Genomic DNA, 72,089 nt, shown 5'->3' with positions numbered 1-72,089 from the left:
TGTATTTTTCTATTGTATGTTGGACTTTTGCTGGGCTCATAAACATCAAGCAGAGTTCTCTGCTTTGTCTTTAAAGGCTTCATTTGTCTTTAAAACTTTAACAAATTGTGTTTACAATTACAGCTGTTCGAAACAATAATAACACTGAAAAAAAATACACTACAAAAAAAAGAGAAAATAATTTCTTATTTAGCAATTTTGTCTTATTTACCAGTACAAATGATGACAAGACGTAAAATATTAAAGAGAATAACGTAAAATATTAAATCTCGTTGTAACAAGAGTTCGTGGGAGATAGGAAGGAAGAGGCTGGAATCAGGGTAGAGCTGACGACTACGAACTTTATTACTAATAATTTACACAAGCGCTGTACGCGCATAAATCAAAACACTCCCACTTCCGTGGATGAACAGTCTTTCTTGGCCAGAGCCTCTCGCTTCAGTTCTCAGCTCACTCGCCCAGAGTTCCTCGTATCCAGCCGTCAGCTCCGGTCTCTCTCCCCGACTGTCTCTGCCTTGCTGCTTTTAAGCCTCTCCACGCCAGTTACTGGAACAAGGCACAGGTGTTCATTATTTGTGCGAGCGCCACTCACTCACCGCTCGTCTCCTCACTCTCTCTCCCGCTGCAGACTTCGCTGAACCACGCCCCCCTTGCCACACTCGTTTTTGAAACAAGCAAAAATATCTGCAAGTGGGTTAAGAAAAATAAATTTAAATTAAGTTAATTTTATTCAGACATTCAAGAGCACAAGACAAAAATGATCAGTTTTATATCTAATAATACTGTATTTTTGTGTGTGGTAAATTGAATGAATGAGTAAGTGGTTGTTTGAACAGGGGTTGTATTGCGACCCTAGTAAAAAAGGGGTGTGTTTGATGGCATCTGCCCTCCACCAATTCTGTCGCGGGGGGGTGTGGGGTGTTGTATGTACGTGTGCATTGCGTTACATGCATACGTGTCCGACTCGCTAATCAGAATCAGAAGAGAACACAAGGAATTTTCTTTGGTGTTGGAAGCTTCTAGTACAGACATTCAACACAATGACAATACAATATAATAAGTTCCCCTTCTGTCGGTCTCTCGAGAGAACCTATCATCTTCTGAGTGTTTAGAAAAGGCCAATGAAAATTGGCAAATAAAATTTACATGCCGGGCTCCTCCCCGGATGTCCGGGTATAAGAGGGAAGCCGGCGTGCTCATTCATTCACCTTTTGTTCTTCAGAGCCTACGCATCTGATGAGCTTCTCTACGATCTTTGGTGATAATTTTTCTGCTGGAATCTATGACGTGGACAGCGGATGGTCCCTTCCTGCAGTGACTCTCCCCTGGGCGTCTCGGCAGTTCCGGAGGTGTTCGAGCAAATTTCCTTTCTAAAAGAGCAAATTTCTGCCAGGCCAGGGCGTTGAGAGAGCTCCACGAGGGTAAGACCGACCCAGTGCTTATGCAGGAACTCCGCGCCGCCACCGACCTCGCTCTACGGGCGACCAAGGTGACCACGCGGGCCCTGGGTCGGACGATGTCCACACTTGTGGTCCATGAGAAACTCCTCTGGCCGATCCTTGCGCAGATGAGTAACGCGAGAAGGTCCGCTTTCTCGAGCACCGTCTCGCAAGGGGGGGCTGGTTGGTGTTACTGTCGAGCCGAAGCGGCCCCGCTCACCCCCCGCCCGTCGGGGGGCGCGAGACCCGCACGCGGCCTCCCCCGGAGGGTTCTCGACAGTAAGAAGCAGTCCTCCGTGCCGCGGCTTGTCTGCTTCCCGGCAGCCCTGGTCCTCTTCGACGCCCTCCAGCTCTGGCGCCCCCCACTCAGGCGGCCCCCCCTGGAGGGACAGCGAAGAGGAGACCATCGCCCCATCAGCAGCCGCGGCGAAGCGGCCCTCATGGGAAGACCTCAGGGGGATCGAGGCTACCATTGGGCCCGACCCAGCCACATCGCTGGGAAGTCGGATAGGGGGATCCTGCCCCGTCTCTCCATCTGCTGGCCCCCTCCGGGGGGCTAGCGCCCACTTACTCTCAAAAAGGAGAGTTTCCTCTCTCTCTGGGTTATCACAGCCGCTCCCACCCTCTGCACGACGGTGAACGGCAAACTCGACGTTGCGTCATGGCGAAGCGCAATGTCGAGTATAACACCAGCCCTAGCACTCTCAGTCAGACAGTGCGTTGAGCTGCGCAGTCGCCAGGCAGGAAAAACAGCAGAGCCGATCTCCTCCCCGGGGGACCTCCCCCGGCAAGGAATCCGTACTGCTAGCCATCGAACCACCCCCCGGGGGGACGATGAAAAAGATGTACCTTTAGTCCCCTCTCATTCTGGGAGCCTGTCCGGCTTCCCAGACTGTCAGGCTGGCTAGGGAAGAGATCCGTCTCGGCTACGCGATCCAGTCGCCTCACGCCCGCAAGTTTCAGGGCATCCGATATACCTCAGTCAGAGGCTAGGATGTTCCCGTACTTCGGGCCGAGGTCGCCACCCTTCTGGTGAAGGGAGTGATCGAGCCCCGTCTCACCAGCCGAGATGTTCAATGGGTTTTACAGCCTGTACTTCATTGTCCCCAACAAAGGCGGGGGTTGCGCCCTATCTTGGGTCTGTGTGTTCTGAACAGGCACCTACACAATAGCTGCCTTTCAGGTTGATCACGCAGAAGCGCATCCTGAGTCCGTCAGGTGTCAGGACGGTTCATGGCAATCGACCTGAAGGACCGTACTTCATGTCTCGATCCTCCCTCGACATCGGCCGTTCCACGGTTCGCGTTCGAGGGACGGGCATATCAGTACAGGGTCCTCCCCTTCGGTCTGTTCCCTGTCTCCACGAGTCTTTACGAAGGTCGTGGAAGCCGCCCTCCTTCCCCTAGGGAAGGAGGTGTGCGGGTACTAAACTATCTCGACGACTGGCTCCTAGATCGGTGGGGCTACAGGTCAACTGAGAAGAGCAAGCTCTCCCCGGTGCAGAGCATCCTCTTTCTCGGTAGGGAACTCGACTCTGTCCTCATGAGCGGCCCCGCTCACCCCCCGCGGGGGGCGCGAGACCCGCGACGAGGAAGCCCGCACCCACGCGGCCTCCCAGAGGCAGTGCGACTGACTACAGAGCGCGCCCGATCAGTGTTGAACTGCCTGAAGCTTTCAGACAGTCAGCGGTCCCCCTGAAACAATTTCAGAGGCTCCTGGGATACATGGCATCCTCGGCGGGGGTGGTCCCCCTCGGGTCGATGCACATACGACCGCTCCAACACTGGCTACAGAGTCAAGTTCCTTGGAGAGCGTGGCACACCGGCAGCAGGTATGGTCACACGCTTTTCTGCCGACACACCCTAACCCCCTGGTCTCCATGACCTCCTTGGGGTTGGGGTGCCGTGTGCAACGGCAAGCAGTGTCGGGGCGGTCGACGGGCCCCCGCCTGCATTGGCATTTCAACTGCCTAGAGTTGTTGGTTGTGCTACTTGCATTGAGGAGGCTACTACCTCTCGTGCTAGGGCAAGCACGTGCTGGTCCGGTCGGACAGCACAGCTGCTGTGGCGTATATCATTGGTTCGCTCACGGCAGCTAACATGACTCGCCCGCGCCTCCTCCTCTGGAGTCAGCAGGTGATCAGTTCCCTGCGAGCCACACACATCCCAGGCGTCCTGAACCAGACAGCTGATGCGCTCTCTCGTCAGTCGACGCCTCGCGGAGAGTGGCGACTCCATCCCCGCCAGCCGGCTCATTTGGGAGAGGTTCGGCCAGGCACAGGTGGTCCTGTTGCCTCCCCGGACTCCACCCATTGTCCGCTTTGGTACTCCCTGTCCGAGGCAACCCTTGGCACGGATGCCCTTGCGCACAGCTGGCCGCGGGACAAGCGGAAGTACGCTTCCCCCCAGTGAGCCTCATTGCACAGGTCCTGTCATGNCAAAACACTCCCACTTCCGTGGATGAACAGTCTTTCTTGGCCAGAGCCTCTCGCTTCAGTTCTCAGCTCACTCGCCCAGAGTTCCTCGTATCCAGCCGTCAGCTCCGGTCTCTCTCCCCGACTGTCTCTGCCTTGCTGCTTTTAAGCCTCTCCACGCCAGTTACTGGAACAAGGCACAGGTGTTCATTATTTGTGCGAGCGCCACTCACTCACCGCTCGTCTCCTCACTCTCTCTCCCGCTGCAGACTTCGCTGAACCACGCCCCCCTTGCCACACTCGTTTTTGAAACAAGCAAAAATATCTGCAAGTGGGTTAAGAAAAATAAATTTAAATTAAGTTAATTTTATTCAGACATTCAAGAGCACAAGACAAAAATGATCAGTTTTATATCTAATAATACTGTATTTTTGTGTGTGGTAAATTGAATGAATGAGTAAGTGGTTGTTTGAACAGGGGTTGTATTGCGACCCTAGTAAAAAAGGGGTGTGTTTGATGGCATCTGCCCTCCACCAATTCTGTCGCGGGGGGGTGTGGGGTGTTGTATGTACGTGTGCATTGCGTTACATGCATACGTGTCCGACTCGCTAATCAGAATCAGAAGAGAACACAAGGAATTTTCTTTGGTGTTGGAAGCTTCTAGTACAGACATTCAACACAATGACAATACAATATAATAAGTTCCCCTTCTGTCGGTCTCTCGAGAGAACCTATCATCTTCTGAGTTTTAGAAAAGGCCAATGAAAATTGGCAAATAAAATTTCATGCCGGGCTCCTCCCCGGATGTCCGGGTATAAGAGGAAGCCGGCGTGCTCATTCATTCACCTTTTGTTCTTCAGAGCCTACGCATCTGATGAGCTTCTCTACGATCTTTGGTGACATTTTTCTGCTGGAATCTATGACGTGGACAGCGGAGGTCCCTTCCTGCAGTGACTCTCCCCTGGGCGTCTCGGCAGTTCCGGAGGGCAGCGGACCAAGCTGCCTCCTCTCTCCACGCTATGGCATTTCCTTTCTAAAAGAGCAAATTTCTGCCAGGCCAGGGCGTTGAGAGAGCTCCACGAGGGTAAGACCGACCCAGTGCTTATGCAGGAACTCCGCACCGCCACCGACCTAGCTCTACGGGCGACCAAGGTGGCAACGCGGGCCCTGGGTCGGACGATGTCCACACTTGTGGTCCATGAGAAACTCCTCTGGCCGATCCTTGCGCAGATGAGTAACGCCGAGAAGGTCCGCTTTCTCGACGCACCCATCTTGCAAGGGGGGCTGGTTGGATTACTGTCGAGCTGCAGCGGCCCCGCTCACCCCCGCCCGTCGGGGGGCGCGAGACCCACACGCGGCCTCCCCTGGAGGGTTCTCGACAGTAAAGAAGCAGTCCTCCGTGCCGCGGCTGTCTGCTTCCCAGCAGCCCTGGTCCTCTTTGACGCCCTCCAGCTCTGGCGCCCCCCACTCAGGCGGCCCCCCCTGGAGGAGACAGCAAAGAGGAGACCATCACACCATCAGCAGCCGCGGTGAAGCGTCCCTCATGGGAAGACCTCAGGGGGATCGAGGCTACCATTGGGCCCGACCCCAGTCACATCGCTGGGAAGTCGGATAGGGACGGATCCTGCCCCGTCTCTCCATCTGCTGGCCCCCTCCGGGGGGCTAGCGCCCACTTACTCTCAAAAAAAGAGAGTTTCCTCTCTCTCTGGGTTATCACAGCCGCTCCCACCCTCTGCACAACGGTGAATGGCAAACTCGACGTTGCGTCATGGCGAAGCGCAATGTCGAGTATAAACACCAGCCCTCAGCACTCTCAGTCAGACAGTGCGTTGAGCTGCGCAGTCGCCAGGCAGGAAAAACAGCAGAGCCGATCTCCTCCCCGGGGGACCTCCCCCGGCAAGGAATCCGTACTGCTAGCCATCAAACCACCCCCCGGGGGGATGATGAAAAAGATCGTACCTTTAGTCCCCATCTCATTCTGGGAGCCTGTCCGGCTTCCCAGACTGTCAGGCTGGCTAGGGAAGACGATCCTTCTCGGGTACGCGATCCAGTCGCCTCACGCCCGCCAAGTTTCAGGGCATCCGATATACCTCAGTCAGAGGCTAGAATGTTCCCGTACTTCGGGCCAAGGTCGCCACCCTTCTGATGAAGGGAGTGATCGAGCCCGTCTCACCAGCCGAGATGTTCAACGGGTTTTACAGCCTGTACTTCATTGTCCCCAAGAAAGGCAGGGGGTTGCGCCCTATCTTGGGTCTGTACAGGCACCTACACAATAGCTGCCTTTCAGGTTGATCATGCAGATCATGTTGATCATGCAGAAGACACCTGACGTCCGTCAGGTGTCAGGACTGGTTCATGGCAATCGACCTGAAGGACGCGTACTTCATCTCGATCCTCCCTCGACATCGGCCTTTCCGACGGTTCGTGTTCGAGGGACGGGCATATCAGTACAGGGTCCTCCCCTTCGGTCTGTCCCTGTCTCCATGAGTCTTTACGAAGGTCGTGGAAGCCGCCCTCCTTCCCCTTAGGGCTCAGTTTGGCGCACTCTCGAGATCTGTTGTGTACACACAGGGACCTGGTGCTCCGGCACCTAGATCGGTGGGGCTACAGGTCAAGTGAGAAAAGCAAGCTCTCCCCGGTGCAGAGCGTCCTCTTTCTCGGTATGGAAGTCGACTCTGTCCTCATGAGCGGCCCCGCTCACCCCCCGCGGGTGCACCCGCGCCTGCACCCACGCGGCCTCCCTGAGGCAGTGCGACTGACTACAGAGCGCGCCCGATCAGTGTTGAACTGCCTGAAGCTCTCAGACAGTCAGCAGTCCCCCTGAAACAATTTCAGAGGCTCCTGGGATACATGGCATCGTCGGCGGGGGTGGTCCCCCTCGGGTCGATGAACATACGACCGCTCCAACACTGGCTACAGAGTCAAGTTCCTTGGAGAGCGGCACACCGGCAGCAGGCGTATGGTCATCACGCTTTCTGCCAACACACCCTAACCCCTGGTCTCCATGACCTTCTTGCAGACAGGGATCCCCTTTGGGATGCCTCCCTGCAGTGTTGGGGTGCCGTGTGCAACGGGCAAGCAGTGTCGGGGCGGTGGACGGGCCCCCGCTTGCATTGGCATTTCAACTGCCTAGAGTTGTTGTTTGTGCTACTTGCATTGAGGAGGCTAACTACCTCTCGTGCAGGGCAAGCACGTGCTGGTCCGGTCGGACAGCACAGCTGCTGTGGCGTATATCATTGGATTCGCTCACGGCAGCTAACATGACTCGTCCGGCGCCTCCTCCTCTGGAGTCAGCAGGTGATCAGTTCCCTGCGAGCCACACACATCCCAGGCGTCCTGAACCAGACAGCTGATGCGCTCTCTCGTCAGTTGACGCCTCGCGGAGAGTGGCGATTCCATCCCCGTGCAGCCGGCTTATTTGGGAGAGGTTCGGCCAGGCACAGGTGGTCCTGTTGCCTCCCCGGACTCCACCCATTGTCCGCTTTGGTACTCCCTGTCCGAGGCAACCCTTGGCACGGATGCCCTTGCGTTCACAGCTGGCGCGGGACAAGGCGAATACGCTTCCCCCCAGTGAGCCTCATTGCACAGGTCCTGTGCAAGGCCAGGGAAGAGGAGCATCAAGTGGTACTAGTTACGCCCCCTTTGGCCTAACCAGGACTTGGTTCTCGGAGCTAAGGCTCTGACAACAACTCCCCCCTGGCCGCTCCCCCTGGCGAACTGCTTCCCCAGGGGAAGGGGCACGTTACGGCATCCCAGGCAGAACCTGGTCTCCATGTCTGGACGGGACGAGGAGATCCTGAGTGACCCACCCCCGGTCTGGTTGGGACGTCACTCAGGCTAGGGCTTCGGCCACTGGGGGCTATACGCCCATAGGTGGCGCCTCTTCTCGTCCTGGTGCTCTTCTCGGCGAGAAGACCCGCGGAGTTGCTCGGTCGGGTACGAGCTGTCCCGTCCTCAAGAGAGACTGGGGAGTAACCTCTCCCCCTCCACACTGGGAATGTATGTAGCCGCTACGGCCGCTCATCATGACCCAAGTGCTGGGTAGCCTCTGGGACAGCACGACCTGGTCATTAGGTTCCTAAGGGGCGCGAGAGGGTGACCACCTTATCCGCGCTCAGTACCCTCTTGCGACTAGGTGGCGGGCCTCAAGAGGCCCCGCCCCCTTCGAGCCTCTCGGGGTTGCCGCTCTTTCTCAGTCTTGATAAAGACGGCTTTCCGCATGGCGCTCACCTCCAAGAGGGTAGGGGATCTACAAGCACCCTCCGTGTCCACAGATTGCCTAGAACTCGGGGCCGGGATTCTCACGTTATCTTGAGACCCCGCCCCGGCTACGTGCCCAAGGTTCCCACCACTCTCCCGAGAGACCAGGTGGTGAACCTGCAGGCGCTCCCCACCGGGGAGGAAGACCCAACCTATCCGTGTTGTGTCCAGTACGCGCACGGCGCCTCTACTTGGACCGCACGCAGAGCCCAGAAGCTCTGAGCAGCTCTTTGTCTGTTTCGGAGGTCAGCAGAAGGGAGGGCTGTCTCCAAACAGAGGCTGGCGCACTGGATCGTGGATGCCCTCGTTAGGGCATACCGATCTCAATTCGCCCCTGCCCGTTGGGAGTGAGGCACACCCCTCATGGGCACTGGCTCAGGGCGCCTCTCTGGCAGACATCTGCAGAGCTGCGGGTTGGGCTATGCCCAACAACTCCGTGAGGTTCTAATACCTACGCGCGGAACCGGTGTCAGCCCGCATCCTGGCAAGGTGTGGGACCGGCAGCCGGTAGGGCGTACGCCTGCGGAAGCCCTTCCCCCTCCGGGGGGAGCAGTGGCGATCCCGCCTCACTTCTTTCCCCTCGGGTAAAGAACAGGCATTCCATCCATCACTAAGCACCCTTCCAGGGGACAGGCTGGGCAGAGCAGCCCTGCCCCCTTAGGCCGGGGAACAGTTGAGTTATCTCCCACATAGCTCTAACCGGACCTAGTGCTCCAGACGTGGTAACCCCCCCTCCGTGGGCTGTTCCGTCTGATGTATCCTCATGAATGGTTCCCACCTTGGCAACCCATGACCTCCCCAGGTGGACTCCCACCTTGCGGTTAACTCCTGCAGTCCGCACATTCCTCCCATGAGTTCTCCCCTGATGGTGAGACCATGTGGTGTCTCCACTAATTCCTCCCTACGGTAGGTAGTGGCCTCTGCAGCGTTTTTCCCCCAGGGGGGAATAATGCTTACCCAGTGGCCCGTACGGTGCCGGGCGGCTTCTCGCCATTTAGAGAACTAGGCCTCCGCCCGTGACGGCCGGTGACAGGGGCTTCCCAACTTTGTGTAAAGCTCTGGGTCCCCCTTCCTCTCCACTGGAGGGTCATAATTTCGCGTTAGCGTGTTCGTCTGACTCGCCCAGGCCAGTCAACGTCGCTCCGCAGAGATTGTGACGCGGCTCAGTGCTGTGGCGTTTTCCATAGGAACCCCATTCTGTCGGTTCGACACAACGTCGAGAGACCGACAGAAAGGGAACGTCTTGGTTACGGATGTAACCTCGGTTCCCTGATGGAGGGAACGAGACGTTGTGTCCCTCATGCCACAACACTGGCCGCCCACCCCAGCGGTCGGGGGAGGATGCTTTAGGCTCCTCAGACCAAAGGTGAATGAATGAGCACGCCGGCTTCCCTCTTATACCCGGACATCCGGGGAGGAGCCCGGCATGCAAATTTCATTCGCCAATTTTCATTGGCCTTTTCTAAATACTCAGAAGATGATAGGTTCTCAAGACAAACCCCATTCTGTCGGTTCGACACAACGTCTCGTTCCCTCCATCAGGGAACCGAGGTTACATCCGTAACCAAGACGATTTACAGTCTAAAAGATTCTAAATATGCATATATAAAATAAAGACTATTTTACAGAAAATGGGGGATAATAACATATAAGAGACATTGTACAGGGTAGTATATAGTAGAATATACATATTAACAGATTGTATGTACACTTGTGCAAATGGATAATGTAGTAAGTAGAGGTAGTGTTATATACATGTATAAATAAAATGTAGATATAATAAGGCACTATAGTGAACAATATAGGAGTAGTGGAAGTGGAATATTGCTCTTAAGGAGCAGTTATCTGTTTAGGAGGGAGATTGCCTGGGGAAGAAGCTGTTCTGTGTCTGGAAGTCCTGGTGTTGGTGCTCTAAAGCGCCGGCCAGAGGGCAACAGTCAAAAAGTTTGTGTGCTGGGTGTGTGGAGTCAATGATGATTTTTCTTGCCCTGTTTTTCACTCTGGAATCGTACAGGTCCTGAAGTGTGGGCAGAGGAGCCCAATAATTTCTCAGCACTACGAACTGTCCGTTGTAGTCTTCGTAGGTCTGATTTGGTGGCCGAGCCATACCAAACAGTAATTGAAGTGCACAGAACAGATTCGATGACCACTGAGTAGAACTGGGTCAGTAGCTCCTGTGGTAGGTTGAACTTCCTCAATTGACGGAGGAAGTATAACCTCTGCTGGGCCTTCTTTACAATGGAGTCTATGTGGGACTCCCACTTCAGGTCCTGAGAGATGGTGGAGCCCAGGAACCTGAATGACTCCACAGTATCCACAGTGCTGTCCAGGATGGTGAGGGGAGGAAGTGATGGAGGGTTCCTTCTGAAATCCACTATCATCTCCACTGTCTTGAATGCATTCAGCTCTAGGTTGTTTTGACTACACCAGGCAGCCAGCTGAGCAACCTCCTTTCTGTAGGCAGATTCATCACCGTCTTGAATAAGGCCAATGACTGTGGTGTCATCTGCAAACTTCAGGAGTTTGACAGAAGGGTCTGTAGAGGTGCATTCGTTTGTGTAGAGTGAATATAGCAGTGGAGAAAGAACACATCCTTGAGGAGCTCCGGTGCTGATGGTACATGTGCTGGATTTAAATTTTCCCAACCTCACTAGCTGCTGCCTGTTCGACAGGAAGTTAATAATCCACTGACAGGTAGAGGTTGGCACAGAGAGCTGGGTAAGCTTGGGCAGGAGGAGGTCTGGGATTATGGTGTTGAAGGCCGAGCTGAAGTCTACAAACAGGATCCTGACGTAAGTCCCTGGTCTGTCTAGGTGTTGTAGGATGTAATGCAGTCCCATGTTTACTGCATCGTCCACAGACCTGTTTGCTCGGTAAGCAAACTGGAGGGGATCAAGAAGTGGTCTGGTGATGTCCTTCAGGTGGGCCAGTACAAGTCTCTCAAATGACTTCATGACCACAGATGTTAAAGCAACAGGCCTGTAGTCATTAAGTCCAGATATTTTGGGTTTCTTCTGTACAGGGATGATGGTGGAGCGTTTGAAGCATGAAGGGACTTCACACTGCTCCAAAGATCTGTTAAAAATATTAGTGAAGATGGGCGACAGCTGCTCCGCACAGACTTTCAGGCAGGAGGGTGAGACATTGTCTGGGCCTGGTGCTTTTCTGATCTTTTGTTTGCGGAAAAGCTGGCAAACATCCTCTTCGCAGATCTTAAGTGCAGGTTGAGTGTCAAGAGGAGGTGTTAATGGTATAGCAGAGATAGGGTCAGGGTGGGTGTGAAGGGTGAGACTCTGCATTTCAAAACGACAATAGAAGTCGTTCAGGTCGTCAGCCAGTCGTTGATTACCCACAGACTGAGGGGATGATGGCTTGTAGTTGGTAATGTCTTTCAGGCCTTTCCACACTGATGCAGGGTCGTTAGCTGAAAACTGGTTCTTCAGCTTTTCAGAGTAGCTTCTCTTAGCTGCTCTTATCTCCTTAGTCAGTGTGTTTTTGGCCTGATTATACAAGACTTTATCCCCACTTCTGTAAGCATCTTCTTTGGCCTGACGAAGCTGTCTCAGTTTCATTGTAAACCATGGTTTGTCATTGTTGTATGTTAAATGAGTCCTGGTGGGAATACACATGCGTTGCGTTTCCTTCGCAATGCCTTCGCGTTGCGTGCATTCGCGTTTATAATACGTCCGCCAGTCCGCCGTTCTGGACTTTGACAGAATGTCCTACCGGTCAGTCCGCCCCTGCACATAGTCAGAAACAAATTCATAATACAATGGAATGTAAGTCACTTTGAATAAAAGCGTCTGCCAAATGCATAAATGTAAATATAAATTTGGAGTGCTTGTGCACAATGCACATTTCTTAATATTAAAGCCTAAAATGGTACTATTGATATTTTTGAATAATATCAGTCTTTTAAATACACAATATTTAAAGTGTGCCTGAAGTTAGGGATGACATTATTTGACATAATCGCAATTATTTCAGATAACCGCAATTATTGTAAATTCTTGGAAAACAGGGGTGATCTGCAGTATATGCTGCCTTTTACGTCCACCGTCCTTGATCTGCACTCACTGTTACATTCAAATGACACTTCCACATCATTTGAGTTGTATCAACTTTGTATTTTTTGTGTTTTGTTAAAGTGATTCAAGACTTGCTGCATGTACACAGCAAGGTGACACATCCTCAAATCTCACTTTTAGTTTGAGTGCTCAAGACAGTTTTTTCCTGTTAAGGTTGGTAATAGTAAATATTATATATACTGTATATATATATATAGGATATATTTTCTTCATTGAATAAATTAATTGTGATTAATCTTTATATTGTCAAAGCCTTAAAACAGACATTTAATCGCCCTAATCGCAATTATTTAATAGACAATTAATCTTCAGCGAAATTTCATAATTATGACAGCCCTATACATGAAGTATTGCAATTGTTCCACTTTAGCACAGTCAAATATACTTATATGTACAAATATACTTAAATATATTTATAAGTATTTCACAAGTGATGCCGCATGAAGGATCCTGACCTGTTCCATCTGTTTTATTAGGGTCTTCTAGATTCAATTCAATTCAATTCAATTTTATTTATATAGCGCTTTTCACAATGTGCATTGTTCCAAAGCAGCTTTACAGGAGAAAATAAGAAAAACTGAAAAACACAAAAAATGTAAAAAAACAGCACAGCGCATGGTGTTTATAGAACAAGCAAGATTATTCTAGTAAATAATATCAGTCTCCCGGTGGTTTATTTAGCATATTTTGCATTAAGTGAATGCTTGGCTGAAGAGATGTGTCTTTAATCTAGATTTAAATTGGGAGAGTGTGTCTGACCCTCGAATAGTATCGGGGAGGCTATTCCAGAGTTTAGGTGCTACGTATGAGAAAGCTCTACCGCCTTTGGTGGATTTAGTTATTCTAGGTGTTATCAAAAGTCTGGAGTTTTGAGATCTTAGAGAGCGTGATGGGTTGTAGTGTGGTAGAAGCTCTGTTATGTAGGTAGGGGCTAAACCGTTTAAGGCTTTATAAGTGATTAAAAGAACGTTAAAGTCAATACGATACTTAATGGGTAACCAGTGAAGGCTTGATAACATTGGGGTTATGTGATCGTATTTTCTGGACCTGGTTAGAACTCTGGCAGCTGCATTCTGAACTAACTGTAGTTTGTTTATTGATGATGCAGGACAACCACTAAGTAGTGCATTACAGTAGTCAAGTCTTGATGTCACAAATGCATGAATAAGCTTTTCTGCGTCAGCCACACATAAAATATTTCGTAATTTGGCAACATTTCTAAGGTGGAAGGCTGTTTTTGTGACATTTGAGATGTGATTTTTAAATGACAGGTTGCTGTCTAATATAACGCCTAGGTCTTTAACTGTATTTGTTGGAGTAACAGTGCAGCCTTCAACTTGCAGGTTATAATCCGAAATATTCTGCTCACGTATCTTTGGTCCGATAAGTAATATTTCTGTTTTATTAGAATTTAATAGAAGGAAATTACAAGTCATCCAATGTTTTATATCTTTGATGCACTCTGCCAATTTGGATAGCTGGAAGGAATCATCTGGTCTTGATGAGATATATAGCTGAGTATCATCTGCATAACAGTGGAAGCTAATTCCATGTTTTCTAATAATGTTTCCAAGGGGCAGCATGTATATGGAGAATAGCAAGGGTACTAAAACCGATCCCTGAGGCAATCCATAATTTACTTGCGTTAGATTTGAGGATTCCCCATTTAAGTGGACAAATTGATGTCTGTCTGATAAGTAAGATCTGAACCATTGTAGTGCCTGTCCCTGAATACCGGTATAATTGTGTAAGCGATCTAGAAGTATTTTATGGTCTACAGTATCGAACGCAGCACTAAGGTCGAGCAGGACTAGGAGTGAGATGTTACCTTTATCTGATGCTATAAGCAGGTCGTTTGTAATTTTAACGTGCGCAGTTTCAGTACTATGATGCGGTCTAAAGCCTGACTGAAATTTTTCGTGTATGTCATTATTTTGTAAGAAAGAGCACAACTGAGTGGACACTACTTTTTCGAGTATTTTAGACAGGTAAGGGAGATTTGAAATCGGCCTATAGTTTCCTAGTACATTGGGGTCTAAGTTTGGTTTCTTGATAAGAGGTTTAATGACGGCCAGTTTAAAGGGTCCTGGGGCATGGCCTAGATTAATTGATAATTGATAATGTTATAAACGGGCTCAATTGCAACGGGTAATAACTCTTTTAATAATTTAGTTGGTATGGGGTCTAATGGCAAACTCTTTGCGAAACTATCTTTAGTAGTCGAGGTAATTGTTCTACCCTGTCGATAACGAGTTAAACGGCTGATTTCTGCAGTGCGCAGTGTACATGTTATGAGATAGTGATCGGTGACATCGTCGCTTTGAGGTATAATATCTATATTGGTTAGATCGGCTCCGTGAGATATAATCAAGTCTAGTGTATGATTAAATCGATGAGTGGGTCCATTGATGTGTTGTGTTACTCCAAAAGAGTGTAGTAGCTCTGTAAACGCCACTGCTAATGCATCGTTAGCACTATCTACGTGGATATTAAAATCTCCGACAATTAGTACTTTATCAACGTTAACCAATAGGTCCGATAAGAAGTCTGCAAACTCTTTCAGAAAATCAGTGTAGGGACCAGGGGGTCTATACACAGTAGCCAACGTAAAAGAAAGGAATGGTTTTTTACTTTCGTTTGGAACAATTATGTTCAACGCAAGCACTTCAAATGATTTAAATGTATGCTCTGTTCTCTGAGTTATAGTAAGAAAGTCTCTAAAGATTGTTGCGACACCACCACCTTGACCAACCGGACGTGGCTCATGCATATAACAGTAGCTTGGTGGGGTACACTCATTTAGACCGTAATAATCATTTGGTTTAAGCCAGGTTTCGGTAAGGCAAAGTTTATCAAAACTGTTGTCTGTGATCATTTCATTTACAATAACTGCTTTTGAATTTAGTTATCTAATATTAAGTAGGCCGAATTTTATGAGTTGGTTTTGGTCGTTTATTACATTGTCTTCAGGTTTAATCACGATCAGATTTTTTCTCTGGGTTTTGCCTAAATTATTATTTTGTAGTATTATTCGGGGGACAGATACGGTCTCTATGCATTTGGAAGCAGTAACATTTATAACAGATGAGTGGGAGGAACACAGACTATGGTTAAAGTTTTGACTTACCGGTGGGAGACGTAGTCAAACGGTGCGTAGCGTCTTTGAGATGTTGTCAGACAGAAGAACCGCTCCGATGCTGCTGGGGTGCAGGCCGTCAGGGCGGAAGAGCCTAGGTCGCTCCCAGAACAGATCAAAATTATTAACAAAGAGCAGCTTCTGTTCAATACACCATGACATCAACCATTTATTTAGCGCAAATAGTCTACTGAACTTTTCATTCCCTCGTCGGTAGGTAGGAAGCGGCCCTGATACGATAATCCTCGCCGTGGGCAATGCGTTGCGTACCATCTCGATCAGACTCCTAAAGTCCCTCTTCAGGATCTCCGACTGCCGCATCCTGACATCATTCACCCCCGCGTGCAGCACGAAAGCTCCGACGTTAGAATCGTCCTTCAGGATCGCAGGTACCTGTACAGAGACATCAAGAACATGGGCGCCAGGAAAACAATGAGTGTGCACCTTACCTTTAGTGGAGGAAGCGCATACGTTCCGGACGATTGAGTCTCCGATGACCACAGCGTTGCATTCCGTCTCGCAGAGGGCGGCAAAGTGGTTCCTGGTCGGGATCTCGAAGACCGGTGGCAGCGGTTGGGTCATCGTTCCAGTCCTGGCTCGAGCCTTTCAAAGTGGGTGTGCCGGTGCAGGTTCATTTGGGCTGATCGTGTTCTCACCTGGGCTCTGTGCAGAGAAACACGAGGAGTAGAAGTGGTAGGAGTATTACAATCGCGATGAAAACTTACCGCGGATTTGCGAGCGTCAGCTCGGGATGTTTCCAGAGCCGTTTTACGTTCTCGCAACCGTGTCTGCTTCTCAAGTAAATGCTGGATCTGCTTCTCCACAGCCTCCATTTCCGACTGAAGTGCGAACGTTTCCTCATCTGCACTCAGAGGTACAAACACGTCTGAAACATTAGCCATTAGTGATGTAATAATGAGAGCATTGTGTTATGCAGTAAGCAGGCTGGTAATACTAACAGCCTGAGGCTAATAGCGAATGATCCGATAAAAATAATTTATCAGTGCGTTTAAGGACAATTTTGGTATGGGATATACTTAAGGATACTGTTTTACCCTCGATGATTAACAATTTAAAACACAAGTCTTAAGATATAACAAGAATAAACGATGTATTTAGAATAAGTTTAAAAAAGCTCCGGCTCAAACCACGCGGAAGTGATGTAATCCAACAGGTGATCACTGTAATATGATGTGATGTCTACATAATATACAAGAGTACAAGATTGTTTCGCATGATGAGTTAATCAAACTAAGTTTAATTCTTTAGGTTATGTAGATGTTTGATAAGATCACTAACCCGGATAACCAGTAGTAATAATTATGCTTGACCAAACACCACTGACTCTAGAATTATAAGGATATAAGATTTGGAGACTGTGAAGAGACATTAGGTAGCATATTAAGACTTTCCTACAGTATAATCCACATACTGACTATTCTCTGAAAAGCCTGTTTCCCCAAACTGTGAAATCATTTCCAGTCTGTTTAAAACAACTTCACCAGTTGTTTTGCCTCTGTGCTGCCAAGAATAAAATCAACCAAATGGTGCTACCAGCTTGCTTCACTTCAAACTTAGTTCTCGATGTTAACGGCTTTTCTGTTTTGAGCCAACAGAAATGCCAATTAACTTGAATGAATATAACATCTATATTCAAATAAACCTGTCTGTCTACTGATAAAATGTACAGGGTGTTGTATTTTGTGCCTTATAACACTGTATTTCCTTTAGATGGTAGCATTGGGTTAAACTTTTGGTCTGCGTCCAGGGCTGTGATGAACTCATCTTTAAAACCTTTTTTTGACACTTAAATTGGGAACATTTTGTCACAAAATGCTGTCAGTAAAATAAACTGTCAGCTTTATAATCTTTCCTATTATGTTTATGCGGACAATTGCATCGTGTTACAAGTCATGTACAAGCAAGGTCACCTGATAGTTTTAGATGGGATTAGCCCTAGATTCTTTTTTTTTGTTGCTTCTTTAATGGTGTAATTTCGGGCTCTTGTATCCTTTGACTCTTTCAGTAAACACAAGCTGCAGTGGCAGCTACGCAGTGAAACGGAACGAGACGTGGTAATATACAAAACCTAATGATTTGAACAGCACATCAGAATAGCAGTTATTTGCATAGTTGTCATTTTCTGGCCATGCACTCTGCAATTATGCCGTTTGTTTGTTGATTTATTTATTTGTTTTTTGTTTCAGTCATCAAAGCAGCAGGAATATAAATGATGTCAGTTAATTTGTGTGTGCATAAACACGGGCTTGAAATGATGGATGAATATCTCGTCTGTCTTGCAGGGCAAAGATTTTTCGTGGGAAGAAGGTCCAAGGTGATTATGACATTAAAGTCGAACAGGTAAGACATTTTTAGCATTAGCACACACAAACCTGCATGTTATCTGTTGGTGGCAAAAAAATCCCTTAAACCAGCCTAAGATCTCCTAGTGTGGCCAGGACTGTTAAAAAGATGATAATTGATAATTGATAATAATGGAAAATACGCGTTATAACATTATCATGCGATGTAGGCTTTAGCGTGAACGTTAATGTTCATATGCCCAGGCTGTCAGTAACAGTGACAGAATTTTGGAAACGTTGTTTTGATCGGTCAGTTGAAAGTGCTGCTGTTTTCTGCCGGTCGCTGCACAGATAGACCAAGAGAAAGACGAGCTGCGTCGGCAAAGCAAAACCTCAAGCTCGCAGGGCTGTACCGGTGTTCGAATTGTCCTACCCTGTCAGATTTTCCCACCGCAGGGCAAAACTTAATATAATCTAAACTAGGGCTGTCACGATAAACCGACGATAAATATCACGTGATGTATGCTGTCATGGCTCTGCCTCAGTTAGTCATGTTTTTCTTGGTCCTGTGGCAGAGCCATGACAAAGCCTTTGGTTTTGTGTGAGAAAACCATGGGGTGTTTATCTTTTGACACTCCATGTGTTTTCTCGTGTCTTGTCATTGGCCCCGCCCCTCTCGTATCATGTATTGCTTCCCTGCCGTGTCTAATGTTCCTCATCTGCACTGTGTAATTATCCCTCGTTTGTTTTGCCTTTATAATACCCTCATGTTTCATTGTCTTGTTGCTCAGTCATTGTATTCAGTTCGTCTTGTTGCTCGTCCAGTGTTTCCCAGTATTGCCTGTTCCTGTCGTGCTGTTTCCTGTCTTAGTAAGTGTTTAGTTCAGTTTAGTTGTCAAGTGTTGTTTAGTCCAGTTTAGTGGACCTCACGGTCCGCCCTAGCCCGCTTGCTGCTAGGGTTCCGTCAGGGGGACTACGGGAACCGGGAGTTTGCCGGGGCATTCTCGGCGGTGGCAGAGGCGACTGAGTTCAACGAGGCAGAGTTGAAGACGATCTTCAACTGCTGCCTCACTCAGCGCCTCACCTCGTCTGAGAAGAGGCTGCTGGTCCCCCTAGGGTTCACGGAAATGGTCAGGTTCGTGGCCATGTGGGACTTCCACCTCGCGGTCGATCACACCGGAGGGCCTCGACCTGGCTGCCGCTACCCGGGGGGACTCAGTACCCTCCGGCTTGAGCTCCACGGTTCCCGTTCACTCTGATGGCGCCGTTAGCAGGCGGGAGAGGGGGGATCCGGGGATGACGTTGTCGGACTCCTCCACTGCGGAACTCCCTCCGGTCCCCACAGATTTGCCAAGGTCGGCTATGGATCCGGTGGTGCGGAGAAGGAGGGAGCGGCACAGCAGAGGAGCGTCCACGCCAGTGTAGCCGGAGTCCAGTCCGGTGCAGCCGGAATCCAGTCCGGTGCAGCAGCCGGCGTCCAGTCCGGTGCAGCAGCCGGCTTCCATTCCGGTGCAGCTGGAATCCAGTCCGGTGCAGCCGAAATCCAGTCCGGTGCAGCCGAAATCCAGTCCGGCGTCCCAGCCGGCAACCAGGCCGGCATCCAGTCTGGTACCCATTCCGGTGCAGCCGGCGTCCAGTCCGGTGCATCCGGCGTCCAGTCCGGTGTCCAGTCTGGTGTCCAGTCCGGTGTCCAGTCTGGTGTCCAGTCCGGTGTCCAGTCCGATGTCTAGTCCGGTGTCCAGTCCGATGTCTAGTCCGGTGTCCAGTCTGGTGCCGTCGGCGCCCAGTTCTGTGTCCAGTCCTGCCCAGCCGGTGCAGCAGCCTGCGTCCCAGCTGGTGCAGCAGCCGGCGTCCCAGCCAGCGTCAAGCCCTCTCCAGCCGGCCTTCCAGCCAGCCTTTCAGCCGGTGACTCAGCCGGCCTTCCAGTCGGTGACTCACCTGGCCTCACCATCTCCGGTCCTGCCGGCATTCCAGCCAGCAGCCAAGCTTGCCCCTGTGAAAACCCAGGGACTAAGACTATTCCCCCAGGGACTAAGACTGTTACCCCAGGGCTTCCCCCGTCAAGGCCCCCGGGGCTGCGCGCTTTCAAGTGCCGCCCCGGACTAAGACTGCTCCCCCTCTCCCTACCCTCATGGACTTCCACCCTTTGGACTGCCTCCCATGAGCCCTTGTTTGGCCCCTCCCCCTCCCATGTTTGTTATTTTTATTGTCCCATTCCAATCCTGTTATTATTTTGTCATGTCTGCCCTTGATTTTGTTTTCGTTGTTTTGCCTTGTCCTGTCTGTCACCCAGTCGGTCTTGTCTCGTCAGTCTACCCCTTGGTGAGCACCTGGAGGTGCTCATTAAAGGGGGGGCTTCTGTCATGGCTCTGCCTCAATTAGTCATGTTTTTCTTGGTCCTGTGGCAGAGCCATTACAAAGCCTTTGGTTTTGTGTGAGAAAACCATGGGGTGTTTATCTTTTGACACGCCATGTCTTTTCTCGTGTCTTGTCATTGGCCCCGCCCCTCTCGTTTCATGTATTGCTTACCTGCCGTGTCTAATGTTCCTCACCTGCCCTGTGTAATTATCCCTCGTTTGTCTTGCCTTTATAATACCCTCATGTTTCATTGTCTTGTTGCTCGGTCATTGTATTCAGTTCGTCTTGTTGCTTGTCCAGTGTTTCCCAGTATTGCCTGTTCCTGTCGTGCTGTTTCATCGTCTTAGTAAGTGTTTAGTCCAGTTTAGTGTTAGTTAGTCTTCGTCCTGTTATTTATGCTGTTTGTTCTGTTCTGCCCCATCGTGGGTCTTTGTTTTGTGTTTTGTATTTTAATAAATCTTGTTTTGTTAACCCCTTAATCCCCTTAGTGTGTGTGTGTGTGTGTGTGTGTGTGTGTGTGTGTGTGTGTGTGTGTGTGTGTGCACTTGGTGGGTCCGGAACGAATTCCCTCCCGGTCTGTGTCCTCAGATTGATTGTCTGCGCAACGTTGCATGAAGTCAAACACACCCGATATTATTGGATATCGCAATGATTTTAAAGTCAATTATCGATAAAAAAAAATTAAACACATCGCCCAGCCCTATCACCCTCATGACATTTCAAATCTGTCTGACATTTTTTATTCTGCAGAACACAAAAGAAGATATTTTGAAGAATGTTGGTAACCAGGCAACAATGACCCCCATTGACTTCCATTGTATGAACACAAAACAACGAAGACATTTCTCAAAATATCTTGTCTTGTTTTAAAACAAAAAAATGTATGGCTCCTGCTGGAAAATTACATTTTTTAACTGTTATTTCTCTAACGAGCACTAGTATGTAGAAACAAAATATTACTGGATTTCCATTTGTAATGTAACAAGGCCTGCGCAATAGTACATTACTGTTGAATGTTCATTCATTCAAATGCCATCATTTATTATTTATGAGAGAATAAGCTGTATGGATATACTTAATGATGAGGTAACAGACACAGTTTCTGCAAATCTCATATTAATCTTGAGTACCTATACAGTAGTATTGCATACTTCGTATTTTCGAAGAGTATTTGGTTTGATCACATTTATAAAAGAGAGATACAGCTATACGATTATTTCCGGAAAAAGACGAGCGCCTGGAGGAGGGCAGGGGGCATGAGCACACATTACATCATCGCATTATCCGTTCGTGTTGTTTATATTATGCACGTACGCGCCGATTGCCAGCAAAACACAGACATATGACTTAGTTAGACTTACCGTGTGCGATTTATGTCTGGCATCTTTTAGCACTGGGACCACGCCATCTATCAGTTTCAAACGATCTCCAAATCCAGAGTTATATCTACCGTTTATATAACATCCATCACCCAAATGCAGTGAACAAACAAACACAGCTAAACTTCCGGCAACCGAGTGAAGCGGCATTGATGGGCGTGCCCTTCTCACGATGGCTGGTTGACTCGTAGGTGTGCTCTTTCTCTCACACTGGCACGTGGGCATGCTCTTTCGCTCGCTGGATGACGCGTGGGTGTGCTTTTCCGGGAAAATGGCCAATTAAAGGAATAGGACCCCTGTTACGAAACAGGGATCCAGACTTATAAAAAACTTTCCGAAACAAGTTGGAGTGCTGGGGGAGTGTATCAAGCACAGAAATACGTCATACATCCAACTTGTTTTTTTAACAAGTTGACCATGTTAAACTTGAGAAGCCAGCACATTTAACAGTGTAAAGAAGTCAGAATGCATGACATAGCATGTTACCCCATCTTTAAAAAGACAACTACATAAGCTACTTCAATTAAAATAAAGGTAGCTTTGTTGTTGTTTCACTACTTCAAGTATGAGCTTGTGATTGGTGAGAGTCACAATACTGATGCTCTGTTTGAAACCCTGCTTGCTATATGTAGATATTTTATCCCCTTTTGCTTGTGTTTGTTTACACTTCAAACAAGCCTCACATCTCCCACACACAGTGATTCAGCTGTAGAAGAAAACATGATCGACAGGGATTATGCTTTACCCATGTGCGCACACGTGTGATTACTCAAACTCAGATTCTATCTGTATCTAAATGTTTAACACAATCACAGCTTAACACAATGTGACATGCACATTTTCTGTCCACAAAAAAAGCAAATGAATGTTCAGTGTTTCAGCCAATTAGAACATAGTTGATGTTATGGACCTTTCCGGTTCCTTAATATGATTGGATGAGAAGTGTTCCGAGTTTACTGTATATTGGAACACGGCATGATTCTTGATTTCCACAGCGAACATACCACGGCCTTGTGTCTATGAATCAAACTAATATATACTTAAGTGTGATATTATTTGAATGTACTGTATACCTCAGTGTGGAGCGATTGATTTAATTCAGTTAAACCAATTGATTTAATTGCTGGATGTTTCCGGATGGACTGTGCTAAATGAGCTTGCTGCTTGTGCATTGACAGCCATTGAGGACACAAACTCACGTTTTTGTGAGAAAACTCACGTTTTGTGTGAGAAAGCCATGAGTTGTGTATGTTTTACATCTCATTTGTTTTCTCGTGTCTCGTCATTGGCCCCGCCCCTCTCGTTTCATGTATTGCTTCCCTCTCGTGTCTAATGTTCCTCACCTGCCCTGTGTAATTATCCCTCGCTTGTCTTCCCTATTTAATGCCCTCATGTTTCTTTGTCCTGTGCTCGTGTATTGTGCTATGTGCCTTGTACCGCGTTTCATGTTTAGGTTTATATGCTTCATATTTTTGTTCCCTGATTTCCTGCCTTGTCTTGCCCTGTGTGTCCCGTTCTGTAAGTATGTGATTTATTATCTTGGTTCTTGTTTTTGCCCTCTCGTGGGAAGTTTTTGGTTTACAGTTGTTGTATTTTAGTTATCTTATCAGACACCCCCTCTGGGTATTTCCTTTGTTCTCTGTGTTTCGTTTAATTAAAGTCTTGTTTAACCCCTTCACCACCGTCTGCCTGCATTTGGGTTCTTCTTCCTCAACCATCCGTGACACTTAATGATGCTTATTGACATTTTAGAGCACAATTTGCTGGTAGGAAGCGAATGCAATTGTTTTTAGTTGTGTCAATATGTGTAATTATGTCAATTTGACTAATGTCGTCAATGGCCCTAATACAGAGCCCTGAGGTTATGGGTATTGATCAAGAGCACGGAGTTAATAGAGCTGAGCTTTCTATTGGTCACAGTCCACTGCTAACCTTTGCTTGGGAAAAGTGTAACCTAGTTTAGCTAAAAATGCTAAAAATTCTGTTAACATTTATTCACCCTCTTGTCATTTCAATGGCTTTCTTTCTGAAGCAGAACACAAAAGAAGATATTTTGAAAAATGTTGGTGGCCATACAAAGGTGGCACATATTGACTTCCATTAAACAGACACAAAAACATTGAAAAGTCAATGTGTGCAGTGGTTTGGTTACACCAGCAAAATGTCACTAGGGTGGGTAAATGATGACAGAATTTTTTTTTGTGAATTATCCCAGTTTGAACAACTGAACCGTCCTCCTTTATGCTATATATAACACTGTAGTTATTTAATAATAGACTACAAAAACACATACATTTTCTACATTGTTTTTCTTGTAATGAATCCTGTCACTTAAGATCGAAAAAGACTGCAGGTAAGATAAATTTGAAGTGTAATAGTTACAACATGTATGTACATTCATTTGTTATCTAAGTACATAATAGTTAAAGTGGGTCTAAAATGTCGTTATAAATTAGCAAGTCGTCCTTTAGAATGTGTCTTCTGCAAAACCGTTGAAGTAAACCGTTCCAGTTAATAAGCTATCACAAGTAAGTTTGCTACAATTTAATTGGACATTTATAATGCATGAATGACCATTGTGCAGTAATTAAGCATCAAATGTACAACAGATCCAGTCTTCTCAAAGCCACAGGCTCATTCCAGCTTTAGTATGGCCCTGTATAAAGCATGGGTTTTACTTCACACAATGCATAATAGATAAAGGTTAACAAGCCCACAATGATTAGAATGAAGGCAACAATTCACTTCTACTGTCACTTATTACTGCCGTTGTTTTCAGTGATCATTTTTAACACATCATTTTTAAAGCTTTTTTCACTTTCTGCCTGTCACTAAGAATAAAAGGAATATACCTTTTTAATTAACAGTCTTACACAGCTAAAGCTTTGCAGCAAAATGTTTGGTGCTTTTAGCAGCTTAAACTGGCCAAAAACTAAATGTAAAGCATTGACAAGGTTGTTCAGTCATTCTGGGTATGGGGAACAGAGTTTTGGGAAGGAAACAGACAGCAGACCAAAACCACACTTTCTGCATTTCTGCATTGTATTTCTGCATTGCAATGCTAGTTTCATGTGTTGTAATTGATTGTTTTTCATAGCTTTCACTTGTAATTTCAGGCTGAATTCTCAGAGATCAATCTCGTGGCACATGCCAACGGCACATGCAGTGTGGACATGCAGGTGATCCGAAATGGAACCAAAGTTGTTCGGTAAGTTTCGTATACTCTAGAAACCTGCAAATCAGGCCAAAATATAACCATTATTGTGCAAAAACATGGAAACAATATTTTTTTTCTTGCATCCACAGAAAAATCACCTTGCAACAAAATGTTGTTTACAAAAATAGCTTAAAAAGTTACTTCAGGTATCATCAGTTGTAGAAATTTTTGGGCAAGTTATATTCAGTTAAGACAGGTCACGCATTCAATTTAGTCTGGGATTAGCCTTGTCTGTGAAACCGGGCCTATAAGTAATAAACAGCCAATATGCTAATAATAGGCATGCTAATAAGCAACTAGTTAAAGTCCCAGTGAAATTAAAAATCACAATTCTTATTTTTTCAGGAAATACTGCAGTGTTTATAGTAAATAGCTTATCAATGTGGGTCATTTTCTTTTTAAAATGCATGTACCCTTATAATCTTCAGTTAAAATCTGAAAATGCACTTCCGCCCTGAAATGACTATCCATCTCAAATGACGTAAATTAGACGGCTTGGCCGGAGCATCCGTTAACTCCTCCCCTTCAACTGTCAGTCTGCTGCCAGTTTCATTTCAAAATCAATGCAACTGTTTTTACAAATCCAATCAATTCGCAGTGAAAACCGCAAGCCATGCCCACTAATTTTCTCCTTTGAAATTCCTTTTCACTTGGAAATGTGTCAGAATACGGAAGTAAAAACGATCTTCCGGGTCATGGGGACTTTAATATTTAGAATTGGTCCCTATACTAAAGTGTTACCCAAATAACTAACCAATGTGATTTTCTGTAGTGCTATTACATTTTTCTTCATAAAAGGTCTAATATATATTTTCGGTCACACTTTATTTTAAGGGCCAGTTCTCGGTTTTAGTAAACTATTAACTACGACTTTTGCTTAGTTAACTCTTAATTTGTTGCTTATTAATAGTTAGTAAGGTAGTTGTTAGGTTTAGGTATTGTATAGGATTAGGGATGTAGAATATGGTCATGCAGAATATGTGCTTTATAAGTGCTTATAAACAGCCAATATGCTAATAATAGGCATGCTAATAAGCAACTAGTTAATAGTGAGAATTGGTCCTTATACTAAAGTGTTACCATATTTTCTATAAACTTCTAACCTAATTTCTGTCCATGTTTGTAACGTGACGAGACTGAGGCAAGGTTCGATCCAAACGCAGTTTAGTGAGATTAATCCAAGAACAGGCACAGGTCATAAATCCAAGCGAACAGGAAAATCAAAGGTAATCTAAAAACAAGAAACACAGTTCAGGCAATGGTCAGGGCAGGCAGGAAACAATCAACAAAGAATATCCAGGCACAGGTCAAGGCACAATGTAAACGCTTGGTAATGTAGTCATAGCTAACAATGCTTCGCACTGAACGAGACAATGAACAGGGTTTAAATAGACCAGGTGATAGGCAACAGGTGTGGCAGTAATCAGTCTATTGCAGGGGTTTGTGGGAAATTAAGTCCTGAATTTGTGGAAAAGTTGTGGGATGGAGTGCCCTCTAGTGGATCTGCAGGGCACTCCAACTGGTGATCGTAACAATGTTTCAGACACAGTAATAATACTTTTTCAGAAATTGTTGGAATATCAAAGAATAACATTAAACACAACACTGTAAAAATGTGTCAAGTATGAATATTTCCAAAGTTCATTTAAACCAACGATTAGGTTTGTTTACATTTTACCAAACTATGGCTGAACCAAACCAGATTGGTTAATAGGGTAGGCCTACATGTGTTACATTTGAGAATATCACATTGTCAATAACTTATTTATCTGATATCCTGATATAAATAAGATGTTGTTGTGTTGTGTTTGTCTCACAGGTCGTTCAAGCCTGACTTTGTCTTGGTCCGACAGCATGCGTTCAGCATGGCACAGAATGAAGACTTCAGAAATATCATCATTGGACTGCAGTATGCTGGAATCCCCAGCGTCAACTCACTGGAGTCCATCTATAACCTGTGCGATAAGCCATGGGCTGTGAGTACACACTTCATGCATGACATTTTTCATCTCAGCATCAGATTACAGATTTATAATAACATATAAATCTATATGTATAATAACAGATGTATAATATAAAGTTGCATTCAGGTGGCAGGGTTTATTTGTTTTGAGTCAAGTCAAAATGCTATGCATCAAGGCAAATAAATGCAACAACAACCACACTTCTTCCATCAATAGACAATTTAAGTAAAACATTACTTAATGTCACAATTTAAACCCTGTGAGACTGTGATCATTAAAGCTATAAATGCACACCTGACGCTGGCAAATAGTCATTAAAAGTGACAGGCTTTCAGCATGGCTCACCAGCATTTTGATCATCTGTTTTTTCTAGTTTTCTCAACTGATCAGCACCTATATGAGGCTGGGACCAGATAAATTCCCTCTTATTGATCAGACATTCTACTCAAACTACAGGGACATGGTAAGTTCAGCTCAAAGCAGAGAAGTAAATATACAAGACTGGCAACGTGCATATGCATACGCAAAATTCACACAATTTCAAATGTTCATTTAAGCAGCATTTCTTGATGTATTGTGGTCATTCCAGTCCAGTGTCTGTTGAATTTCAACAGAATCAAACCTCAGGAGTGAAGTAAAGTCATCCAACAGCAATATTAGGATATTGATTTTTGTACAAAAAGTTCTGTTAAAATAAAAGATTAATCTCTGATACAATCATTTAAAAAAAATCTTTATTTTAATTGAGAAAAGCATTTTAATTAAGATATACATCATTTAAAGCGGATGTAACTCATGCAGTTTCTGCCAATCTCATATTAGAGTTTTTAACAATTTCTATGACAAATTTTTCTGTTCTCCTATCAATCTTCCTAAACTCTTAACACAGCAACACACCTAAAACACACAGCGCCCTATCGTACACCCGGCACAATGAGGCACAAGGTGCAGTGCAAGTGTTTTTGCTAGTTTCAGCCCGACGCAGTTCTCGTTTTCACGTCCTGCACCGCGTTGTATAAAATAGCAAATGCATTTGCACTCATTTGTGCGTCCGTTGGTGTGCTGGTCTAAAAAAATAGGTGTTTTCAGGCGCATTGTTGGTGCGTTGCTATTGTGAGGAACTGAAAATAGACTGCGCCATAGATCAACTCAAACCTGGTCTAAACCTGGTGTACAGAAAGATAAAAATGCGGCTTGTCCTGTAGATGGTCTGCTCACGCACGAGCAGATGCGTTTCCTCTCTGGAGAAGCATCCAGTCTTTGCTCTTGCAAATTACGCCGTGTAAATAGTGAATCCGCCATGGCGCCAGCGCTACTGACTCTTACAGTTTTTCTCGATTGCTTAAACACATTTCTAGAAATTATAGCTCCTTTTTTCAAAACTCGAAACACAAATCCATAACTTCTCACTCAATTCCCTCAACATCCTATTTTCGGGTCAAAATGAAGCTCTCCACTCTAAACCATTCAAACTTGCTGAAAAAGCAAACCTTTCCCCAAAACATGACACACGAGCCCACACTACAACATAGTTTTAGACACTGGTGAGATCAATTCAAAACAATGTTACTAAAACCTCTTATTGGGATTCAAGAATATAGTATATAGCTAATAGTATATAGTATAGAATATAATTTGACAGCTCAGTGTGTCGTGACTCACAGAATCACGGCAGGATCCCTTGTTTTATGTGGAGAGACACGTTTTGGCCCTGTGGGCCTTCCATATACTCCCTCTCTCTTCTGTTCCCGCCCTTTCGTCTCCTTAGTTACATTGTTAATTAATTCATGCCCCGCACCTGTCCCTTCTTGATTTGCTCCCCTTTATATAGTCCTCATGTTCCCATAGTTTGTCCTGTGTTCGGTCATTGTGTTTAGTTGTGTGCCTTGTATCCTGTGCTTACCTGTTTCTCTCATGCTCGTGTTCCTGTTTTGGATTTTCCCGTCAAGTCTAGTAAGTGTTTAGTTTAGTTTGTCAAGTGTTGTTTAGCTTAGTTTAGTGGGAGTCAGTCTAAGTCCCGTTTGTTCAGTTATACCCCATCGTGGGTTTTTTGTTTCGTTTTTTGTTTTTAAATAAATATCCTTTTTTGTTAACCCCTAAATTGCTGCCTGCAATTGGGTTCTTCCACACTGTTTCCTGACACAGTGTCTATTACAATATATAACATAAGAGTGCGGAAAGAGCCAAACGCAACAATGAGCTTTAAGAAAAAATAAAAAATAAACACTACTATTAGTAAGTATTCTTAGATGAAATAGACAATAAAAGTAAAAAAAAAAACAATATTAACTGGGGATGCAACACAATACAGAATATTATGTATATTCCGCAACACAATATATATTTATGCAATACTGCGTAAATATATAAATAAACATGGCATCCTATGCACCTTTTGCCCAATTTCGTTACAAGATACTTCAGCAATTTCTTGGTCTTCTAGCAAAATAATCTTTTGTAAGTAGTCGTCTCTGAGTTCTGCAAAAATACAGAACATGTAATAAATGCTACAAATAAATTTGACAATTGACAAATATGAGGGTGTACACATGCTACAGTTTACTGGATACAGAATAGTGAAATTTCTCTCACATAAAGGGTGTACTGTAATTATACTGTATGTTTAAGTAGTAAAAAAGCCTGTAGATGATTATAGGTGTCAGGGTAGTGAAACACGTGGATTCAAAAGTGGGTACAATGAGTTTATCGTGAGTACAAACACAGGCAGGTGCACTGTAAGAATCCAATAGAGTCTAGAACTGGGAACAGCAGACAGATGTCCAGCAGTGAGAGCCGGCAGACCACAGAAGAGCTGGCGGCCGGGAAATCCAGAGGCCGTTGAGCCGGCAGCGCTCTGGTGGGGAATAACTACCAAGGGGCACTAACAAAACAAAAACAAAAAACCAAGGAAAACAAAGACTGGAGCCTGGGCAAAAATAAAAGAACACAAGGGTAAAATAGTCCAACTAAACCGTAGAACTTGAACTAAATCCAAGGCAAAAAAATAATCCAATAGAAAAGGGTAATCCACAGAAAAATCATAGACAAGACAAGACAAGACAAGACAAGACATATTGGCAAGAGCCAGGTATGGTCCAAACAAAAGCAACAGTCGCACAAAGATGGTGAGAAGTGGCAGTGACTAAATGGGTAAAAACTAACAAGCACCAGGTGAAAACACTAAAACTAACGAGGGAATAATAGGTGGCAGCTGGCGGGGCACACTAACACTCAGCCAGTGAGCTGGTGGAGCTGTCAAACCGTTCACACTCCCACAACAGAAGGAACAAAACAGACATGTGTCAACCCCAGGACCCAACAATAGGATGCAAAATAACCTGTGCTCCTATTGATGTGATCCTCAGATGCTGATTGGTGTGTCATCAGTTTTGCTGCTGAATGTTTGCTGATGGATAAATGTGTGCTATTTGAGTTTACATCTTGACACTTCAGTTCATTATATTATGTGTTTGTGTTTTCTGAATGAGAACGTGGTCAAACCCTTGCAAAATGAGGACGTTTTTGTGTGGGGTTTGTACAAGTTGGTGTATTGTTCTGAGAATGTGTTTATAGTTGTGAGAAAATGGTAAATTGTTTCAGGAGTTGTGTGTTAGCAATCGAGAAAAACTGTAAAGGCAATGAGGGATGAGACTGTGGTTTACTGCACATTACGCTCAAAAAACACACATTACTCAGTAAGAGAATCGGGACAACCCATTTAGACTATGCACCCGGGCGCGCCGACAGTTTTCCCGTCGTTAAACTAGCAAAAGTGGATTCGGACAAGCCCCGAGTGCACCTGCGCTGTGCGCTTAAGACCATGCACTTATATTTACATTTAATCATTTAGCAGACGCTTTTATCCAAAGCGACTTACAGAGAGTTCAGGGAGCAATAAGCAAAATGTCATACAGGAGCAATAATACATTAGGTACTAATACAAAGTTACTAGTTTCAGCAAAAGCTAGACCAATGCCTGTTGAGAGATAGAGTTATTTTTTGTCTGTCAAGTATTCACAGAGTTGGGTTTGTGGGTTTTAAGTAGTTTTTTGAATGTTGTGAGAGATGTGGTTGACCGGTTAACCCTATTTTATGTCATTAAAATAGGGCCCACAATTGGCAAAACTGTTAATTTTATGCTCAAAATCCCACGTTGTAAACTAAACTCCAACACTCTGTCTACCAAAACACTATCACATGTTCTCTGCTGACAGGAACATTCAGTCAATCATATCACAATGTCACAAAGAAACACTAACATCAGATGGAATAACAGAAACTGCATTATTTTATATGTGTCATGCCTTCCCTTATACAATATCCTACCTGTTAGTTTCTCGAAAAATCTGGACAATAAATGCCACTGTGTCCCAGCTGAGATTTGTCTGTATTCATTCACCATCCTCGCTGCATGATAGCCTATGGTTTATGACTATGGTTTTCAAACTAGGGTCCGGGGACCCCCAGGGGCCTCCAGAAGGTTAAGTGTTTATCTGATTTTTTTGCTACATGCAACATTTTCAGAATTGTTTGAATTTGTATATTTCTAGTAATTAGTTATTTTTTTTCGCAAAGTGAAAGTTACATATTACAGTACAAAAACATATCGAAATGTCTCTTCAGGGTTATATACCTCCAACAATATTTGTAAGTTTGGAAACAATATGTTGTCTTTATAACTTGATATCACATTCACTATTTATCTAATAAAATGTAAATGTTTCTTTACACATAAAAATGTATAGATGGTTATGTATTTTACATTAGTAAGGGGATCCCTCACAAAAGGTTAAAAATCCCCACATCTTACGGTGATGTTCTGTCCCTCACTTTGCAACTTTTGTAAATATTGACTACGGCTGTGATTTATATATTTGCATAACTTCAATTTGCCTTTTCTCATTAGCAATGGAATAAAATAGGCCTACAGGTGATACATTTGTGTTCAGCTGTTCACTTTGACTTTAGCCTATAAGTTAGGTTTAGAAAATGATGTTATCTGTTCTGACAAACAACGTGAAAGCATTTGTAAATTTGGCAGTTAAAAAAAATAGTTTTGGTCTTGGTTAACTGTTAAAAAAGAAGTTAAAGCATTTTAAATTTGTGTTAAATGAATGCATTTTGTGTCAAAGCAACGAGAAATGTGTTAATTGTATTGCCTAAACAGCCAGATGTTGTGATAACTGTTAAAAGTTTAGGAAAATTGTTAAAAGTATTGGAAAAATTGTCATAGCAATTGTATAAAACTGTAATCTTGAGCACCTATAGAGTAGTACTGCATACTTCATATCTTCTAGTTTGGAACTACAGCACGAGCACACAATACATCGTCGCATTATCCCTGCATAACTGTTGATTCACTATCAGTTTGTGTTGTTTACACCAAGTCAGAATGCACGAAACACTGTTCAATCCCCCCTTTAACGCAAAAAGTCTGGCTGAGCTTAATGGGTACATTTATGGTCCCATTAAACTCACATCATGTTTTTGAAGAAACAAAAATATTGTTTATTTTAAACAACCTTTTTAAGGAATAATTGATTTTAATTTATTTAAAGGTACAGCGTCAATCACAAAAAATAGTCACGAAAATAATTTATATTTTATTATTAATGTTATTTTTTTACAGGACGTTCTTTACATTAGGGTGTTTAGAATAGTAAATAAAAAAAAACATGGCTTTAGTTGGGTTTTCACAGGCAGAGTCACAATTACTGTATGTAGTCTCTTATTAAATAATTGTGGACTTATTTATCTTATGTGATCTTGGACAGACATGACATATATGAGATATGGTTTCTTATGGCTCCCTCTTTGAACAGATAGCATGCCTCTTTCAACTAGTTCCATCTCGATTCTCTCATCTTAATGATGTGAAAACCATTTATTTATCATTTTATAAAGATTAGCTTAAAGTGACAACCATCAGTGAATATTTAAAGTTAGTTGAAAAAGTTTTTACATAGACTTTCAATGGGGAGGAGCTTAAAGGGAGCACACTCTGAGCCTAATGGGAGCAGCAACTATTTTTAAATTAATACATTTTACAATAAACTTAAAGGACAAGATTTAACAAAATAAATAATCTAGGACATGCATTAAGTTTTTAACATAGTTTAATATAAACAAAAATAATGACAATAGCTATGAAATTATACGTTTTCATGTTGATATCACACTGGAGCTCTGAGATTTTCACGATTTTACGCTTTAAACTCACCTTAAAATAATATGAAATCTTAAAAATCACAAGCTTCTAATCAATTGTTTAAGTCATCAAGTAGGATAATAAATAATTTTTTCTTTTTATAATCTGAGATCAAATACGGAAGTTTGCTTAATGGCTACGTGAGTTTAATAGGGGTGTTTACCCTACCTAAAATCTGAAAAACTAAAAATGGTCTCCTAATTTTTTCGGCGGCTGTAGCCTATATACAGTAAAAAAATTGAATGTAGTATAAACCTTCTAAATAAATAATCTGTACGCTGTAGATTTAAATGTAGTTAGATTACCCATCAAACCACTAAATCCAACTCTGCAGTTCATTCTTTTTTTTAATGATAACCACAAAAAGGTTTTTGCTTATTCCGTGGTCTCAGTGGCACTTACTCTTTAGCAACACCATTTCCCAATTTTCATTTTGTGTGGCCGGTGTTTTGGGAAATTGGGTGTATAATGTCGTTACAACGTTATGAAACTACAACAATAGATTAGATGCCTTTTTCTTGAAATCCTTTGTGGTTGAGTACAGGTGACATCGGATTATAGTTTTGGAGATTTCCTGACCACTAGACCCAACTAACTGCAATCTAACAGCTGTGATTCCTGCAGATTTTATGGTGGCTCAAACCATAATGCTGACATTACGCTGGTACAAGATAGACACACATCCTCTCCAAGGCTGATTCATAACAATTCCAGTTGATTGTGGTTTCTTATTATTACTCTGAAGGTAGAAATTGACATTTTCAGTGTTTTTCTATGTTTTATAGTTACTTCTTATTTTGTAAAGCTCAACAACCTTTTGCCGCACATCACAGCTATGTTCTTTGGTCTTATCCATTGTGATAAATGACTAAGGGAGTTTGGCATGTATTCATGTATATTACCTCATATGTATACCTCATATGTATAAAAAAAAGTAATTTTTGAACAATTTCCTGTTCCTGATCACCCAGGTGTACTAGAAAAATACAAAATATCAATGGGATTATACTTCAAATATATTTTATGCAAAATATTTTGCGCATATGAATGTGGCACACATATATTTAACAAAGTATATACAGTATATATATATTTTTTATAAAACTAAGTTGTTTTGCAATTGTTTGTTTTCAATAAGAGCAGACATTTTTTTCTTAAGATATTGCACAAAAGAACTAAAGGTTAAACACTAAAGACATTTTTTCACAGCCTTCTTTGCTCATATTCACCAAAGGTGCCAGTATTAGTGGAGGGCACTGTACATTCTTTAGTTGGTCAATCGTCCAAACAATGCCTAACAACACCCTTATAGCTGTTATAAATCTTTGTAAACCAAGGCTTCTTGGGGCTTAATTCTTTTTTTCACTTGGAAATCTGTTTTGGCAACACATAAAATGGGTCTAATGTTAACTTGTTGCCTTTATTGTAGTCATGATCAGACATGGTAGTATAGCCACACAGCCCCTATGAAATAAGTTAATTATAAATAAAAATAAGACTATTAAAATGTTGTGTATCTTTTAGCCCAACACGTCACGCTTCTCAACTAACAATTTGCGAAAAAGCTGAGAAATTTTCCTCTGCCATCAACAGATACCTGAGCTTAAAGGCTGAAATGATTCTCAAAGTCAACAGTATGATGAAGAATGTGTACCTTAAATGCATGTTAAAAGCAGTAAAAGCATCCATAGAATTCATAAATGTAGATGATAATATAAGGGATTTACATCAGCAGCTTATTAAACATTGTGATGGTTTTTTAACGTTGTCATTTTTCACATCATGCTTTTAGACATGTTGCTCAATATGCATTTTTATTGAATTCAACTGAAAAATATCCTGTTTTTACAAAGCATGCTTACTTTTTATATTACAATCAAATAGAAACATGTTTATTTTGCATACAAAGGTGTTTAATTTGCAGATGGAAACAGTCAGTGGGGGAAGAATGGGATCTTTCCTCTCTCACAGTTAAAACAGCAGTGTTAAATTGATTAAAAAATGGACTCTGAAGCTGAATTAGTATTAGAAAGAACAACAATTCTCAGCATCAACCAAATATCTTCTTTAAGAATGAGAAAATGCTGGTCTTTTAGATGCACATTGCATCTTCATCAACTTTTGAACTTGGCCAGTACCAGCTACAGATGCCGTCACTGTCCCTCAGACAGGCGTACTCCAGAGAGTCAGGAGAGTTGGTTTCCCACATACATTCGTTCTTAGATTGGGGACAACAAGGACTGCCAGAACATGTAGAGATCTGTGGAGATGACAGTTTGAGGTGAGTTTGAGCTGACGTACAGTTTGACATTGACATGAGTTTTGTGTTGTTTAAGAAATAGTTCGCCAAGACCATATATATTCAGTTATGTTTTTTTCATCCACGTGTTGCTCCAAGAGATGCAAAGTACAATTTAGAGACTGAAAGCTTCTAAATGATGACAGAAATGTTATCTTTGGGTGAACTTTCTGTTTTAATAAAGCAAAATGCATTCTCTTTAATGGAGGCTTGCATGGCAGAGGTTGGCTAATTCTCGAAACTATGCCATTTTGGTAGAAAATTGTGAATACCAAAGTAAAATTTTGCAAGGTTTTGTATGCTGTATATCATTACCGTGCAGTCACAGCCCATCTTATATGTTTGTTTGAAGTTTTCTTGTTCCGTTAAGGAGAGAAGATCCCATTGCTTCACAAGGCCACACATCATCGACCTGATCCCATCTTTAAACCGGTATACTTAAAAAAAAAAGTAAGAAAGAAAGAAAGTGGAAATGGGACATTCGTTGTAAGGTTTTTATCTGTTTGACAAATTCAGCATTTGACAACTTTTGATATCATAAATTATGCACAGTGAGTAAATGGGATATCGAAAGAGAAAAATAGAGGGCGTGGCTTGTGTTTTCCAATGCAAATGTGGATCTAAAAAAGCAGTTGTTTCATTTTGAAATAGAACTTGCAGCAGACTGACAGGTAAAGAGGGTGTTTTGCCAATGCTGTTAAAGATTATTAGGGCACATGAATTAAAAAAGAATGACCCACATGGATAAATCATTTATAATGAACACTGCGATTTTCAACTAGTCGGCACTGTGCAGTTGCAAAAGTGCTCAAGATGTTGTGGACTTGGGGTATGGCTTCTTCCCATTGCTGTACGGTTGCTAGGGTGCTGTAAATAGTTGCTAGGGCGTGGTTAAAAGGTTACCATTGTGATATGTACAAACTAGTTTGTCAACCAAATTAAAAGAGCCATATCTTATTAATGTGTTTGTATGGTTGCTAAGGTATTTAGCTACTAATTTGTTGATAGACTATGGTGCGGCTAGGACTTGCCAGTATTATTCTAATGCGGAGATAATTCATATATTTACACTGTTGCTAGGGTGCTTTAAATGGTTGCTAGGGAATGGGTAGACAGTTACCAGGGTGATATGTAAAGACTTCTTGCCTGGTCCAGTGATATTCCCCTCATGCTTTTCAATGGAAATCTATGGAGTGGTTGCTAGGGTTCTATAACTGGTTGCTAGGGTGTGGCTAGCACATTCGAATGTCACTATTTATTTGCCTGCTTGCTTAGCTAATTCAAATGTGACCACCACTAAGCTCTATGACATTCGGAGATGATCTAACAAGTTTCTTCACCCGCCCGATGAACAGTGCTTGAAACAGTATGGCTTAATAGGCCAGTGGATTTGGCACCTCTTTCTTAGGTCTACGACAAACAGTGTGGGGCGAGTTACGCACCAAAGAATTATTTATATACATATTCTTTGCCTCACAAGTGCCACTAATAAAATAAAAACTAATAAAAATAAGAATTGTCAGTTTTTTATGATATATTTAGATTCAATGTGAGACGGCAGAGGTGTACCTGAAAGCACGTATCGCCCCTGATCCAGTGTGATGCCACACATTGTTTGTGGATCTGTGTAGATGTATTGAATTCGCTTTGCATAGTTAGAACCTTTCAATACCTGAAAAAGGAATTTTCATTATATGTTGTATTTGTAGTATTTTATTGTGAATATTCTGAAAACTTGAAATTTGTGATACTCGTTCTTTTTTCTTTTTCAAGATAAATATTCTGTAGATGAAAGACTAACATTATCTTCCATTAAATTGAATTGATTCTGATTCATTTGAGAAATGTGGATGCTTGAAAGTGCAAGTAGATTAGCTCACCTTGATTATTTTGATTTTATACCGAAATAAGTTGTTTTGACCCTTAACAGACAGTCTGTTTCCGGTTGCGTCAGCTAAAATCACTGATGGAAAATAAAGTGGCATAAATGTTAGAAATGCTGTTTTGTATAAACATCCTGAACATGACTATTCAGCACTGTGGAGTTTTAACACACTCACTAATATATTGTTAATATAAAATATTTAATTATTATTGTCCCCTAACAACATTCAACATTAAACATTGTTGTTTGTTTCTGAATCATAAACATTTCCAGCACATAATGTAAATAGTACTTTTACACTTGCTTGATTGGAAATGAAAAAATTGTATTAAAAATTGCTCGTGGTTTTATATGACAAATCAACTGAAATACAGTGTTTCCTTCAGCTAAATGTGTTCTACAGTTTACAAAATTTATACAAAAATTATATTGGAAAAGATATTAGATTTGACGTACCCATTTCAGAAGTGCAGAATTGATGTTGAGGGTGACGTGGGGCACAGCGGCAGCTCTCTGCTGTCTGTATATTCAGCCCTACAGACAAGAAGATCAGCACAACACCCAACAGTGTGACGCCCATCATGTGCAGCAGAAGTCAAATGATACTTTCTAAGGATTAGGTCTGATTTACAGGCTGTGATAGACTGTCTCCTTCTCTCTCGATGGAAGTGGATGCATTTTATAGTTCATATGTCTGAGGGAGGGATCTGCCCCTCCTACCAAACAAACCCCTCCCACATTCTTGTGTGTCGATGAATTAGTCCTGCATATTAAAAGATAAAATACTAGAATACTGTAATAAAAGCTCAATAAAAGGGAAGGAAGGAGGCGGGAACCGGCGAACGTTCACAAACTTTAATAAAAGTAAACAAACAATAATCCGGAAGTAAAAAGGTAACAAACAAAACTTAACATGTCCGGGCCCGGTCCTCTCTCGTCGTACACTCCTGTCGCTCGTCCTTTTATGCTTCCGATCTCCTCCGTGAGAGATGCGAGACCGGTGTAACGCCTCGTTAATGCGAGACCTCGCTTCCTCCTCCCATGGCTCTCGTCACGCCTCCCTCAATTATGAACAAATACAATTATGAACAATGCCATGTGTTGTGAAATATAAAACAGTCTGTAATTTATTACAGGTTGGTGCATTTTTTATTCTTTGTTGAATAACATTAACATTAGTAATTATATGGGAATATACCAGGAAAGTTAGAATCCTGTTTGTCTGGGACACTGGTGTGGGTGTGTGGGACACAGTATTTTAAGTCAGGTGTGTAGAGTGAATTTCTACAACAGTGTCCTTAAAGAGAATAGTCTATACTTTATTTCACATCAAATTGAACTTCATTGTAAAAAACAGTAATTTTACAGAATTTTTCTGTTTTTCACAGATTTTCCACATAAAAGAATTGTATTGTATTGGTATTTTTTTTACAAATTGTTTATTTATTTTTGAAGAACGCTCAAACAAATTAAAATGACAGAAAAGAGTGCAAATTTACAATAAAAACAGGGTAAATCGATATATTACAGTTTATTTCTGGCGCCCCCCCAAAAATTCCATTTTTTAACAAGGTTTTATTTTGAAAGTTTATTTTTGAAATATGGTCCAAAACTGTAAAATTATAGAAAAATACAGCAAATTGACAAGAAAAATGGGTAAAACAATATAATATATATCCTTATATCCAGTATTTTTACACGGAAAACATATTTTACGGTATATTTCTGTCTCTCCAGCTGACAAAACAAATATTTTTTTACAGATTTTTTTACAGTGTTGCTTTTCTGGCATAAATTAATATGTAAGGGCTCGGTCACCCAAAAAATCAAACATTCTGTCATCATTTACTCACCCTCTTAACAGTTTAAACTGTATGTCTTTCTTTCTTCTGCAGTACACAAAAGATATTTTGAAGAATGTTGGTAACCAAAAACCGTTGGTCCCCATCCACTTATATTTTATAGGAACAAAACCAATGCAAGTCAATGGGTACCAACAGTTTTTTTGCCATTAACATTCTTCAAAATATCTTCTTTTGTGTTCTGCAGAAGAAAGAAAGACAAACAAGTTTAACATGACAAGAGGGTAAGTAAATTATGACAGAATGTTTGTTTTTGGGTTAACTATCCATTTAATCCAAAATATTCAACCCGTGAATGTGTCACGCCTGGCGTGAAAGAACCCAAGTGCAGGCAGCAGGATTGAAGGGGTTAACTGAGAACAGCTTTATTGACAAAAACAAGAAACAAAAACCCACGATGGGGAAAAAGACTGGAACGTAATAAAATATAAACATGAAACAAAAGACTTCCCGCGATGGGGCAAAACAAGAAAAGAAAATAACTAGACTATTAAATCAAAAGATAAAGACAAGACTAAACTATGACACGACATCCAAACAAGGCAAAACTTCAACACGGTAAATAACTATAACAAGACCAGGTAGCATGAAAACCGGACACGTACTTGAATGTGGTGATAGCTATAAAACACACACACCAGAGACAACGAACGAGCACAGGACAATGAAACATGAGGGCATTTATAGGGGAAAGAAGGATAACGACACAGGGTAGGTGAGGGTAATCAGACACGGCCAGGAAATAATACAGGAAACGAGAGGGGCGGGGCCAATGACGAGACACTGGAGAGAACGCATTGTCAAAAGGACAACAATATGTTTCTCTCCACACATAACCAAAGACTTTGTCATGGCTCTGCCTCAGGACCAGGAAATCCAAGACTAAAAGAAGCAGAACCATGACAGAATGTTAATGCATTTAGGGAAAATAACATTTGAATGATCATTTTCCAACAGTTTTGCTTGGCTATCTTAAACACATATGCTCAAACCGGGGAATGCATTTTCATTTTGCAACTTAAAGAGCGTTAAAATATGCATTCAAAATATATATTAAAAGTAATGTAGCAATGGACAAATGTCAATTGTGTTATTGAATTTTCATTTTGCACCTAATGTTGCACATATGTTATTTTAAATGTATATTTAAAGACATAAATGCATTGTCATTTGATGTACTGCATTGCCATTTTGCAACTTGCATTTCAATTTGATAATTGCTACCAATATGCCTCCATAGCCATCGGTCCTTTTCTTTATGTCAGACTTTGTTTGTTGTCATTTACGCTAACTCACCGCAGCTGCATCTTCTAAATAATGCAGCAAGTGGGGCTTGAGGAAGTGACGTCGCCTGTGTCTGTGCAGTGCGACCTGATTCCCCTGAAGTGAGACACAGGAAACAGAAATACAGAAAGAAAAAAATATATAATAACGCGACTAAACGAGACAAAATAACGTTATAACATTTCGTCTCGTCTCGCTTTGGTCAACGAAAATGAAGAGACATTTTAGCATAGTTTTTATATTGTAAACCACATTTAGTCTCGTTTTTATTCGTCAACAAAATTGCATTATACATTTAATTATAGTCATCGTCACATGACCAGTATTTACATTGCGTCTCGTTTTCATCACGTGATAAAGGTTCGTTGAAGACGATATTTAGTCATAATTTTCGTTGACGAAAGCAACACTACGTAGCAGGGAAACACTTACATACTGTTTTCCTCAAGCAATGATTGCTGATGTAAAAAATGGAACTGTACAACATCCTGACAAAAGTCTGTAAATCGGGTTGTCATACATGTGGGGAAAAGTGATTTTAATGAACTCTTTGAAACGCTTGGAAAGCTGAAAGTTCAGTCATTCATCAGTACACCTCTCCCAGCTCGAGGAACAAATATGTTTTCTCAGCTACTCAGTCTGAATACATTGCTGCAAAAAACCTGCAACATGAGAGGACTGAACTTCAATCTCTTCTGAAGTCAAAGACAACTTTTTACCTTCACCCAAACAAACTTGGTGCAAGAGTGCTAAAGGATGATATCCTCTTCTCCCTCCATCACCCATTAGCAGAGTGTGCCAGTCCACTCCTGAATGGCACACATACACCTGGCCTCAGTGACCACAGGAGTTCACATCAGCAGTCGGATGGACACTTGGATAACACCCCTCAGCCACAACAACCACTGCTCACGGTCACCACTCAGGCTGCACCCTACCCAGCGACATCACATCAGTTGGACTGTGATGAAGACTCAACACCCAAGGACATTTCTGTGGATAACAACCGAGACAGGCAAGATAACATACTTCAGCCTTCAGAAACAACAGACTCACAGTTCCTCTCTCTACCTACTCTCTCCCTCTCTCCAACATCACCTCTTTTGAGATTCTCAGACAAAATGGAGGAACTACCCCGCAAGCAAGCTTGCGCAGGCACTTTTCGGGTCCCCAGCAGGCTGTCAGCGCAGGGCACCAGAGAATTTGCTCACTGGCAAAACGTTGCCCCTTAGCGCTGGCCCTACACGGGCAGCCCTCACCTCATCCCCCATTGTTGATTTGTTGAAATGTTGATCACTTTTGCACCTGCTATTAATGATGAAAATATTTTGAAATTTCAACAATCCACCATTACTGTGATCAGTGTTTGCTTTAATTGAGCTTTTGACTCTTCACTCTGATCAAGTTATTTTTCTTTCAGTGGTTGTAATGGTGTTTAATGAAAACACTTATACATTGATGAAGTCTAACGAAAGATAGGTTTGACCCCCGTAAATTTCTGGCTGTTTGCTTCTATAATATTGGCTGTGATCAAATAAACAATCTGCTGCAAATAAAGTGGAAGCTAAGCATTTTGCGACTGGTGAAAATTGTGAGGTTTGTAAAAGCACTGCGAAAGAGTAAACAGAAAACCTCACTGACACACTTAGACATCAACACTCAACATACAAACCTCAGCAATGGTGACAATCATAAAACTAATTCAGATAAACTGATCAACTGCAATGCATGCTGGGAGTTTTGTACTATGATGTTACCCAGCATGCATTGCAGAATGAAGCTTTCATTTGTTGATTGTCACCATTGTTGAGATTCATACATTGATTCTTCATTTATAATTTATTTAAAATTTAAGCATTTTGAAATAGATTTAGTTCATTTCTAATAATACAACAGCCATAACACTGCTTTAATCTCACACTGCAGTGCCACACAACATTCCCCACAATAATACCACAACACAATCAAAAGCTTGCCGACCCCCTCCTTCTGAAAGAGCTCTCCAGCCTCTGCCGCAACACCAGGGATCACACCAACCCCCATCAGCTGGAGGTGAACAACACAAGACTGGTAACTGATATGCATTGGGTCCCTGCTTTAATTGCAGCAACAATCACAAATGTTTACAGAACAAGTGGGAACCTAATGTTCCTTTAGCTTTCCCTATATCTGTCCTCATATGTAAGAGACAAAACTATAGCCCTTTCCAGTCGTATGGCAAACCTATCTAATCTACTGCCTATTAGATGTCACTCTGAGAATGATTGGGGGAAAAAACAGTTACTGTTAAAAAACAAATCCCTTTTGGTTAATGACCTCATCCCCAGTAACAACCTGGACTTCATGTTTCTAAATTAAACTTGCTTAGATGACAGCTGTAGTGCTACAATCCTCAGTGAATCAGCCCCCCCCAAACTCAACTTTTATAAATGTCTGCAGAGCTATTAGGAGAGGTGGAGAAGTAGCTGTTCTATTTAAAGATCTCTTTCAATGCAAGCAATTGTTATTGGTGATAACCCATACTTTGAATATTTGAGTATTGTCTTAAAAGGTGCACCACGCATTCTGTTTACAATTATTTACAGACCTCCCAAATACTCCCCAGTCTTTGTTAATGACTTTTCAGAACTGCTGTCAGCCATTTCTTCTGAATTTGATTGCTTTGTTATTACCGGAGATTTTAATATTCATGTAGACAAGACAGAAAGCAACACTACAAGTGAACTCTTAATTGCTTTAAACCCAGCATGTGCACGGCCCCACACACAACCGTGGACACACTCTGGATCTGTTCTGAAAAGCTGAGCATATGTGGTGAAAAACATAACTTGAAGTTCACTATAACATCTATAAAGACAGCCTGCATACGTTCAATGTCGAATTTCGCAGGCGTATGCCCAGCCGGCCGTCAGTCAGTCTTACCTGGTGTGTAAGACGCGGGCAGACACCGGCTCTACACGAAGGTTGTAGAACCTTGCGAAAGTACTGGGCGTAGCCCAACCCGCAACTCTACAGATGTCTGCCAGAGACGCGCCCTGAGCCAGTGCCCACGAGGAGGCCACACCAGGTGAAAACCATCTTCATCGTGAGATGAGGTAGAGCGGATTCTCCTAGGGCTCAAACGGGGCCATTCCGAGGCCCATAAGGACCACATCAAGGTCCCAAGAAGGTACGGAGCACGGTCGGGGAGTATTCATCCTCCTCGCGCCCCTCAAGAATCTGATGACCAGGTCGTGCTGACCGAGAGACTTACCTGCCACAAGGTCGTGATGTGCAGCAAAGGCAGCGACAAAGACCTTGAAGGTGGAGGGAGAGAGGTTGCTCTCTAACCTTTCTTGAAGGAAGGACAGCACGACACTGATCGCACAACTCTGTGGGTCTTCCCTGCGGGAAGAACACCAAGACAAGAAGAGGCGCCACTTGTAGGCGTACAGTCACCTAGTGGCTGGGGCTCTTGCCTGAGTGATCGTACTCAAGACTGCGGGAGGCAGGTCACTCAGGATCTCCTCATCCCATCCAGAAGCCAGACGTGGATGTTCCAGAGGTCTTGTCTCGGGTGCCAGACCATGCCCTTCCCCTGAGAAAGAAGGTCCTTCATCAGGGGAATCGGTCAGGGGGGAGTTGTCGTCAGAAGTGTCAGCTCTGAGAACCAAGTCTGGTTGGGCCAGTGGGGCGCAACCAACAGAACTTGATGATCCTCTTCCCTGACCTTGCACAGGAGCTGTGCAAGGTGATCACCTACTGACTCCACAGGAGGAGGCGTCGAGTGAGTCGTGTTAACTGCCGTGAGCGAATGCCACCCTGGTGATTGATATATGCTACGGCAGTTGTGCTGTCCGACCGGATCAGCACGTGCTTGTCCTGCATGAGAGGTTGTAGCCTCTTCAGTGCAAGCCGCACAGCCAACAACTCTAGGCAGTTGATATGCCAGCGCACGTCCTTCGCCCCGACACTGCGTGCCCATTGCACACGGCACCCCAACCCTGCAGGGAGGCGTCTGTCGTCACCACGACAGCAGAGAGGCGTGATGACATACGCCTGCTGCCTGTGTGCCACGCTCTCCAGGGATAGAGACAGAGTTGAGTTCCATACCGAGAAAGAGGATGCTCTGCACAGGGGAGAGCTTTCTCTTTTCCCGGTTGACCTGTAGTCCCAAACGATCTAGGTGCCGGAGCACTAGGTCCCTGTGTGTACACAACAGATCTCGCAAGTGTGCCAAGATGAGCCAGTCGTCGAGATAGTTTAGCACCCGCACACCTCTCTCTCTGAGGGGAGTGAGGGCGGTTTCCATGATCTTCGTGAAGATTCATCTATACGGATATGCCGGACCCTCGAAAGCGAACCGTAGGAACGGGGGATGACAAGGGAGAATCGAGACATGAAAGTAAGCATCCTTCAGGTCGATTGCCATGAACCAATCTTGACATCTGATAGACGCCAGGATGCGCTTCTGCGTGAGCATCCTGCACTGCAGCTTGAGTAGGTGCCTGTTCAGGGTACGCAGATCTAGCAACCCTCCCTTTTTGGGAATGATGAAGTACGGGCTGTGAAACCCGTTGAACATCTCGGCAAGAGGGACGAGCACGATTGTTTCCTTCGCCAGAGGGGTGGCGACCTCGGCCCGATGCATGGGAGCATCCTTGCCTCTGACTGAGGTTGAGAGGATGCCCCGAAACTTGGGCGGGCATCTGGCGAGTTGGATCACGTAGTCAAGACGGATCGTATCCCATAGCCACCGTGACGGTTTGGGAAGCTCTTGTCAGGCTCCCAGTGACAAAGACAGGAGGGCTAGGGGTACGATCTGCTTCACCGACCTCCCGGGGGGTAGTTCAATGGCTGGCAGTACGGATCCCTCGCCGTGGGGAAGCCACCGGGGAGGAGATCGGCTCTGCTGACTTACCTGCCTGGCGATGATGTAGCACAACGCACCGTGGACTGAGAGTGCTGAGGGCTGCTGATTATCCTCGACATTGGGTCTCGTCGTGACGCAACGTCGAGCTGCCGAACACCATCGTGTAGAGGGTGAGAGCGGCTGTGATAAACACCCAGAGAAAGAGGAAACTCTTTTTGTAAGAAGTGGGCTGTTGGGATGGGGCAGGAACCATCCTGGATCGACCGACCAGCGATGGAATGGCTGGGGTCGTGCCCGATGGTATTCTTGATCTCTCTCGGGTCTTCCCATGAGGGCCACTTCTGCTGTGGCTGCTGACAGGGTGGTGGTCTCCTCTTCGATGTCTTCTTCCGGGGGGCTGCCTGAGTGGGGGGCACCGGAGCCGGAGGGCGTCGAAGAGGACCAGGGCTGCTGGGAAACAGATGGTGCACGGGATCTTGACGGCCAAAGGGCGGCCGAGTCGTGGCGGGGGAGGATATGCTTGATAGCCTCTGTCTGCTGCTTTACTGTCGAGAACTGCTGCTCGACAGTATCACCGAACAGCCCTCCCTTGCGAGATGGGTGCGTCGATAAAGTGTATTTTCTCGGCCTCACTCATCTGTGCAAGATTCAGCCAGAGGTGTCTCTCCTGGACCACATGTGTGGACATCGCCCGACCCAGGGCCCGCGCGGTCACCTTGGTCGCCCGTAGAGTGAGGTTGGTGGCGGCACGGAGTTCCTGCATAAGCGCTTGGTCGGTCTTACCCACGTGGAGCTCTCTCAACGCCCTGGCCTACAGGATGGCCATAGCGTGGAGAGAGGAGGCAGCTTGGCCCGCGGCAGTGTAAGCTCTCGACACCAGAGATGCCGAAAACCTACATGCTTTGGACGGGAGTCTAGGTCGAGCACAAGTGCACCGCAACGGCACACTCCACCTGGGGGACATTGACGTATCCTCTAGCTGCCCCACCACCGAGGGAAGAAAGGGCGATGGAACTAGTTTGACATGCACACGCCGAAAAGGGGGCGTACCAGGTCTTACTGAGTTCCTCATGCACTTCCGGGAAACACGGCACTGGGGGAGGGCGCAGCTCAAACCCGAGGTACCATGTATCCAGCCGCGAGTATTGGTAGAGGCAGTGCGGTGCACTGAAACCCAATGCCCACGGCGGCCCGGGAAAGCATGGCTGACATTTCAACGTCCGCTTCTTCCTGGGCTCGACCCCCCGAAGGAGGGAGCTCCGAGGAATCATCGGAGTCAGATGACAGTAAGTCACCCTCCGGTGCTGCAAGGGACATCTCATCATCACGCACCGTTTCCGAATACGTGGTTGAGGAACAAGACGGTGGACCGTCTCTTGGGGAATGGTCGGACGAGCTTTACGAGGTGCGAACGGTCCGCGAGCCAGTGGTTGACGGATTAACGCTCACACTAATCCTCATATCACCCTTGCTGTTCGTCGTAGCGGACGGCCACTGCTGTCACGGAACGGGAAACAGACGAGGTGGTGGCTGAGTCCCGAGGGAACACAGCCACACAACGTCTGAATCGTCATCCGCCCGCAGTGCGGGAAGGAATTATCCACAAAGGCTGCCCCAGTGTGCTGGAAACCCAACACTTGAGGCAGACATCGTGTCCGTCCCCCTCCTCGATGAGTGTGTTGCACCCACGAGAACAGAGGGACATGCCACACTGGAGAAATTAGCTCTTTTAGAGAAAAAACTTGAACACTTCTGGAACTGCCGAGACGCCCAGGAAGTCGCTGCAGGAAGGGACAGTCCGCTGCACCACGTCGTAAGATTCCAGCAGTAATTCAGCGTAGAGTTTGAAGTCTCGATGTCGATCATGTGAGAAGGCTCCAAAGAACAAAAGGTGAATGAATGCAGCACGCTGTCTTTCTTTTATACCCGGATATCCGGGGCGGAGTCCAGCATGCAAATTTCATTCGCCAATTTCATTGGCCTTTTCTAAACTAGTCAGAAGTTGATAGGTTCTCAAGACAAACCCCATCTGTCGGTTCGACACAACGTCGAGAGACCGACAGAAAGGGAACCAGGTTTTTCTGAGTTGGTCCTTATATGGTTCAGGTCATACCTTAAAGAGAAGGTTACTATGTGAACATACAGTAGGTATCCATAAATCTGAGCGGACATCCATGACATGTGGTGTTCCACAGGGCTCAGTTCTCGCTCCTCTCCTGTTCAATCTGTATATGCTCCCACTAGCTAACAAGGTAAACACATACCTTGACTCAAGAGGTCTAAAGACACAAAGTAAAGTAAAAAATCTTTGTCATTTTAGAGTCTGACCTTAGTTTCAGCAATCATATCAAAGCAATAAGCAAATCAGCGTACTACCATCTCAGAAACATAGCCAGAATCAGATTTTGTCTCAAGCCAAGATTTAGAGAAACTAGTTCATGCTGTCATCACCAGCAGGGAGGATTACTGCAATGGACTCGTTACAGGTCTTCCCAAAAAGACCACCAGACAGCTGCAGCTCATACAGAACGCTGTTGCCAGGATTCTGACCAGAACCCAAAAATCTGAGCAAATCACCCCAATCCTCAGGTCTCTACACTGGCTACCAGTTACATGTAGAATCGATTTTAAAGCATTATTAATTGTCTATAAATCACTCAATGGCTTAGGACCTAAATACATCTCAGATATGCTTATTGAATACAAACCTAACAGACTTCTCAGATCATTAGGATCAAGTCAGTTAGAGATAAGAAGGGTTCACTCAAAAGTTTAGCCAGCGTTTAGCCATTACGCCACCCGTAGCTGGAATCTGCTTCCAGAAGAAATCAGATGTTCACAGACAGTAGCCATTTTTAAATCCAGATTAAAAACACACTTGTTTAAGCGTGCATTTACAACCTGAGCACTGTGTCGGTTTACATCAGCTGCACTTTTATTTCTATTTACTTTTGATTTTATTATTTTTATATATACACACATTTTAAATCAATTTTTTTTTATTTAAAACTGAAACTAAATGGCTTTTCCTCGCGGAAGGTCTGCATTCAATAAAAATGAGCTAATAACATATTTCAAATTCACATTTTATGTCCAGTTTTTTTCTCATGTGGCAAGTAGCCATGTAATAAGCGGGATAATGTACAAACAGCCGGCTGTTATCACGAAATAAGCCCCTTCAGTGTGATACAAGACCCTCCGCTTCACGTGATCACACTGTCGGGGCTTATTTCTGCGATAACAACCAGCTGCCTGTACTTATTGTCTTTTAAATTCTAAAGTTGTATTTGTAATTTTAAATTATCTGCTTTTAAAAGATGTCTTATGCATTATTTCTTCTATTTTTCCTTTGTCAATCATTTCATGTAAAGCACTTTGAATTACCTCGTGTATGAAATAGACCTTTATATGCAATATAAATAAACGTGCCTTGCCTATACTAAAAATCCAATCTACTGTATTACACATTGGGACACTGTTAATTTATTTTTCTGTGACGTTACAACTGTTTCGTATCAACAACAGGCAGAACCGACATCTCTGACTTTAGTTTTTAAATATTGGTTAAAGTACATCATGAAAAACACTTTAATTATTTTGTTGCATATCCGTGCATGAATTTAATACTAAAATTAAATGTAAATGTTAAGCAGATTGTGTTCACTGCAATACATAAAATAAGCATTCTACTCTCTAAGTTTGATTGTACGATTTTGGTTTGACGGCTTCAAAATTTGTTGCTTCAGGGAATCAGATCGAATCAGGGGCGGACTTAACCAATAAGTGAGGTAAGCGGCCGCTTAGGGCCCCAGGAAACCAGAGGGCCCCCAACAAATACCCAGAAGTTTTTATAAAGCATGTATAACATATTAGTTTTCTATCATATTTTGTATGGTCAGGAGGATACAACCATTAAAATGTAACGTTATTACATCCGCATGAATTTGCCTCCCCCGCATCATGGATCAGTGGAACCACCATTAGTTATGCACCTACGTCAGAAGCTCAGTGGCCAGAGTTAGAGAAAGTTACGGCAGACAGAGAGGAGGCAGAGACAGTTAGAACTTAGAAGAGCGAGAGAAAATTTGCCAGCGGCAGAATAAGTATATAATGAAAAGCAAATAGAGAACCCCAACGGAGCCGAAAAAAGAAGAGAGATTTTTTCACACAAACTCCACCGATAGCTTACACAGTGAGTGCTGCTCCCACAACAGCTGCTGCAGCCTCTCTCCCACCAGACACAGAGGTGTGTTTACTCCCATCCCCGGAAAATGACAATATTCCGGTGAGTGCATCATTGATAACGTTGCACGAGCATCCACTACTGGTTGAACTCGTGAATAAGGTTTAAATGGAACGCACTAAGCCCTTGACCACTTGGTATTCACTTTGAAGCTGAATTATTAAATAAACCCATATTCACTTATGAATTTGTTTTATGCACCATTCTATATACATATCAGATATCAAAAGATATCTGTATAATCTATTGGAGAAAAATTACACAATCAAAACATCAATAGAATAAACTTTGACTTTAAACATAGGCTAAGCTAGCTACAAGTAGTATGCAATTAAATCTCAACATAATTAATATAATCTACACTAATATGCATTATTCAAAAATAAAATGAATATACCATACACTATAGTTGAGCGTTCAGCGGTGACGTCACAGTCAAGTTGAATTGTGGGATATAAAGCTACTTGAAGTGTACATATGAAGTAGACTCGCTCCCTCCGTCAAAATCGAGAGATTGAGGGTCTGTCCATATAAACTTCCCTCGTTCACTTCATAACAACGCACTTCAAAATGTTGGTGGGGATTCCCCCGAGGGGAAGTGCTTAGGGAAGTTTGCGAGGGCGTGTCTAAAAGTGAAGTGGAATGCACCCCTGGCTGGACAGTGGGTCCCTAGGAGCAGGGTTGAAGAAGTGTCTCAGCAAGTTATTTTCCATTAGTTGAATTAGTAAGGATTCCTACAAGATGAAATGTATTCTTTGTCTCACAGTCAATGTTCATTCACTTAATATTGGAAGAATAAATGTTTTAACAAGAATCGTTTCATTCTTGCTGTTACTTTGGCTTTTTTAATACAATTTAATGTAGTACTTTTTTACTTTCACATAAGTAAATTTTTGGCTATATACTTTAACTTTTAATTGAGGTAAATTTTCCCTCATTATCTGTACTCCCTGTTGAAAAAAACAGCATATGATGTCTTGATGCTGGTTTGCTGGTTCGTGCTGGTTTTAGCTGGTCATGTGCTGGTTTTAGCTGGTCATGTGCTGGTTTAAGCTGGTCATGTGCTGGTCTTAGCTGGACATGTGCTATTCTTAGCTGGTCATGTGCTGGTTTAAGATAGTCATGTAATAACCAACTTAAACCAGCACATGACAAGTTTAAACCAAGGGCACGTTCAACCTCAAACCAATGCGCAAAGTTTTGCTACTGTTTCCGGGTTGAACGATGCGTTTCCTGGAAACGACGTGCAAGGGTGTGCAACAGGGTTTGAGATACGTTTTCTCTTGTTTGGTGGGTGTGTCAAGAATGTCAATCCAATCAGCAGCAACATGTATACAACCCACGTGGTGTTAAAGAGACAGTTCGCACAAGTGGTCCAAGTAAAGTCGTTTACAAATGTGTATACACAACAACTGAAGATATTAGAAGACATGTATTTTGCAGTATTCAACGCGTATTTATACCGATTTCATCAGGCTCCACAAATTCTTCAAAAAGAACACAAAGAATGGCCTTCTCAGCTGCCATAGTTCAACTCTTGCGACATCACAACAGGGTGTTCAACCGCACCACCGTTTCCGTTTAAAAAAAAAACATTTTGTTCGGGCTGAACGCAGCCCTGCACAAACCAGCATCAAAACATAGCTAACACAGCATATGCTGTCTTTTTCAACAGGGCTTTCACTTACTGTAAGTATAATTTCTAAACACTTTTACACCCCTGGAGTCATACATTACTTTAACAAAACCATAAAAATATAAAAACATTTTGCAATACTTAAATTTTGAGCATGTCATGTTGTTTTGCAACCCAGTCTCACGACCGTTCGTGGCATAGCCACAAAATTTAGAATTTCACAGAATATTAAACATTGTGGTGAAATTTTTTTCGATTTAGAGTTTTGAGAGGAATTTTTCATATGGTGCTTTTAGACGTGTTACACCGTATGCATTTTTATTAAAGTCAAAGATACAGAAAAATATCCTGTTTCATGCATTCTTACGTTTCCTAATAAAAGTAAAAGACAAACACATTTATTTTTTACATACAAAGGTGTTTAATTTGCTTATGGAAACTTCAAAGTCATTGGGGTAAAGAATGGGGTCTTTCCTCTCTAAAAGTTAAAAATGGACTCAAGCTGAATAAGCATTTATAAAGAACAGTGAGTCTCAGCATCAACCAAATATCTTCTTTAAGAATGAGAAAATGCTCCACCCTTTGGGTTTGCACATTGCATCTTCATCAGCTTTTGAACCTGCCCAGTACCAGCTACAGATGCCGTCACTGTCCTCCAGACAGGCGTACTCCAGAGTCTGAGGAGAGTTGGTTTTCCACATACATTCTTTCTTAGATTGGGAACAACATGGACTGCCAGGACACATAGAGATCTGTGGAGATGACAGTTTGACATGAGTTTGAGCTGTCGTACAGTTGGACATTGACATGAGTCAATCCTTTTTTGACGTGTTTGACTACCCTGTCTACAGTATGTTATAGTAATAGTTTTTTTCAATAACATTGCGACTTTTGTGACAAATAACAAAGCCTGTAACACAGTTTTAGAAGAGCTTGAAAAAAAATCATGACAGAATTGTTATTTTGGGAAAACTATCTTGTCTTAACAAATCAATATGCATCCTTTTTAATGAAGACTTGCATGGCAAGGTTGGCTAGTTTTGGTAGAAAATAAAAGTAAATACCAAAGTAAACTTTTTCAAGGTTTTGCATGCTGTACGTCATTACCGTGCAGTTACAGCCCATCTTATATGTTTGTTTGAGATTTTCTTGCTTTGTTAAGGAGAAATCATCCCATCGCTTGATAAGGTTACACAACTTTACCATGATCCCATCATCTTTATACCGGTATCCTTTAAAAACAAAAAGAAAACAGAAATGATACATTCTTCTTGATATTTGTATATGTTTATATGTGAGTGCTGCATGCAATGCAAAATTCGGCAATGGGCAGTTTCTAAAGTGCTCAAGATAGAATACCAAGTCCGTACGATGTTGTGAATTTGGGATATGGCTTTTTCGTATTGCTATATGGTTGTTAGGGTACTCTTATAAGTTGCTAGGATGTGGCAACACAGTTACCATTGTGATACTTACAAACTGGTTTGTCAAAGAAAATAAAAGAGCCCACCCCAATGTCTATATACCCCCATTCTGAATTCCGGCTACTATATAGTATGGAAGTAGTTGGTTCCAAAGGGTGGCTTATACATGTGTTTGTACGGTTGCTAGGGTGGGGGGAAAGTCACGGTGCTCCAGATGGCCAGTCCGTCCCTGCAAATATTTCATGCAATAGTCAAGCCTATGGGATTTTCTCCACGATTTTTCACTCGCCCGATTAACATTGTACAGTACACCCAATCATTAGAAAATTCGGTCACACTTTATTTTAAAGCGGCCGTGCAATGGTGTTTCATGCATTGTGACTTATTTATTGTACAATGTTGAATGTGATGTCTTCTCATGTTTGACATGGTCAACTTGTCAAAAAACGAGTTGGACATATGACGTAGTATTTCTGTGCTCAAAACACTCCCCCAGCATTCGTATAGGTTTCGGAAAGTTTTTTTCCAACATGAAAATCCATTTCGTAACAACTTTTCTTAGTCCCTTATTGGGCAATTGTTGGCCTGCAGCTCGATACTCTAGCGATACTGAGAGAAGTGGAGGTGTATTTGTTTGTTCACGCCATTTCAGTGATGGATGTTATATAAACGGTGGATATAACGCTGGATTTGGAGATCGTTTGAAACTGATAGATGGCGCGGTCCCAGTGCTAAAAGATGCCAGACATGAACTGTACGCGGTAAGTCAAACTGAGTCATATGTCTGTGTTTTGTTGGCAACGGGTGCGCACATGCTTTAGTTATGCCAGTCCATCCCCCCGGCACATGTCGTATGGCTTTGGAAAAATCGTACAGCTGTATCTGTCTTTTATCAAACTAAAGACTCTACGGATATTTGAAGATATTTGCGATACTATTCTCTAAGTACTCGAGATTAACATAAGATATGCAGAAACTGTCTGAGATACGGCCGTTTTAAGGTCCAATTCTCGCTATTAACAAACCATTAACTATGACTTTTGCCTCAATAAACTCCTAAATTGGTTAATAGTTAATATAATAGTTGTTAGGTGTAGGTATTGGGTAGGATTAGGGATGTAGAATATGGTCATGCAGAACATGTGCTTTATAAATGCGAATAAACAGTCAATATTCTAATAATATGCATGCTAATAAGCAACTAGTTAATGGTGAGAATTGGTCCCTATACAAGGGATATAAGTGTTAACGAAAACTCATAGCACACCTCTCCGTAATACACCTCATTCATGGGTCTATGACAAACAGTTTTGTCCTGAAAAAAAGTTTTGATTTCATGGTAAATTTTATTTCAATGTGAAACGCAAAGGTGTAAATGATTTTACCTGTAAGCACGTATCGCTTCTTGTCCAGTTTAACGCCACATATGCCTTCATCTTGATATGTATAAACATACTGAATTCCCTCTGCTTTGTTAAAACCGTTAAATTCCTGAAAAATAGAAATCTACATTATTATGCCTACATTTATATTTGTGGTATTTTATTCTTTAGATTAAAGACTAACATTGTCCTGTTTAACATTATTCCATTAAAATTTTGAATCTGATTGAAACATAAGCAGAGATGTCCCATGAAAAGCTTTTACGTTCTTCTGAAATATACAGATGTTTGAAAGTGCAAGAAAAGCAGCTCACCTCGATTATTTTGATTTCATACCGAATTAACGCCTCTTCATTCTCAATAACTTCCTCCTCTCTGGTTATCTCCGCTAAAATCACTGATGGAAAATAAAGTGTCAGAAATGCTGTTTTGAACCCTCTTGAAAATAAGGCAGCGGTTATTTTCACTAAGTTTAAATAGCAGTAGGTTCTGTTTACATAGCAGCATTTCTTAGCGATATGCTATTTACACTAACCGAAAATAGCTGTATTTTCTTTGGATTAAGTGGAAATAATAGTTAGATGCTATTGGTACTTATAAATAGTGGCAGATGACGTTACTATTTGCAACTCAGTATTGTTGTGCATTAAACATTAAGCATAAATAACAGAGTGTAAATCATTATATTTATAAAAATTATGACAATGATGGCAATTTATTGAGATATAAAAGCACTACACCTACCCTTAACCTCACCCTAAACTGTATAAATAAAAATGAATTTTAAGTCTTAAATCACTTTTACTGAAAACAAATGCCTTAATGATCTGTAATGTGACAGAAAAAGGTAAAAAGAGCAATTTCAGCGAGACGTGGATTAGAACCCCAGTCTTCCATGTCAAATCTATACAGACTTTACACTTTATGCCACTGGAGTCACTGTTTGAAATGGCGTCGTTTTTACACTTTTTTTATTCCAATCACATATTGGTGAGCGGAACTAGTGCCAATAGTCTCTCTGCCAACAAGGTGGGCTATTTGTACTCAGTGTAAATAGACACTCTTATTAATAAACGATGCCATAGAAGAACGTTTTGGTTCCATAAAGAACCTTTAACATCTGAAGAACCTGTTTCACAAAAGGTTCTTTATGGTGAAAAAAGGTTCTTCAGATTATAGAGTAAGAAAGATGGTTGTTTAAAGAACCTTTGGCTGAAGGGTTCTTTGTGGAACCAAAAATGGCTCTTCTGGCATCAATGTAAAGAACTGTTTAAGCACCTTTATTTTTAAGAGTGAACCTTTTTGTATCACATAAGGTTCTTTGTAGCATAAAAAGGATTCAGATAATTAAAAGGTACAAAGAACCATTCAGTCAAAGGTTCTTTAAAGAACCATCTCTTTCTGACCTTTAAAAAAACCTTTTTTCGCCACAAAGAATCTTTTGTAAGACAGAAAGGTTCTTCGGATGTTAATGGTTCCTTATGGAAAAGTTATTCTATGGCATCATGAAGCACCTTGATTTTTCAGAGTGTAATAAGAAATGAAAAATGGTATTGGAAATTGCTCATGGTTTTATAGATACATGACAAATCAAATGAAAAACAGTGTTCCCTTCAGGTAAATGTGTTCTGCAGTTTTAGAAAATCTTATAAAAAGTATTAGAAGACTTGAATAAATAATGTTGATTTTAGATTCGACGTACCCATTTCAGAAGTGCAGAAGTGATGTTGTGGGTGACTTGGGTAACAGCTGCAGCTCTATGCTGTCTGTATATTCAGCCCTACAGACAATAAGATCAGCACAACACCCAACAGTGTGACGCCCATCATGTACAGCACAAGACTGATGGTATACTTCTAAAATATGTTTATTAGGTCTGATTCAGGCAGCGATGAATTTCTCCTTTTCTCTCTGTTGTGGTCTTCAGCCCGCGGGGGAAGTGGACGTATTTTGTAATTTATACGTGTCTGCCTGAGAGAGGGATCCGCCCCTCTAACCACTCCTCCCACATTCGTGTGTGTTTAAAAATTGGCAAAGATTTGAAGGTTCAAATCTTCATATTAAAAGACTCCATTATAATACAATTTTGAATAACATTAATGCATTGTCATAGAAAGCCACATACTACACACTGCACACATTTCTGTCAATAAAATATTCTAGAGATAATTGTTTGCTATAAAAATAACCAAATACTAATAATGCCCATATTTATTAGTTGTTTAAGGTAATGCTTCTTTGTCTTATTTTAAATCATTGTCATCTTGAGGTCTTCTATTGGGTCCTGAACCCGTGGTTGAGAAATGCTGCTCTAGATTATATTTGTAGATTGATCACACTGGAGAAACTAAAACATATCTGTTATGGTATTACACTTTTACTTTGTCTGTAGAGAAACTGTTAAGTGTTATATTATTATAATTGTTACCTAAAATTAACATATACTGATCAAAGACAAGGACAGTATAGACTACATGCACTAGTTATTCCCTTAGGATAAAAGAGTCTGCAAAATGCACACATGCAAATGTGAACTGAGAAAACAAGACTAACTGCATGTTCTGTTTATTCTGCTGTCCAGATTTCAATGCCGACATTTCCTGTTGTGGTGAAGATCGGACACGCTCACTCCGGAATGGGAAAGGTATCTAACATTAATACTCAAAGTGAATATTGTCATTTTATAACAAAAAATTATATTACAGTGTTTTAGTTGATTGTATTTCTTTTTAATTCAATTTTGCAGATTGAATATTGTTTAAGCAGGTGGTAAGGGACCGTGTAAAAAGTTCACACATAACATATAAACAAACACACACTTTTATTAAGATTTCTTTTGGGCGTTATTGCCTTTATTTGTACAGTTCGGTTAGAAAGAGGACAGGAAGCGAAGTGGGAAAGAGAAGGGGGTGGGATCGGGAAAGGACCACGAGACGGGAATCGAACTCAGGTCGCCCGATGCGCAACTGCGCCACATGTCGAAGCACTGCCCGCGAGGCTATCAGCTTCAAACACATACTTTCCAGAATCTCCACGTCTGCCCCCTGGATGGGACAAGGAGACCTTGAGTGGCTTGCCGCCTGCGGAGACCGTCCTGCAGGCTAGAGACCCTGCCACTAGGCGTTTATACCCTTATAAGTGGCGTCTCTTCTCGTCCTGGTGTTCTTCCTGAGGGGAGAACCCACGGAGTTGCCCGATTGGGTCAGCGTTGGCCTTCCTACAGGAGACTCGAGAGCAACCTCTCCCCGTCCACGCTGAAAATGTGTGTATCTGCTATTGCCGTTCATCATGATCTCGTGGATGGTAAGTCCTTCGGCCAACATGACCTGGTCACCTGGTTCGTGCTCCGTTCCCTCTTAGGACCTTAATGTGGTCCTACAGGGCCTTTGTATGGCCCCTTTCGAGCCCCTCAGAGACGCCAGTCTTTCTCATCTGATGATGAAAACAGCACTCTTGCTGGCGCTCGCTTCCATCAAGAGGGTAGGGGACCTCCAGGCATTCTCCGTGTGACCGACTGAAGGGGAACCAGTGACTACACTAGCAGACAGTAAACAGAGATTCACCAGTGAATAAACTATAATTATAATAAATCTTAATAAACTGCCTGTCCAAAAAAAAAGTCACACACTCTAATATTTTGTTGGACTGCCTTTAGCTTTGATTACGGCACGCATTCGCTGTGGCATCGTTTTGATAAGCTTCAACAATGTCCAGAATGTATTTTTTTCCCGTCCAGAGTTGACAAAAAATGACTTGTGTTCTTGTGGAGACCGGTCTTGCGAAGCAGCCTCGGAAGAAAGAACTTGGATGGTTGCGCCGCAGTGACTTCTGGGACTTCAAGCGGATTCCGTATGCGCGCAAGGCTGCATACGATGCATCCTTGAGACCGAGAACACATCCGGAACATGCATTCTCTGTTCTTGTGTGCTTGAGTATTGGAACCGGACTTTGACGGTTTTTGATGACGTAGAGCGAGAACACGAGGACACAAGACCGCTGAAGAACGCATATTGAGAAACGGCCTAAGCTAAGCAACATAACTGTGAACATCGGCAACCAGAATGAATTTAGGTACGGCAGCCTAATAAATCATAAATAACTTACAATTCAATGATCAAATTACTTGATAACAAAGTCTTCCTCCTGCTGTTTTGATTGAACAACGTTTATCAGTTTTTTTTTTTTTTTCGAGACTTGATAATAAAGTTCATCCACATGCTGTTTTGAATAATGTTTCATGCATTTCTTCTTCTTCTTTTGAAGTTTTATGGCAGTTGACATATCTAATCTCTTTCACTGATTTACTTTTGTTCTGTCAAGCTGTAGCTTCATCGAAGCCCCATCCCCCCCCACCACCGAAGCATGCGTTCGTCTTCTTGCAGCACACGCAGGCTGCGCAGACAGCATATTACATCACAGACCTGTGACTTGGAAATCTCACATGGATAGAGTCCGCACCGATCCAGGAAGTCAAAAATACATATCTAATAGGGAAAATTGGCCGACTTTTATTGAAAATAATATTTGTACATTTTTAAATATTATTTCTACAATAGTTTAAGTAATCACAGAGGGCCTAGATGGCCCTGAGGGTTCGCTACTACTACCTTCTTCTGGTTTCCCGTTTTTAGTATTAGATACCGACTACTGCCACCTGCTGGTATGGAGAATCTGTCACGAATGCGGGGAAGGGAGAACCCAGTTGCAGGCAGGCGGGAGTGCAGGGGTTTTATTCTTTTAACAAAACAAAAGGTACAAAACAAAACACCCTCGATGGGGTAAAACGAAAGGTCACAAAATAATAATACAAACAACAGGACGCAGGCTAACTGACACTAAACTAAAAATAAACAACACTTAGACAAAAACTTGACTGAAAAATTACTACTGGACGGGGATTACACAGAAAACAGGAACACAGCGAACATGGCACACGAAAGGCACTCGACGACACCATATACAATACACCAGCACCGGACAAAGAAACATGAGGGCATTTATAGGAGAAGACAAACGAGGGATAATGACACAGGGCAGGTGGGAAACATTAGACACGGCAGGGAGGCAATACATGAAACGAGAGGTGCGGGGATAATGACGAGACACGAGAAAACACATGAGAAGTAAAAAACATGGCTCATGGCAAAAAACAAAACTCATGGCTTTTTCACATAAAACCTAAGGGCTCTGTCCCGATGCTGCCACACAACTAGGAATTCATAAACAAGAAGGTAGGACTGTGACAGAATCATTTCCTCACCCGCAGGGGCAGAACGACATGCTACTTGGCTGTCGGGTTTCGACTGTTGGCTTGATGTTTTTGGGCAACTTTGTACCCAGACGCAGTCAACGTGAGCTGACCCTTACAGCCCACTTTTCGTCTGTGGTAGTTTGTCGGCTTGGTGTGTTCCCTGATTTTGAAGTTGGGGCAGGTCTACCTGTTTTCCGACCAATGGCAGTGACTGGAAACCTCTTAACTCTTAGATGTTTATTTAGAAACTATGCTTGTTCCCCTGACAGGTGAAAGTTGACAATCATAGCGACTTCCAAGACATTGCAAGTGTCGTGGCTATTACTCAGACATACACAACCACAGAGCCATTTATTGATGCTAAATATGACATCAGGGTCCAGAAGATTGGATCTGATTATAAAGCTTACATGTAAGTACGCTTGCACCTACAGATGCATGCTAGTTGAATAGGAGAAAAACACCCAAAAACCCATTCACACGTATACACTGTAAAAAATTATTTGTTGTTTTGTGCTGGTTCAACTTAAAAAATAACTGACCTGGTTGCCTTAAAATTTTTAGTTAATTCAACTTTAAAATATTAGTTAACTTAACTTGCTGCCTATTTTTTTTAATTGAATTACACAACATTTTAATGCAACCAGGTACTTGTTTGAACAAACATTTTTTTTAAAGTGTAGTAATTTTTCTAAATAAAACCAATTGCAGCATTGATATGATACATTTAATTACAGTGTATAGTCTTTATATTAGTTATTCGATGGTTGGATAAATTCAGTTATAACATCACAATCCATTTGTAATAAATATAGACACAAATTCTGTCTTATCGCCTGTGCCTTGGTGATTCAAGTATTCCTTTGTGTTGTATAATATCAAACTACAGATGCATTGTAATGAGGTTTAGCCAAATCATTCCACAGATAGAATGTGATATATTGTGTGTGACATAAGTAATTATTTTAATCCACAGGAGAACATCCATCTCTGGCAACTGGAAGTCAAACACAGGCTCTGCTATGCTGGAGCAAGTGGCTATGACTGACAAGTGAGTTTTATAAAAAAGCCTTTAAAGACTATGAAATCTGAAATAATATTTTGTGGCTTTTAGTTTGCATGTCATGGCAAAAAACATTGCTACATTACTTAATTAGCCTTTTAAAATTTGCAGCATTTCTCTTCCCACTAAACATAAGATTAACAAAATATAGATGGAATTAAAATACATGAAGTCCTGTCTTGTTCACAGGGGCGTATCCAAGTTTAGTCCATTAAATGCTCTGTAGAATGTTTCCATTTAAATTACCTCCTGACTTCACAATCACAATTTACAATATGTTTAATAAAACTTACTGGCAATTAAAAAAATACAAGCTCCTCTTGTTCTCACAGAAAATATGTCAACAAACAACGTTTGTCAAACCCTTTCATGGGCTCCTTAAATATGAATTGCAAATTTTAAAAGCTAAAAAAAATATTTACTCATAATAAAATAAAATAATACAAAATAACACTAAAACATTTAATTTTACTTTACAAAAAATGCCAGAATATTCAAGGTGTTTAATAGCATTTTTACAGTGTACAGTAACCTAAGTATTTTTGTGTTATACACTAACAGAGTTTGTTATTGATAATATATTTAAATGTATTTTTTGGTTATACCAACACAAAGGTTGTGAGTTCAGTTCCCAGGCACTGTGCCTTTTTTAGCAAACATCGACAGGAGCCAAATACCAGGCTGTCTGAACTCTAGAAACATTCATTGGCCCGGTTTCACAGACAAGGTTTAGCTTAAGCCAGGTCTATGCCTTAGTTGACACCCTTGGTAAATACGAGCACAGAAGACTGCTTGGAATATTGTATATTTTTTAAATAAAAGATCAGAAGGAGAAACAATGCAGATTTATTTTTACAGCCTTCTTTGCTCATATTTACTAAGGGTGCCAATAATGGTGAGCAGGACTGTATGTTGCTTTTACAAAAATGCAGTGTTGTCGAGACCAGCTCATTCGAGTCCGAGTCAAGTCCGAGTCCAGAGTAGGTCGAGTTCGAGTCAAGACCGAGTCCAGAGTAGGTCGAGTTCGAGTCAAGACCGAGTCCAGGGAGGGTCGAGTCCGAGTCAAGTCCGAGTCCTAGGACAAGAGATCTGAGACAAGACCTATAGAAATCTTCAAGAATATGTTAAATGTTTGGTGGAAACAATAAAACTGGCACCGAGCTCATAGAGTGCTCAGTGCATTAAATATACCATGGCATGTACACTGTGTTTTATTTACTTAGACTGATATTAGTTTAAAAATATTATTAGCTGAGGGTAAAAAAGGCCACATAGTAAGTGTAGTAAAGGTAATTTTATTACAATTATGACTTCCCCCTGACCAAAGATATGTCAAAAAGATGTCTTTTCTGCATCTTTCGATGTTGAAAAGACGTCCTTTATTGGCCCATTATTACGTTTTCTGAACGTCTGATATTGACGTACAGGGGACCTTGGTACAATGTAAAAACTGGTTCAAATCTGGAGTTTATCAGACTACTTTCAGTTTTCACATGGAAATAAATGAAATGAGACTCTGTGAAATGAGTTTTGTACCCACAATAATAACCATTATTGTGATCAGTGTTTGCTTTAGTTGGGCTCTTGATCCTTGACTTTTGTTAAATTAATTCGTTCAGGTCATGTAATAGTGTTATAAAAACACTTGTGCACTGTGAAAGACAGACATGCTTTTACAAAAGTTGGGGTTGTTCTCATGGAAATTGTCAGGCTGTAATAAAATGTATTAGTTTTAAACATTATTGATCAATTGATGACTGGTCTGAGTGCTCTGGCTAGTCAATGCACAAGTATTGAGAGAAAATAAACAAACATATTTCACTGACATCAACCCTCATCATACAACCCTCAACAATGATGACAATCGTCAAAATAATTCAGATAAACAGATCACCCAGCATGCATTGCAGCATGAAGCTTTCTTTTGTTGATTGTCACCATTGTTGAGTTTCATATGCAGATTCTTGATGTCGTTGTGTGTTAAAGTGGTTTAACAGATTGTGAATATGTTAATTCCTAAAAAAATCACAGTATATCAAACTACAGATCCACAGAGCTGACACATTAATAAACCAAACCCAATTATTAACAGTGATCTAAACAATTTCAAAATGCATGCATTACCATTCAGAAGTAGTCATCTCTTTGCCACAACTAATTTATTTTAACACACAGTTATGGCTGAAGGAAACCTAATTTAACATTAAAATAGAAGAGCCAAGAGCTCAACTAAAGCTAAAAAAGATCACAATAATGGTGATTTTTGCAGGTACAAAAGTGATACTGATTCAATGCAATGAACATTGACAAATCATCCATTTTTAACCTTGATTCAATGGTTGCTTGCTATCTTACTGCACTCAAATCATTCAGCTCAGTTTATTTCAAAGAGTCTCACTTAATTTATTTCCATGTGTAAACTCAAAATTTCAACCAGTTTTTACTTTGTACAGACTGGACATCAATATTAGACAATCAGGAGACGCCATGAAAAGCTATACTCAACTCAACTCAACTTTATTTATATAGCGCTTTTACAATTTTCATTGTTACAAAGCAGCTGTACATGAGACATATTGACTATAAGCAAAATAATTAAAGTTGTACCTGCAAAACAAGAAAAGGTTGAAAACACAGAAGACAGACATACCCACATACAAAACACTCCACACACACAATATGCACACGTACTAACACACATAGACATAGAGACACACACACACACACACATGCGCACGCACACACACACAACACACACACACGTCGACACACACACACACACACACACACACACACACACACACACACACACACACACACACACACACACGCTCAGTGAGAGCACACATTTAGGATAAAGGAGAGAGAAGCACAGGTCAAATATAACAGACTATAAATTCCTATATGCAATATTAATTAAGTAAAACTTTAAAATTCTAAAGCAGCCCCCCCGGTCAGGCAGATAGTGCAAAAACAGTATGCAAACGGTGGCGAGGAACCCAAAACTCTAATCGAGAAAAAAAACCTCAGGAGAACCCAGGCCCAACCAGGGGATTCCAGTTCCCCTCTGGCAAAAGCTGCTGCCTCTGCACAAGCTCCAGAGAACTTGCACAACAAGGCTAAATAAAATAAATAAACTTAATAATAAAATAAATTATAGTTTAAGATTATCATTAATAATCTAATAGCATTTGAATTTTGTGGTGAAGACATGTCAAGAGACCGCGTCCTTCTTTATCCAGCTCTATCATCTCAGCTCTTGTCAGGTCCCCACTTCCCATTCTCCGCTCTACCATCAGGTCAGGCCATGAACTGCATCCTGCTCGCTGTGGTAACCTTGGAACAATGAGACAAGACTGGCTGAGAGTAGAGTACTGTTCTGTACTCTTTGATGCAACAAGTACATCAGTTGTGTTTTTGGTTCCGGTTGATCTAACTAATGCAGCCTAAACCCTCGAAGATTTATATTATGGAAGAGTAGTGTATGCAAGATTAAAAAGATGCGTCTTTAGTCTAGATTTAAACTGACAGAGTGTGTCTGCCTCCCGGACAGTGCAGGGAAGACTATTCCAAAGTTTAGGCGCTAGATAGGAAAAGGATCTACCACCTGCACTTGATTTTGAAATTCTAGGTATTACCAACTGACAGGACGCCTGAGAGCGTAATGCACGTGAAGGACTGTAATACAAAAGGAGTTCATTCAAGTACTGAGGAGCTAAACCATGTAAGGCTTTATAGGTAATAAGCAAGATTTTAAAGTTAACGCGATGCTTTATAGGTAACCAGTGCAAGGTTGACAGAACCGGGCTAATATGTTCATACTTTTTTGTACGTGTAAGAACTCGAGCTGCCGCGTTTTGGACCAATTGGAGTTTTTGTAATAAGCCTGCAGGGCAACCACCTAACAGTGCATTACAGTAGTCTAGTCTTGATGTCATGAATGCATGAATTAACTTCTCTGCATCTGACATTGACAGCATATGACGTAGTTTAGATATATTCTTAAAATGGAAAAACGCAATTTTACAGGTGTTGGCGACGTGGCTCTCAAATGACAGATTACTATCGAATAGAACGCCAAGATTCTTTGCTGACGACGAGGGTTTTATGGAACATCCGTCAATAGTTAAACAGTATTCTTGGTTGTTACTTATAGCAGTTTTCGGTCCAATAAGTAACACTTCCGTTTTGTCCGAGTTCAGTAATAAAAAGTTGTTACTCATCCAGTTTTTTATATCGACTATGCATTCCATTATTCGATGGAACTGCTGTGTTTCATGAGGCTTCGAGGAAATATAAAGTTGAGTATCATCAGCATAACAGTGAAAGCTAACTCCGTGTCGCTTTATTATATCTCCTAGAGGTAGCATGTATAATGCGAAGAGCAGAGGCCCTAAGACTGAGCCCTGTGGTACACCGTACTGGACTTGCGATTTGCGTGACACCTCATTGTTTATTGCTACAAATTGAAAACGGTCGGATAAATAAGATTTAAACCATTTCAAAGCTATTCCCTTAATGCCGACATAATTTTCGAGTCTATGTAGGAGTGTGCTGTGGTCAATGGTATCGAATGCAGCACTAAGGTCTAGCAGCACCAATAACGAGATACAACCTCGGTCAGACGCCAATAGCAGATCATTTGTAACTCTGATCAAAGCAGTCTCTGTACTGTGACATGCTCTAAATCCAGACTGGAATTCTTCATTGATGTCATTCCTTTGGAGGAAGGAGCATAATTGAGTTGAAACTACTTTTTCCAGAACTTTAGATATGAAAGGTAGATTCGATATAGGCCTGTAGTTCCTTAGTTCTCTAGGGTCGAGTTGGGGTTTTTTGACAAGGGGCCTTATAACAGCCACCTTATATGCTTTAGGCACATGTCCTAATGTCAGAGATGAGTTAATAATACCAAGAAGAGGATCTATAATTTCTGGGAGCATCTCTTTCAGTAGATTTGTAGGTATAGGGTCTAGTATGCATGTTGTTGATTTAGATGATCTAATAATTTTAGACAGCTCATCTTGATCTACGGTATAAAATAATTGCATTTTGCTATAGAAACAACTTTCATTTTTGGCCCATAAAGGGACGTCTTTTCAATGTATTTAATATTTTTGCTGGGCAGTGTTAATTTTGACAGAGAATTTTGATTTAGTTTTAGTCATAGTCTTTTGACGAAAATGCAATTTAGTCTTAATCACATTTTAGTCGACCCCATCATTTTAGTTTTAGTCTAGTTTTAGTCGACGAAATATGAAAAACATTTTAGTCGAATAAATATACATTATATTTAGTCTACTAAAATCTAAATGGTTTAAATCATTTACTTGGTGTAATTAAATGTTCCATACAAAGATTCAACTGTTTTGACATAATTTACTTCACCTTAGAATGAAATTAAACCAGGTCATTACCTTTATTTTTCAGAAAAGTTCAGTAACTAGATTTGCATTGTTGGAACACAGAATATTAGACCATGAACGACATGTTCCAGTTCATTCAATCCCATTTGACTCAAATGACTCGTTAAGTAGGGCGTGCTCATTCAGTTCATTCAACCAATGAAACGCTCTGACAGGGCTCACACTCAAAGGCTATTGGCTCATGGCATGTCTCTTTGAAGAAAGAGCTGCACTGTCTTTGCCTGATACAGCAATGAATGAGAAATAGCTTTCAAAAAGACATATTATATAAAGTGCATTACATTTCTTTAGTCATGCAAACATGTTACATACTTGGTTCGAATGTACAGTTTGACTCACTTCATCACTTCTATAATCAGTAGAGGACAGCGCTGGTTTCTTTTGGCTGACTCTAAGTTGCATTTCATGATATGCAGCAGCTCGTGTTAGCGGATAAGTTAACATAGGCATATAAAAACCTTTGTGCTCCTTCGTAATGTGTTTCGGGGTGACTCGCCTGCAGTCGCGCTTCAAGTTTGCAGCGTTTTACTGGCGATCGTGAAGAAAATAAGACGCTTTGTAAACCGCGTGGAGACACAGAATACAGTATATGTGTGTGCTTCCCCTTCTCCCAGAGACTTCTCTCTGCCGTTTATATGAGATCAGCACATGCGCGCAAACTGATGTCCGCCAGGTAGGACAAGAATATTTTACTCTCGTTTTTATTAGTTGACGAAAATGTCAGTATATTTTTATTAGAGTTTTCGTTATAATGCATTCATTTTTATTTAGTTATCGTCTCGTTTTCGTCAGTGAAAACATGTCGTTAACAAATACTTTTCGTCATAGTTTTCGTTAAATTAACACTGTTGCTGGGACTCGAGTGGACTCGGGCATAAGTCCAATTCCGAACATGTTCGAGTACAAGTCGAGACCGAGTCAAAATGCGCACAAGTCCATGACAAGACCAAGACCATTAAAATAGGGTCTCGAGACCGAGTTCAAGACCGAGTCCGAGTCTCGAGACTTCAACACTGCAAAAATGCCTTATAAGAATACATTACTAGTGTGCATCTTGAGACAAAACAATGGCAATTACATATTTTAAGATATTTCTGGGCAAGTTATATTCAGTTATGGCTGGTCAAACATTCATTTTAGTCTGGGACTAGCCTTAAGCCTTGTCTGTGAAACCGGGCTATTAAGTCTCATTACTTGTCAAGGTTTTAAGTCTACTGTATAATCACTCAGAGTTTGAACTTCTACAGACCAGAAGAAATCAAGCAAAGAAGTCCAGTCGAACACAGAGCACAAGCACATATACTGCCCTACACACGGAAATGATGCATATGTATATACATTATATGGCTACATAAGCAATCGCACAAAGAAGAACAGTAATCCAATAGAGTTTTTTAATAAATGAACAGGCAACCACAGGAGTCTTCGAAACCAAACGTAACATAAAATAACAGCAGACAATGAACTAAGGAACAGACAGGCTTAAATACAGAGGGGAACGTATTCAGGGGAAACCGAAACAGGTGAGGACTAATTAACTAATGATGAGCACAGGCAAAGGAATACAGAAGACAAAACCAAAACAGATATAACAGTGACAGTCACTATGTTTTGCTAATATCTAACCATTTAAAAGTATCAAAACGTGCTTGTCAACTTTGACAACACAGTGTTTAATTGAAAAAAAGTGAATCTGGAGACCCAAGGTTTGGGAAGGACAGCGACAGAAAGCAGTTTATGGCATGTGTTCTTGTGTCCTGCAGATATAAGCTGTGGGTGGACACATGTGCAGAGGTCTTTGGAGGTCTGGACATCTGTGCCATTAAAGCCATACATGGAATGGATGAAAAGGATTACATCACTGAGGTGAGAGCAAATGATACTGTCTTGCTTATTAAGAGATGCCCTCAGGCAATCCATCTTATGAACACTTGACATTAAACGCGGAACACACAACTCTATTTTACATTATTTATTCACCAAATTTGCACATATCAGACCTGTACATACATAATTGTCTATATTGTATATTGTGTTTTTGCTGTTTTGTACATTGCCTATTTCTATATTATTGTATATTATTATTATTTTTTATCATCTGTGTTCTGTCCTGTTGCTGTCTTTCTGTTGCACTGTGGAGCTTCTGTCACTATAACAAATTCCTCGTATGTGGAAACATACTTGGCCAATAAAGCTCATTCTATTCTATTCTATTGTAGAGCTGCTAACAAAAATGACTTTCTGTTCAGCCATTAATTTAGTAACTGCATAATTGTATAAGCTGCTGAAATTTCAGTTTTTTTATCTCAACACAATAAGGTGTTGACACTGAAGTCAACCTGTTTGATGATAGAGATGGGAATGGGGCATAGTTCTTTCAAGACTTTCATAATGTAAAGCAAAGAAATTGCCATAACTTGTTTAATTATACAGTATATACATAATAATGTATAAAAATGCCCAAAATGAAATGAAATTATTGTACAAGTAGAGCTAAATTTCTCTAAAACATTTATCTCATTATAGGACTACACATGTAAAGTCACATTAAAGTTTTCTACAGCAGACATGATTCACATTAACACTTATTCATTGCTGAATGTCACTCCTCTGGTTTTCTAGTAGGTGTTTCTGTCTTTGGATGCCCAAACATTATCAGTTACACAACTGCTTTGTCATGGAATCAGTTTTCTTGCTGCGCAGGTTTTCTCTGAGGATTAATGTGGGCTGAGGGGATAAAAAATATCATTAGCTCACTGTCACGATTCTGCCTCATCATGTCATCTCTTTCTTGGTCTTGTGGCAGAATCATGGCAGAGCCTCTTGTTTTGTGTGGAGAGAAACATATTATTATAATGTGCGTTCTCTTTGGCCCCACCCCTCTCGTTTCCTCGTTTAGCTTTCCTTCAGTGTTTCATCCCCGACACCTGTCCCTTGTTAATTATCCTTTGTTAGTCTCCCTATTTAATGCCCTTGTGTTTGCTGTCCTGTGCTCGTTCGTTTTGCTTGTTTGCTTTGTTGGATGGTACCTTGCATGTTTGCTGTGGTGCCTTGTCGGATTACCTTACCTTGCCTTGCCTTGCCTTGTCTACTCCTTACCTTGTTTTATTTCCCTACCTCAAGTCGTGTATGTTACATAGTCTTGTTTCCGTCAGTTTATAGTAAGTTTTAGTTATCCTGTTTTCCTCCTCGTGGGAAGTCTTTTTTTAAAAGTTTTTATATTAAGTTGTGACCTTGTTCAACTCCCCATCGTGGGTTTTGTTTTGTTGTATATTAATAAAGTTACGTTTTTGTGTACCGCTGCCTGCGCTTGGATTCTCTCTCATGGACATTTCCCTGTTCCTGACACTCACTACATGTATTCTTAAAGAAATCTGTATGGTCGAACATTTCTGGTGAAAATTTGAAATGTTCCATACGAACATCCGTGAACATTAAATGGCTGATACGGCTGACAACTCACTGCAAAGGGAGGAGTTTAGTGATGCTTCACCAAAAAACAAATACGACTACATAATAAAAATGACATTATGGTCTCAACCACCGCTGGGGGTAGGCCACTCAGGATCTCCTCGTCCCGTCCAGGAGCCAGACATGGAGGTTCCAGAGGTCTGGTCTGGGAAGCCATAACGTGCCCTTCCCCTGGGAAAGCAGGTCCTTCATCAGGGGAATCGTTCAGGGTGGAGTTGCCGTCAAGAGCATTAGCTCCGAGAACCAAGTGCGGTTGGGCCAGTACGGCGCAACTAGTAGCACTTGATGCTCCTCTTCCCTGAACCTTGAGGCTCACTGGGGGGAAGGCGTACTTCTGCTTGACCTGCGGCCAGCTGTGCGCTAGAACATCCGTGTCGAGGGGGGCCTCGGACAGGGAGCACCATAGCGAGTAATGGGTGGTGTCCAGGGAGGCGAACAGGTCTACCTGAGCCTGCCTGAACTGCACCCAAATGAGCTGGACTGCGCGGAGGTGGAGTCGCCACTCTCCGCGAGGCGTCGACTGATGAGAGAGCGTGTCGGCTGTCTGGTTCAGGTCGCCTGGGATGTGTGTGGCTCGCAGGGAGCTGATCACCTGTTGACTCCACAGGAGGAGGCGTCAGGCGAGTCGTGCTAACTGCCGTGAGCGAATGCCACCCTGGTGGTTGATATACGCCACGGCAGTTGTGCTGTCCGACCGGACCAGCACGTGCTTGTCTTGCACGAGAGGATGTAGCTTCTTCAGTGCAAGTAGCACAGCCAACAACTCTAAGCAATTGATCTGCCATCGCAGGCGGGGGCCCGTCCATCGCCCCGACACTGCGTGCCCGTTGCACACGGCACCCCAACCCTGCAGGGAGGCTTCTGTCGTCACCACGACGTGCCTCGTAACCTGCCCGAGAGGGACCCTCATTGAAGACCAGGGGGTTAGGGTGCGTTGGCAGAGAGGCGTGATCACCATACGCCTGCTGCCCATGTGCCATGCTCTCCAGGGAATTTGACTCTGTAGCCAGTGTTGCAGCGGTCTCATGTGCATCAACCCGAGGGTTATCACCCCCGCTGAGGATTCCATGTGTCCCAGGAACCTCTGAAATTGTTTCAGGGGGACTGCTGGCTGCTTGAAAAGGTTCAAGCGGTTCAACACTGACTGGGCGCGCTAGGTAGTCAGTCGCGCTGTCATGGAGACAGAGTCGAGTTCCATACCAAGAAAAAAGATGCTCTGTACGGGGGAGAGCTTGCTCTTTTCCTGGTTGACCTGTAGTCCCAAGGGATCTGGGTGCTGGAGCACCAGGTCCCTGTGTGTACACAACAGATCTCACGAGTGTGCCAGGATAAGCCAGTCGACGAGATAGTTTAGTACCCGCACGCCCTTCTCCCAGGGGGGAGCGAGGGCGGCTTCCACGGCCTTCGTGGAGACTTATGGGGACAGGGACAGACCGAAAGGGAGGACTCTGTACTAATATGCCCGCCCCTCGAAAGCGAACCATAGGAATGGGCGGTGACGAGGGAGAAATGAGACATGAAAGTACGTATCCTTCAGATCGATTGCCATGAACCAATCCTGACATCTGATAGACGTCAGGATGCGCTCTGCATGAGCATCCTGAATGGCAGCTTGTGCAGGTGCCTGTTCAGGGTAAGCAGATCTAGAAAGGGGCGCAACCCGCTTTTTTGGGGACGATGAAGCCCGGGCTGTAAAAGGGACGAGCATGATCGCTTCCTTCACCAGAAGGGTGGTGACCTCAGCCCGAAGCACGGGAGCATCCTTGCCTCTGACTGACGGATCTCTCCACCTGGCCGATTCCCCTGACGAAGGACCTTCTTTCGCAGAAGAAGGTCACATTGTGGCATCCGAGACCAGACCTCTGGAACCTCCACATCTGGCTCTTGGACGGAAAGAGGAGATCCTGAATGGCCTACCCCCAGCAGTGGTTGAAACCATTACTCAGGCTAGGGCCCCTGCCACTAGGCGGCTGTACGCCTTTAAGTGGTGCCTCTTCTCGTCCTGGTGCTCTTCTCGAGCAGAAGACCCACGGAGTTACTCGATCGGGCACGTGCTGTCCTTCCTACAAGAGAGACTTGAGAGTAACCTCTCCCCTTCCACACTGAAAGTGTATGTAGCTGCCATTGCCGTTCATAACAAACCAGTTGCTGGTAAGTCTCTGGGACAGCACGACCTGGTCATTAGGTTCCTAAGGGGCGCAAAAAGGCTGAATCCGCCTTCTTGGGACCTTGATATGGTCCTTGCGGGCCTCCAGAGGCCCCTCTCCGAGCCCCTGGGAGATGCCGCTCTTTCTCATCTTACGGTGAAGACAGCTCTCCTGGTGGCGCTTGCCTCAATCCAGAGGGTAGGGGACCTAACAAGCATTCTCTGTGTCCACGGATTGCCTAGAATTCAGGCCTGGAGACTCTCACGTTATCCTGAGACCCCGGCCCGGCTACGTGCCCAAGGTTCCCACCACTCCCTTTCGGGACCAGGTGGTGAACTTGCAGGCGCTCCCCACCGGGGAGGAAGACCCAACCCCATCCATGTTGTGTCTAGTACGCGGCTGCACCTGTACTTGGACCGCACGCAGAGCTTCAGGAGCTCTGAGCAGCTCTTTGTCTGTTTTGGAGGCCAGCAGAAGGGGAGGGCTGCCTCCAAACAGAGATTGGCGCACTAGATCGTGGACGCCGTCACTATGGCGTACCAGTCCCAAAATCGCCCGTGCCCACTGGCAGTGAGGGCACACTCCACCCGGAGTATAGCCTCCTCGTGGGCTACGCCCAACACCTTCGCGAGGTTCTACAGCCTCCGCGTGGAACCGGTGTCAGCCCGAGTCTTGCATGGTACCAACAGGTAAGACTGGCGACCAGTGGGGCGTATGCCTGCGAAAGCATCTTCCCCCCTCATAGGTGGGTCAGTGTGCTATTTCCGCCTCCCTTCTTCCCCCACTGGGTGAAGGACAGGCATTCCATCCATCACTAAGCACTTCCTGGTGGCGGGCTCGGCGGAGCAGCCCTGCCTCTTCAGGCCGGGTATCAGCTGAGTTATCTATCGTATGGCTCTAACCGGACCTAGTGCCCCACACGTATTAACCCCCCCCAACAGGGTGGTTCCGTCTGATGTAATTTCATGGTCTGGTTCCCAGGCTGGTAACCCATGACCTCCCCTAGGTGGGCCTCCACCTCTTGCGGTACTCCCTTACAGTCTGCACATTCCTCCCATGAGTTCTCCCCTGCCGGCAAGACCATGTTGGTGTCTCCAAT

At 43.0% G+C, this 72,089-nt stretch overlaps 2 protein-coding genes across 4 annotated transcripts; both read right to left on the bottom strand.

Moving 5' to 3' along the window:
• Positions 1-34,237: 34,237 nt before the first annotated feature.
• LOC130571056 (metalloproteinase inhibitor 3-like) lies at positions 34,238-49,731 on the bottom strand. Of its 3 annotated transcripts, XM_057361738.1 has the most exons (7): positions 49,588-49,731; positions 37,863-38,010; positions 37,406-37,483; positions 36,945-37,027; positions 36,634-36,736; positions 35,380-35,501; positions 34,238-35,025 (listed from the first exon to the last, which is right to left on the bottom strand). In XM_057361738.1, the coding sequence occupies exons 3-7, from the start codon at positions 37,407-37,409 to the stop codon at positions 34,858-34,860; spliced, it is 480 nt and encodes a 159-aa protein (XP_057217721.1). In that variant the 5' UTR covers positions 37,410-37,483; positions 37,863-38,010; positions 49,588-49,731; the 3' UTR covers positions 34,238-34,857. The 3 variants fall into 3 exon arrangements, with proteins under 3 accessions (XP_057217721.1, XP_057217722.1, XP_057217720.1); XM_057361739.1 differs by lacking the exons at positions 37,863-38,010; positions 49,588-49,731 and adding an exon at positions 37,581-37,854; XM_057361737.1 differs by lacking the exons at positions 37,863-38,010; positions 49,588-49,731 and having other exon boundaries at positions 37,406-37,854.
• Positions 49,732-51,207: 1,476 nt separating this feature from the next.
• LOC130571057 (metalloproteinase inhibitor 4-like) lies at positions 51,208-55,592 on the bottom strand. The gene is made up of 5 exons (XM_057361740.1): positions 55,335-55,592; positions 53,947-54,029; positions 53,636-53,741; positions 51,934-52,058; positions 51,208-51,578 (listed from the first exon to the last, which is right to left on the bottom strand). The coding sequence occupies exons 1-5, from the start codon at positions 55,336-55,338 to the stop codon at positions 51,366-51,368; spliced, it is 531 nt and encodes a 176-aa protein (XP_057217723.1). The 5' UTR covers positions 55,339-55,592; the 3' UTR covers positions 51,208-51,365.
• Between the last annotated feature and the right edge of the window lie 16,497 nt (positions 55,593-72,089).

The sequence above is a fragment of the Triplophysa rosa genome, linkage group LG20 (assembly GCF_024868665.1).
Source record: "Triplophysa rosa linkage group LG20, Trosa_1v2, whole genome shotgun sequence".
Lineage (NCBI taxonomy): Eukaryota > Metazoa > Chordata > Actinopteri > Cypriniformes > Nemacheilidae > Triplophysa > Triplophysa rosa.
The sequence above is the reverse complement of the archived record's forward strand: the minus strand, read 5'-3'. Positions and strand labels throughout refer to the sequence as shown.

Bases quoted from the DNA above. Each gene is read 5' to 3' on its own strand.
- LOC130571057 (XM_057361740.1), bottom strand. The intron at 52,059-53,635 runs GTAAAATCATTT...TTGTTTTTAAAG, and splicing joins GAAGCGATACGTGCTTACAG to GATACCGGTATAAAGATGAT. The intron at 51,579-51,933 runs GTAATGACGTAC...TCATCTCCACAG, and splicing joins AGATGGGCTGTAACTGCACG to ATCTCTATGTGTCCTGGCAG.
- LOC130571056 (XM_057361737.1), bottom strand. From the start codon at position 37,532: ATGATGGGCGTCACACTGTTGGGTGTTGTGCTGATCTTCTTGTCTGTA. The intron at 37,028-37,405 runs GTACGTCAAATC...ATTTTCCATCAG, and splicing joins ATTCTGCACTTCTGAAATGG to TGATTTTAGCTGACGCAACC. The intron at 35,026-35,379 runs GTAATGATATAC...TCATCTCCACAG, and splicing joins AGATGGGCTGTGACTGCACG to ATCTCTACATGTTCTGGCAG.